The sequence below is a fragment of the Pholcus phalangioides genome, unplaced genomic scaffold (genome assembly GCF_987345545.1).
Source record: "Pholcus phalangioides strain wild (caught in Gottingen) unplaced genomic scaffold, Ppha-v1.0 ptg000008l_1, whole genome shotgun sequence".
Taxonomy (NCBI): domain Eukaryota; kingdom Metazoa; phylum Arthropoda; class Arachnida; order Araneae; family Pholcidae; genus Pholcus; species Pholcus phalangioides.
In genome coordinates, this window is record NW_028301601.1 from 51,547,762 (window position 1) to 51,619,850 (window position 72,089).

General features: G+C 37.7%; 4 protein-coding genes and 1 long non-coding RNA gene across 6 annotated transcripts; 4 read left to right on the plus strand and 1 right to left on the minus strand.

Annotated features, from left to right (window-relative positions):
• Window positions 1-6,430: 6,430 nt before the first annotated feature.
• Window positions 6,431-55,774, plus strand: LOC149084476 (astacin-like metalloprotease toxin 5). 2 transcript variants are annotated; one of them, XM_089234891.1, is made up of 6 exons: window positions 6,431-6,688; window positions 10,149-10,225; window positions 10,368-10,443; window positions 10,545-10,665; window positions 13,118-13,293; window positions 14,379-14,652. In XM_089234891.1, exons 1-6 carry the CDS (start codon window positions 6,625-6,627, stop codon window positions 14,612-14,614), a joined length of 750 nt encoding a protein of 249 aa, XP_089091017.1. In that variant the 5' UTR covers window positions 6,431-6,624; the 3' UTR covers window positions 14,615-14,652. The 2 variants fall into 2 exon arrangements, with proteins under 2 accessions (XP_089091017.1, XP_089091018.1); XM_089234892.1 differs by lacking the exons at window positions 10,545-10,665; window positions 13,118-13,293; window positions 14,379-14,652 and adding exons at window positions 53,377-53,497; window positions 54,315-54,490; window positions 55,509-55,774 and having other exon boundaries at window positions 6,535-6,688.
• LOC149084477 (astacin-like metalloprotease toxin 5) lies at window positions 21,621-33,740 on the minus strand. Its single transcript, XM_089234889.1, has 6 exons — window positions 33,593-33,740; window positions 29,129-29,205; window positions 28,914-28,989; window positions 28,686-28,803; window positions 25,091-25,272; window positions 21,621-21,888 (listed from the first exon to the last, which is right to left on the minus strand). Exons 1-6 carry the CDS (start codon window positions 33,732-33,734, stop codon window positions 21,659-21,661), a joined length of 825 nt encoding a protein of 274 aa, XP_089091015.1. The 5' UTR covers window positions 33,735-33,740; the 3' UTR covers window positions 21,621-21,658.
• On the plus strand, window positions 39,124-44,284 carry LOC149084478 (astacin-like metalloprotease toxin 5). Its single transcript, XM_089234890.1, has 6 exons — window positions 39,124-39,246; window positions 41,036-41,112; window positions 41,279-41,354; window positions 41,463-41,583; window positions 43,095-43,273; window positions 44,005-44,284. Exons 1-6 carry the CDS (start codon window positions 39,141-39,143, stop codon window positions 44,238-44,240), a joined length of 795 nt encoding a protein of 264 aa, XP_089091016.1. The 5' UTR covers window positions 39,124-39,140; the 3' UTR covers window positions 44,241-44,284.
• LOC149084479 (uncharacterized) lies at window positions 49,543-53,319 on the plus strand. Its single transcript, XR_016192975.1, has 3 exons — window positions 49,543-49,644; window positions 53,019-53,095; window positions 53,197-53,319. It is a non-coding gene; the product is annotated as an uncharacterized LOC149084479 (long non-coding RNA).
• Window positions 55,775-62,826: 7,052 nt separating the features above from the next.
• On the plus strand, window positions 62,827-71,799 carry LOC149084480 (astacin-like metalloprotease toxin 5). The gene is made up of 6 exons (XM_089235485.1): window positions 62,827-62,963; window positions 66,961-67,037; window positions 67,179-67,254; window positions 67,362-67,482; window positions 68,352-68,527; window positions 71,527-71,799. Exons 1-6 carry the CDS (start codon window positions 62,843-62,845, stop codon window positions 71,757-71,759), a joined length of 804 nt encoding a protein of 267 aa, XP_089091611.1. The 5' UTR covers window positions 62,827-62,842; the 3' UTR covers window positions 71,760-71,799.
• Window positions 71,800-72,089: the final 290 nt, after the last annotated feature.

Here is a 72,089-nt window from a genome sequence, read left to right on the forward strand (position 1 = left end):
TTATATCTGCAATGAAATTAAGAACTTTGTGAATAACTCCTAACTGTAATCGATTTCTCATTTGTTTTGTTTTTATTTTTATCCCCATGTCATGTTTAAACTGTTTTCTAGTTTTTTTTGCCCCCTTAGTTATTTAATTTTGTGTTTCATATATAATTTTGTGTTATGTAATATCCTTTTTTTTGCCACTAATTGTCAAAGGCTAGCGGCCAAAACGGTTTGGTTTGATTGTCTCACCAGTCAGTTCCAGAATGAAATAGGTCATGTGTATTTCCGATAATGCGTTTGTTATGCGAGAGCATACACTTTTCCAGCTATGAGTAAAACCTTATCATTTTTAACACGTGTATCATCTTGTTTCTATTTCAGTCATAACTCAGATTGAAAAATTAGTCTCGAATGTTTTAACATTTGTTCGAGCTTACGAAGATAATGTGATAAAGCCGGTGTCTTTGAATTTTGATTTCAATTCAAATAATTCTTCATTTGCGATGTCTAAGACGTCGTAGATCTGTGTAATATTTAGAGGCATATGCAATCGGAAGCTTCCTCTCAATCGGGTTCATTATTCAGCTAATGGACAACTCTGTATACTGGACCAATAAAAAATGAAGGTAAAAAATTATGCATCCAAAAATTTCATTTATTCAATCTGAAACATCGATAATTCCAAATATTACACAGATCTACAGCGTTTTACGCATCTCTAATGAAGAATTATTTGAATTGGAAAAATGATATCAAGACAATTTTTGATCGAAGCTATTTTGATTAAAACATTTTTCTTATTTATTATTTATCAAAACATTTCTCCAATTCATTTATGTTTTGTCGAAGAATTAGTTCCCCTACGAATTATATCTCCTTCTTACTTACTTTTTTGTCCTCTATGAAAATTATTTCTTTACCGTTTCAAATATTTGCCGGAGTTCATCCTAATAACCATTTGAGTTGAAATAATTATTTCTGAATAAATTTTTAAAAAGATCAAATTCTTTATATACCGATTCTCGAAACATTTCAACCAATTTACGCCGCCCTAACGAATATCACACCGTTTCTATATTGGGGTTTCATCGCAGAAGGTTCTGCAAATCATTTCCCTCATATACAAAAAAGTATAAATTTATTCTATGTCTGCGGTTTCGCCTATTTCGTAATATTTATTCTTTGGAAATCCGTAAGTAGTTTCTATTACGTTCCGTACTTGGTTTATTTCTTCTTCGTCCTCAAATTATTTCTCATATTTATTTATTCAATTAAAATACTGCCATTTAAATATTTACTGCCCCGTCCACAAATTATTTCACATACTTAATTATTTTTTTTCCTGTGCTCAAATTATTTCTCCAATTTATTTATTAAAGAATTTCACCTATTTATTATTTATTAAACGTTTCTACCATTTATTTATTTTTGCCGAAGAATTATTTCGCCTAGAAGTATTTTATCCATTTCTCTACAAATTATTTCTAATTCTTATTTATTTTTTTCATGTCCGCAAATTATTTCTTCCCCCTACGAAATGTCATATCCTTTTTATAATGACGTTAATATTCTTTGTTCGAACTTTCAGCTGGCGCAAACTAAGGCGTATAGAAGAACGAAAGTGTTCCATTGAGAAATCAAGGTTTCAAAATATCTAGGCTTGTCGAGGCTAAAGTAAGACGCTTGGAAAGAGGCGAGATATCTCGTCAGTGCCGCCAAAAGGGTTGAAGTATTCCTTCCATTTATCTTGCAGGAAAACTATTTCGCCGACAAATTTTATTGTCTATTTCTCTGCAAATTATTACTCTTAAGCCCGTGCGTGTCCTTCTTGTGAACCTACTTGAAATTATTGGCCAAGCAAGTTTCTTAGGGAAGACTTCAATCTTTTTCAAAGGGGCAGAACTGTGCTCATTTGTAAAATTGCTTATGGGAATAGTAAAAAGTTTTAGAGCAGTTCTAACATTTGAGGTCATTGCTCCAATGTCAAGGTTATGCAGCATTTGTAAAATTTCACTAGGATCTTCGATTCCCTCTTTAATCGAGAAATAATGCTAAAATTTCTCAACAAAACCATCATCGAAATTAATACATGGTATAATGTTGCTGCAGCACTTAATGCTTTCTGAAAGATTTCATCCGCTTTTTAATTTAAGAAAGGGGTCATTCAAGTATTACGTCATCATCGATGGGGGGGGGGGGTGGTTTCCGATTTGCTGACTTTTGATGACAAGGGAGAAGGGGGGGGGGTTTGGATGATGCTTACGTCATCAACCCCCCCCCTTTATGAAGATACCAAATATTCTTCATGGCAACTTATTCGGTTCGCCAAAAACGACAAAAACCTTTCGATAGCTCGTGGGCACTTGAAGTAGCATTCCCCCCCCCCCATTCATAAGTGTAAGTGCCCTACAGAGCCACTTTAGTGATCGCTAAATCTTTCGCAGATCCAAGTGATCTGAAAATGTGTCCGGGCTGCTTAATGGCTCTGGAACTGTTTCACGCATCTCTCAAGTGACATAATGAAATGATGTCATTATCATCGGCTTCGTCTTTGGAATAGCTGACAAGCGATAACAATGTCGTTTATTTCCGTTATGAATTGTTCGAGATATAGCGGAAAACAATTTGTTACGAATCATTGTGACCAATCTGGTGCCCAGACGGAGAGGTATTAACCCCGCAGTGATATCATTATTGAATGCACCTTCTTTGCAACGTGCGTCTGACGATACCAGTGCTTTTGACGTGCGACGCGTACTTCTTGCGATGTGAGTGTTTAAAGGACTTCGTCACGGAACTTTTTGCGAACGCTCTCAGTATCGTCAGGTGATTTAAAAAACGCATTTTCGTCAAAAAATAGGAAAAACGTTCGAAAAGTGACTTGTAAGGGTTCCCAGAAAAATTGATATCAATAACGCCGAACGTTTTATCGGGAGCGTGTCAAAGGATGGATGGAAACAGATGTGTTCAGTCACATCGATATCTCTAGCGCTATTTTCTTATGATATTACATGTTCCAGTTAACGATACCAAATATTATGACATTGAAAAATGCACACAAACTGACTGAAACTTCTTTTCTTCGAACTGTTTCCGTTAACGTGACGTATTCACCTCAAATGTGACGCACTCGCTTGTGGCCTTGCTCCCTGAAACACGTTGCACTACCACAACACAATTATAATTTTCATTGCATCGGATAAGGATTTCGCAGGCCTGTATAACGAAATTTGTTCATGGGGGGAGGACCTCTTGAACTTTTTTGGGGAGGGGGGGGGGCCATATTGATTGAACTATTGATATATATATATTTGGCCATGTTTTTCACTTTTTTTCAATCATTTTCTCACATTTCGGGGGGGGGGGGCAGCAGACCCTCCAAGTCCTCCCTTCTCGCTACGGCTTTGTGTGTTTCATCACTTTCCATCAAATTTTTCACTTAATTTCACTGGTCGGTAAATCGATCAACTGTTAACCGCAGTTAAAAAAATTTAGTTGAGTTAATTGACTCTCAATCAATCCGATTGAAATTCGATTAAAGTTTGCCGGAAATTTTTGTAATTTAGCTTGGTTTATTTGGCGATACAAGTTTTTAATGTCTTGAATTTTCTTATTGTTTTGACTATGATCATTAATTTCGTTGATTGGTTGTCAGTACGGGCATAATTACCCCTTGACAACTCATACATATCGATTCACTTGCATATGTTTAGATATATCGCATTTTACATCATATTGTATTGTGTTTTTGAATGAATTTGATTGAATTAAGTTTGAATTTGATTGAAAAAAAAATTATGTTCCTATGTACATAACGTTCTTCCCATATACAACACTTACACTCGTGCACTTTTTTCCCCCCATATCAAACTCAAATTTCCCTTGGCCAAAATTCCGAATTTCCACAATTGGAGATCACAGCTCATACGGAGCCGCAGCCTTTACGGAGTGAACAAGAGGACATTTATAAGACATTATCTTCCTACAAAGTTCCTTGTCAGTCAATCAGTCAGTCAAATTTTTCTGCATCAGGGAAATACATGTTGATTTAATGAAATTCGTAATACAGAAAGTTCAGTTTTAAATGAGACTGATGGACGTTTCAGAAGACAAGACCAAAATTCGTAGTCTCCACAGTGAAAACAACAATTTTCGTGCATTCCGTGCATATTTTTGGCATCCACATTTTTTTGCAGACATTCTTTTGTCAGCCACTCCGTTGAGCAGTTTGCTTGTTGTGGCATTTGCATTTGGGAAGCATCAGCTCCTCTCCCAACAAGTACTATTCGGCAGGAGTTTCTGGAAAAACAAGCAACAGTATGAAGACTAGAAGTAGTTTCGAAATCAGTGATTAACCTAAAATAACTGATTTAAATGACGAGTTCCAAGTGAAGACAATAACGATCCATCTTAAATTGCTTCATGCGGGAGCAGCCTTGATTTCTCAATTTATTCTCATATTTGTTTAAAACTAACGAATAGGTGAATGAAAGGAATAAAAAATATCTTTATAGCGTGAGTTAATATCATATAGTTACGAAAAATATATTCGATTAAAATTCGATTAATCGATCAAAAAAATGTGATCAACCTGTTAAAAATTTTTATCGATTCCCAGCCCTAATTTAGTTATGATTAAAACTAAGTATCTGATTTAGAGAAAAAAAGATACTCGAGAAGAAACAAACACACGCACACAAAAAGTAGCGTCGTAAGAATTCCTAAGCCAGGAAAAGAAAGGTACCTAGACGGTGTTTTCTCCTGATGTATTAATATGTATTAATGTATGAAGTGTGGTTTCGTGAGGGGGGGGGGGAGAGCGCGATCATGACACCATACATGGGGGCCCGTCGCTAAAATAATAGCAGGGCCCCTTAGTCTCAATCTTTTGTTTTCCTTCTGAGAGAGAGAGAGAGGAATCGAAAATTCAGAAAATGAAAATCATGAAAATTCGAAATAGTAAATGCAAGGAGAAAAAAAATTTTCAGAATTGTTGAAAATATAGAATAATTGAAACAGTGAAACGTATTAAGAAGACACCAACGAATAAGGCAAATACACGAAAATACAAAAAACCTAATGCATTTCGACACCAATGGGTGTCGCCTCCAGAGGAAAAATATTTAACCACTAGTCACGCTGATCGAGTTTCCCACTTGGGCTAAATAACAAATCTTAACGCTCGGTTGCTCAGCGGAAAAAGTACGTCACTTCAAACTGACCACGAGGTTTTTTTTTCATGACGTAAAGACTAACTCAGTTTTCGAAATTCGACCACTAAGGGGGGGGGGGGTCATAAGGGGGTTCAAATGTAACAGAGAGAAATCACGCCGAAACCACTGCAACTCATGAAATTTGGTAAGAAGTTATATTTCATGGCATAAAAGAAGTAAGTAAGAAGAGAGGATTTTTCGAAGAAGGGAGATTTTGTCAGTCTTATACAGGGTGTTTCAAAAAGAATCGCCCGATTTGAAATGCATATATTACGAAAAAATATCGAACATAGACACTTGAGATTAATTTTATATTACATGGCTAGTCATGAAGTCTTTTTACAAACCAAATTAAAGGTGCTCGATATGCCCACCTTGGGGATGCTATGCACAGCATATGTCTATACGTTAATTCGTCCCAAAGTTTTGCGAGCATGTTTGCATCCACGGCTGCTTTTATGCGTATTTTCAGTTCGGCTAATGCAGCTGGAAGGGGGAGGCACACAAGCGTAGTTTTTTATAAACCCCCGCAAAAAAATCGCACACTGTGAGGTCCGGCGATCTTGGGGATGCCAGTGATTTTTAACTGAATCGTCAGGTCCCGTGCGGCCGATACATCGTTTAGGAATGCGATTGTTCAAAAATTCTCCAGTGTGGTGATGTCCCGTCCTGCAGGAAAATGAAGTCATCCGAATCGGTTTCTAACTGCGGGAAAAGTCAATCTTGACAAACACTTAAGTGACGGCCGAAGGAAGGCGTAAGCGCTATCTGTCGGCAACTGCGTGAAACTAGAGATTTCCCTCTTTCTACCTATACACTATTCTATCAAAACGGATTAAAAGATGAATAGTTACGATTTTTTTTAAATCTTACGGTTCTCTTTTTGAAACACCCTGTATTTTAAAATGTAGATATACCCACTAAGATGGGTATCTGAAAATTATTCATACAAGGTGGTCATGAGGGGGTTCAAATATTATATAGGGGGAAAACATCACAAAGTTATTTTCAGATTCCCAAATCCATGCGAGCGAAGCCGCGGGTAACAGCTACTGAAGAATAATTTGAATTGAAATCATTTCTATAGAAATACCGTCTTCACCACGTCATCATGATTATTAAGATGCAGCAAAGGTTATAGCATTTGGTGGCAAAATAAAAACAAATTGATACACATGTTGAGAAATGATAAGGCTTTTCTGCGACAGCTGGGAAAACTATCTCATAATACATTCATTATCGTGAATACACATGATCAATTTCATTTTGGAATCCGTCTCATAATCTCAGTTTGGTTGGTGAGATTATGAGACGGATTTGAAACAGGTGGAAAAAGATAACAGAAATTATATGTTTACGCATAAATAAATATCCATAGGGAACGCCATTCAGATGTCATAGTGTTCCTGCTGCATCAAGTACCATGGTGTCTCTGGTGTTCGCGCTGCTTTTGTTCGGATATGCGACGTGTGTTCCTCTCGTGGAGGGTGAGTCCGAGGCATAACATATAGTCACTATATATTTTAAATTAAATTTCAATAACTATGAGAAAAGTCGAGATTAAGCCGATTATAATACTCAAATCATAACAAAATAAATCGTGACGGAAAAATAATTCTGATCACTCAGAAATTGAAAAACGAAAGTGATCTATATAATTTTTGTGCTGGTGTAGATAAGGCGAAATTTTATCTACTCAAAACTGTCTGAAAATAATGGCCGTATTCGATTAGAGATCGAAACGGATTGGTTAGATTCAGGATTTTAACCAATTCGTGTCAATAATCTCTAATCCTTTAGCCTGCGATTAGTAGTTTAAACACTGCCAAAAGAGACTGATCATCCGAAACTTTCACTCATAAACAAATCCTCAATATAATGATCGTATATTAGGGGCCGATCAAGTATTACGTGAGCAAATTTTTAGCCATTTTTTGGGTAATGACAAGAAAATGAAGGGCAAGTGCAAGCATGTAATTTAATGCAAAATTCATGGGGATATTTGACTTTGAATTTTTCAGCTTTAATCGCCAATTGTAGCGGGTGTGGTTCACAAATTGCAAAAACTTAAATAAAATTCAAAGCGGGATATTTCTACGAGAATTTAATTAGTATATTCTTCTGACTGAAAAAAAATGAAATAGTTCCACTCCTTAACCGTTCACGTGTAAATTTTGGCAACAAATTTAGAAAATTTGCAGTTAAACTAGTCCTGATTGCGCCTCTTGCGATATGGTTTTTTTTACAACTTTCTATGATTACATATTTATTATCCGTGCCCGTTGCACTTTGACTTTAACTTGATTAATTTGATTCTTCGATTTACATAATTTTTTAATTTCCTTGCACTATATGTAATCTTTGACATATCAATAAATTTTTGCTTTTACCGGAGATGCCTTGGTTCCCCCCCCCCCCGCCCGGGGGGGCCGAAGTGCTTACGTTGCTTCTTGCGACAGGGCCTGGGTGTCTCGCGGTTTCTCAAGTTGAACTAGTACAGATAAAGCTCAAAAAAGTAGTATTGGTGTTAACATATAAGAGAAACGAAAGTAAAAATATGAGAGGAATAGGTTTTATACTGTTTCTCGTTCTTTTAGTATTCTGTTTATACGTGTATAATAATGGTTTCTTTACTCGTCAAACAGTATCGAAAAAAGGAAAAATAAATTAGTGTTAGCAACGAGGATTCTCGGGGGAAGGGACAGAGTGCGAATGCATTTTGTTCATATAAACATTAACGAGATATCTCGTTCCGTACGATAAGGGGTTACTAAGCCTTTTTACAAAAAAAAAAAAAAAAACATCGTGTGCGTTTCTAATGCAACCCAGTACCGGGCCGTTGCCAGAATTATGGCGTTTCGCGATGACTAGAGTGATAGAGAGATCATAGTCACAGAGAGACGAGAGTGACTATAATCCCGAGTGTCGTGGTGGTAAGGTCGAAGGCAGGTTTCAGGTTCGAACCTGGGGAAGAATATAGAAAAAATGTATTTTCAATAATGGACTTGAGGCGATCACCGAAAGATGACGCTCTCATGTCAAGCCCAAATTATTAATGACCGTAAATTGCAATTTAAGTATAGTAAGTAAGTTCAGCGATATGGCCGGTGTTGGTGTTTGGCGGAATACACTTAGCTGGGGTGGCTAGATGTCCCAGTTTTTTTGGCTAACAATTGTTCTGTCCCAAAAATTGTTTCCGGGACGCCTGTTTGTCCCTGTCATCTGCAGTCGAAGATTTGATTAAAAATGAAATTTTCCAACATTCATTCGACAAAACAGAGACCCACAGATCAAATAATAATTTCCTCTCGTATAATAAAAATATTGCACATTTGAAACCCCTCTCTTACTGTCGATTTATTTTTTGTGCCGTCGGTGTCCGCAAAAGAGCGTTTTTCACGGTATTTTTGGAATTATGACCTGCTGTAGTGAGGATGCAGTACAACAGAGGTCTGTCACCAAAACCCGAAGCTGTGGTTGCATGAATAAGGTGTAACTGAACATGTGTCAGTCAAGATCAATTCGCAGATGTACACTGAAGAGCCAAAACAACTGGTCAAACCTGCCTAATATCGTGTAGGGCCCCCGCGAGCCCGCAGAAGTGCCGCAACACGACGTGGCATGGACTCGACTAATGTCTGAAGTAGGTGGAGGTAATTCACACCATGAATCCTGCAGGGCTGTCCATAAATCCGTAGGACTATGAGGGGTGGAGATCTCTTCTGAACAGCACGTTGCAAGGCATTCCAGATATGTTCAATAATGTTCATGTTTGGGGATTTTGGTGGCCAGCGGAAGTGTCTAAAGTCAGAAGAGTGTTCCTGGAGCCACTTTGTAGCAATTCTGGACGTGTGGGGTGTCGCATTGTCCTGCTGAAATTGTCCAAGTCCGTCGGAATGCACAATGGACATGAATGGGTGCAGGTGATCACACAGGATGCTTACGTACCTGTCACCTGTCAGAGTCGTATCTAGACGTATCAGGGGTCCCATATCACGCCAACTGCACACGCCCCATGCCATCACAGAGCCTCCACCAGCTTGAACAGTCCCCTGTTGACATGTAGGGTCCATGGATTCATGAGGTTGTCTCCATACCCGTACACGTCCATCAGCTCGAAGCAATTGGAACCGAGACTCGTCAGACCAGGCAACGTGTTTCCAGTCCTCAATAGTCCAATGTCGGGGTTGTCGGGCCCAGGCGAGGCGTAAAGCTTTGTGTCGTGCAGTCATCAAGGCTACACGAGTGGGCCTTCGGTTCCGAATCAAGCACGTCAAATCGACGTGCTTCGGTATTTATAAGCATTCGATTATTTATAATGCTTATAAATGATCCTAGGTGAAGAAAGTACTATTCCGAGTCTGCAGTTATTTAAATTACATTTCACAGGGAGTAAAAATTTAGCACAACGAATATGTCAGACGGATATTTATAATGATGTTTATTACAATATAATTCATGAATTATGCAAATCACCTTCACTCCTAATTTTAGTAAATATTGTGAATTGGAGAAAGATTTGTTCAGTAATCTGAGAAAACGTGGCATTTTTTTTTTGTTTAGAAAAAAGAGTTGGTAAGGGCAAAATTACGGGAGGACAGAGGAAATGTCTCGTATAAGTGTCGTGTCAATGACCAAGTCCGAGCGTCTGACACATTCAACAAATCATTTTTTAACGTTATGTATCACCAACAAACACAATGCGATGATCTCTAATTTTCGAAATTTCTTGGGTCAAATGTAATCATAACAGAAGCAAAGGTGACGAAAAATATGCTATTATATCCGAGGTCGTTAGGTTTCCATTGATGTTATAAGCACGGTGAATTAACATTATTCTCTATTTGAATCAGTTCGCACCAACGATTATTGATGTTATAGCCAAGGTGACGTTTCAATCGAGGTCATTACAAACAAGTTTGACTGTGTATATTTCGTCTTTTCCAGAGAATGTTTTCGATGAGGAGTCCATGTGGAATCCCGACCTGTTTGAAGGTGACATCTTAGGAATCGATCCAGATATGGTGAGTTTTTACAACTGAATTGATATTCCTAATTTTGGATAGGTGAATTTTTTAGGAATTACTGTCATTCAATGAAAATGCAGTCATAATCGACTGCGTTTTTGATTATACTTGGTGGTTTTATTGTTTTGTCGTTTGTTAGGACCGAAATGCGATGACTACGTTGTCGAAAAGATGGCCAAACAATACTCTGCCTTACAAAATCACGGAATATCTAGGTAAAGATGCAAATCTAATCAATTATGTGTAATGCCTATCGTTTTTACCTCTCAACGTGTGTTCGTAAGGTTGATGATTAATACATACTTTTGAATAACAGAAAGCAAGGCTGGTGACTTGATCAGACGTTCCATGAAACACATCTCAGACAGGACGTGTATCCGCTTCAGACCAGCGACTGATAAAGACTCTCACTACCTGTACATTTTCTCAGGACAAGGGTAATTTTTTTAAGATTATGTTGTGAGAGTTTAGTTTTTCCTGCATATGTAATGACTTTGAAGTTTTCAGGTGAAATCACTCGTCCTAATCGAAATCTATAGAGATACATTGTGACGATATGCAAATTAGTAGAATACGCAACCAATTAGTTTTAAATCCCCTAAACTAGAAGAGATATGTCATTGAAATGCTTGGCTATAGCCCAAAAAACGGTCACATTCGTGAACAGCAAACTTGACAAGCAATGGGTGTTCAATCTTTTGCTCGAAGCACGCTTGAGCGTCTGAAGGAGAATATTTGAGGAAAGTGGCTTGCATATTGAATGAAATTTGCTTACGAAAGAATATTTGTACCTTGTGCCATGGCCCCCACGTCCTGTAGCAGGGCCCCTAGGCTGGGATCTTTTGTGGGCCCCTTGGTCAGACTTTTAACGGGACCCTTCTGTATCTAATTTATAGCGTGAAAAAGCAAAAAAATGATAATCATCCCGGGCCCCAGGGCTAGAACCCTGTCAGCCACCCCCCCCCCATGCCTTGTGCTGGCGGAAGAGAAATTTTGCATGTTTCGATATCTCGCAGAGATGTGAAGCGGGATGCGTCTGTTCCTTCAATATGAAGATTGCAGTTGAGTGTGTTACACTGTTGTCTACAGACTAAAGGCAGTAACCCGCATAACTGCAAGACGAAACTCCTAGTCAAATATCTAGGATGTATACTTGATAAGTCGCTTTCATTTTCTCCTCAGGTGACGAACGTAATAAATAAGCCTCTCAAACAGTTGGGATATTATCCAGAATCACATTTTCGCAGGCCCTGCTAACGTTGAGGAATAAAGTAATTCTCTTTAAAACTATTATTCGTCCTATTCTGACGTATGCTGCCCCCATTGTGGGCTCACGCCAGTGTTACAAATATGAAACGTTTACAGGCGCAGCAGAACATCATTCTTTGTCAGTTTACCAGAGCCCCCTGGTATGTGAGAGGAAAAAACATCCGTAAAGATCTTTACTTAGACTATATCAAGGAGCTTGCAAATGCTCATTTTGACAGGCTACGGTCTTCTGAACACCTGCATCTTATAGAAATTGCCTATTGTGACCCTAGAATCCCCACAGGCCAATGGACGTGTTAAGCGTGGACTGGGTGACGAATTGATGTAATTTTCAGAACATTCTCATGATTTATTTTGTATTAATTTAATATCTGTTTTATTTGATATTGCCCATGCTATGATCGCAATTCAGAGGCGTTCTCGTGAAGGGGGGGGGGGAATCATAAGGGGAAAAACAACAATTGAAGACAAGTAAATCAAATGATTAACATGAGAAGGTTCAGAGTTTGAGTTGTTTTTACTGTTTTTGTTTTACTCGTTCTTCGGGAACAGGTTTTCTTCTTCGCCAAACCAGCCTCTTGGCGACGGCGTGCAGGTTTGTTGGCGGGGAAAAAGTTGTGTGACTTCACAGCAGAGTTTATATCTGATTTTTTCGCAATTAACCAAAGTTATCTCACTTATTCATGATTTGTTCTTGCATTGTCTTATTTGTGTATAGCTTGCAGTTGCATTTTTTCCTTATTTTTGCAATGTCAGTAATATGGTTATTTTCCATATTCTTGATTAGTATTGTGATAATTATTATTATTTTTATTTTTTTTGGATGAACGAATCAAATTCATGTGATACTGTAATTGATGTGATTGCAATACCGAGATAGCGTGTCATGTCTTTATTATAACTTTTTCTTTGACGTTCTTGATTATGGTTATATTACTGATGCTGTTTCTACAGTATCTGTACTGTTGTTTATACAAACATTTTGGCGCGAACTAATCTTTTATTGATTTAAACATCTCTGATTGGTGTCTCTCGATTATGTAAAATTTCATGTTTGGGGTTTTTGGGTAGCATATAATCAACTACTTCCCTTATATTTTCACTTTCTTCTTAGACTTTGTTGTATTTTATCTCGATGAGGATTCATTTCGCAAAGATTTGTAAACAATAATCTACTCTCGCTCTTTCATTCTCTACACATACATACACTATACACCTTACAAACATGCACAAAATTGTCTTTCTCCTTCACATACCACCCCTAGTGATCTGTAAGTCGCCAGACAGCCTGCAAGGGCTAGGCGGCGACAAAAACGTTCAATTCTGGTCTGGTCTGGATGACATTGGTACATGGTGTCAAGTAAAATGTATTTATGCACATTTTGAATATGTATGTATTTCAACTGCATTTCATATCTGCAGCTTTTCTTCAACCCTGAGAGGTTAGAATAGAAGTGAATTTTTTTTTTTTCAAAATTAATTTTTGAAAAATTTACAGCTGACGTATACAATAGATAAATTTACATTTCTTTACTGCGAAAACATTACAAACAGCCCTTTGCTAAAGTTGACGGTATGGTAATAGTCTTGGCAAGCTGACGAATGTTTTCTCTTTCTCAGGTGCTACACTTACATCGGTCGAGCTTTCGAAAAACAACCTCTTTCACTTGGTGGTGGGTGTCACATTCTGTCCATCGTGGTACACGAACTGATGCACGCAGTGGGATTCTTCCACGAGCATTCGAGATCCGATAGAGACGATTACATCAATATCCACTGGGACAACATCCAGCCAAGTAAGCACCCACGCTTTATTCGATATAAAACGAATCGTTTACATGTCGAGGGTGCTTAATCTTTTAAACAGTGAGGGCCACTTCATCGTTTTGAAAACGCGTCGTGCTCACATAAGCTATCTGTGAATGTGCCCCGTGTTACCTATGTGATCTCAGAAGGACTCGCGGGTCACGTAAGTGCACTTCAATGTGCTTATATAACTTAAGTGTGTCTCGCACTACTTGAGCGAAGAAGGAATGCTGCGACAGCTTTTTAAGTGATCTAGAACAGCGTCCCAAGTCATTTAGTTAGGTGATACGTAAATGCTTCATGGGTTACTTAAATGAACTGGAAGTATGACGCGAGTCATTCAAGTCAGCTGGAAATTTGTCTCGTGCCCCTTAAGCGAAGTAAGCATCTGCCTAGACCCACTCAAGTGATATAGAACAGTGTGCCACGTCACCATAGTGATCCGTAAATGTGGCGCGGGCGGACTTAAGTGATCTGGAGATAATTGCAAAACCTTCAAATCATCGCCATATTGAAATAAGATAAATAGCCAATAGACTAATTTCGAAACAGTCTGACCGTTCGATGCGAAAAAAGAAATGATGCTTTTCACCACTAAACATTGAGTGCCTGCGCCTAAACAATTTGAACAATATTTTCCAACTTGATCTGATTTCATTTCCTGAAGTTTGATGGTCATTGACCTCTTCGAGTACAAGCTGTTGGTGATAAATTTGAATAATCTGCATTAGACGTATATTGGCGATAAAATATACAAGTCTTATTCCGTGTGAAAAAAATAAAGCTAAGGAGAACCGCCACCATCGTTATCTCGTTCAGACATCACGATGGTGGTGGGAGAACACAGAGGAGAAAAACACACACGCAAGTTTTTCGTAGGGTTAATATAAACCATCGCGATCAGGGAAAAAGAGTTTGAAGAGAGTCAACTCGATTGAATTTATTCCACGGGCGTTTGGACGTAATATTACGTCTCTGATCGTAAAGAGGTTAATGTAATAGCGAAAAAATAATGCGGGAAACACAGAATCTCTGTATGTGCACTAATACATATGAATTCTACTTAATTTTTCAGAAGCTGTACCTCAGTTCAGGAAACTTCTGCCGAGTCAGAACAAATTGTACGACAAGTTCGACTTCGATTCCATCATGTTGTACGGTGAGATGTTCTTCAGTAAGGATCGACAAGCAGGTTTGAAGACGATGACTTCCAAGATACCAGGGAAACCAATCCCCAATCAGCACCAGAAACCTGGGCTCAGCAAGAGCGACATCTATCGAGCTAAACAGCTGTACGAATGCAGAAACTGAATATGACTTCTGATCTATAGAATAAAAAATTCCGTTCATTTTTGCATATTTTTACTTATTTCAATCGAAACACTATTACCTAGCAAAAACTCATATACAGTGAAACCTCGCTACAACGATACCCGATTTAACGTTAAATCCCTCTACAACGATGTTAAAATCATCTTGACGCAATGATATCATTTACTTCGATAAATCTCTCCCTCCCTCCTTCGACATTATTCAATCTAAACGGATTAAAAGCTGAATAGTTACGATTTGTTTCAAATCATATGTTTCTTTTTGAAACACCCTGTATTTTAAAATGTAGATACTCACTAAGATGGGTTTCTGAAAATTAGTCACACAAGGTGGTCATGAGGGGTTCAAATATTATATAAGGGAATCTCGTCGCAAAGTTATTTTCAGATTCCCAAATCGATGCGAGCGAAGCCGCGGGTAACAGCTACTGAAGAATTATATCAATTGAAATCATTTCTAGAAATACCGGCCGGTCATTGTAAGATCCAACAAAGGTTTCTTCTGTTCATTTTTGCATATTTTTACTTATTTCAATCGAAACACTATTCCCCGCTATAACTCGTATAGAGTGAAACCTCACTACAACGATGCCCGATGTAACGTTAAATCGCTCTACAACGATATTTTTAAACCTCGTTTCGAATTGTCTGTAGTCTAATGATAAACTCATCTTGACACAATGATATCATTTACTACGATAAAATCCCTCCCTCGTACAACGATATTTTTAGAAGATTTCTTTTGTGAAATCGCTTTTACTATATTTTTTTATATTTTTCAGTTACAGTTGGAGAGAGTAAAAAAAACCAAATAATAACAAGATAAAGCTTAAAAATGCGTCAATGAGATTCGCAGTTTCATTTTGCCCATTCATTTCTCGTTAGTTGTGTGCATACAAAATGCTCAAGCTTCTGGCATATTTGCAGTATTGAAGCAATTGACTGTTAGGTCAGGAATCCACTGTCAAAATTCACAGAATATAAGGGGCTTTCGTCGCAGTCACCATGAACGAAACCCTCTTTCTTGCTGTTTAATCGGGAAATGTGGTTTCTAATAAAAGAATGATTGACTTTTCAGTGCATGGCGGAGACGATAAACTTCATTTCACTTCACGGAACTACTCATTGTATCACCGGGCTTTTCACTTCCGCAAAAGAGATTTACCGGGCCGCGGGCTTACAATTGGGAACCAGTGCTCTAGGTCACGCTTCTAGTCATTCGCATGTTTGCACACGATCTTTGTCTCTCACGAATCTGGTAATTTGCTCTGTAGGTCTTTTTTTTTTCTTTTTGTCATTCACGTGCTTGCTCAAGCTCCAAGTCATTTTGCTTACTCAGATGCTTGTAAAATCTCTAGGTCACTTTTTTTTGTGTCCCTCGCTGATCTATGCCCTAGCTGTCTGGGCGGATGCGGATTTATTGAGGGTTATACAAATTTTGCCGGACTTCTCCTATTCTACTCATTTTCTTGGAGACTCGTTCTTCCATTTTGCCGTTCCTCTGAATTTGCCACCCTAGGCTATAGCCCGCTGAGTCCCCACCCCCTCCAACTGTCAATACGCCATAGGCGTTTTTCATTGTAGCTCAGTTGAATTGGTAATATTAACTAAAGACGTGGACAAAGATAATATGAAAAACTTATTATACTACACTCATGTCCATAAATTAAGGATAACTCAGAATCACACGGAAATCGAAATCTAAAGTAAAAATTTCAACTGTAGAATTATCACACACATCTGCAAGAATGATATGAAAATTTCAGGAAGCCACCAGATGATGCCGATAGTACGTCACAATGACGAGAGTGTAAGGGGGGGGGGGTGGTATATAAGGAATGGTGGCAAAGAAGTAAAATTGTTCACAAGAGTTCTGTAAGGCGCTGAGTGCCATAAGCGAATAGTTATGACACAGAGGACGCATGTCGATGATTTTTTACGTGGTAGAATTATCGGCCGCCTGGAATGTGGGCGCACTCAGATGGAAGTATCCGAGGAACTTGGAATTGCCCAAAGTGTCATCCCTAGGCTTTGGCAACGATTCCAAGATAACGGAAATGTCAGTAGACGTTACAGTACAGGTCGCCCCCGAGTTACAACGCCGAATGAAGACCGGTATTTGGCAGTAACTGGAAATCGCAGTCCAGTTACTGCCAAATACAGTACCGGAGACGGAGCACAGCATCCGACCTGTCTCGTCAGCTATCTGCAGCCACGGGTACCACAGTTTCAAGGCAAACCGTGTACAGACGTTTGGGAGATATTGGTCTATATGCTCGCAGGCCTGTCAGATGTGTTCCGCTCACGTCAACTCACTGTCGGCTGCGATTAAACTGGAGTAGAGAACATGCAATGTGTCACAGTGGGCTTGTGTGATGTTTTCCGACGAGTCCAGGTTTAGCTTGCAGTCTGATTCACGTCGGACTTTTATATGGAGAACGCCAGGTACCCGTTACCACCAAGACAACATCATTGAACGATACCGTTACGGTGGTGCAGCATTGCTCGTTTGGGGTGGAATTATATTGGGTTCCAGAACAGATCTGCATGTTCAAACCGGAACCTTAAAGCCCAAATTTATCGGGACATCATTCTGGAACAACATGTACGTTTGTTTAGGGGTGCCATGGGCGCAGAATTTGTGTTTATGGATGACAACGCACGTCCTCACCGAGCAAACATCGTAAACGAATGCCTTGAATCTGAGGATATAACCCGTATGGAATGGCCAGCATTCTCACCTGACTTTAATCCGATTGAGCATGTGTGGGACATGCTTGGCCGACGAGTTGTAGCCAGTCAACCACCTCCTATATGTGTACCGGAACTTCGGAGAGCATTGCTTGCTGAGTGGAGTGATCTTCCCCAAGATCACATAGATAATTTGATACTCAGCATGCCTAGGCGTTGTACGGACTGTATTTCATCGCATGGGAGACATACAATGTATAAACCATCATACCAACCATGTTATAGTAAGTTTTTGTAAAGGAGATATTTTTTACAATTGCTCCAGGGAGCAAAAACCGTAGTCAAAAATTGAACTCTTTTTTTTTTTTTTTTTTTTAATTTTGATTCTTTATTTTCCTCACAGTTCATATATCCTATATACAGTTGAATCTCGTTTTAACGAATACCGTTATAGTGAAAATCTCGTTATAGCGAACACTTTTCTCATCTCTCAGATATGTTTACATAGGAACAATGCTAAAACCTGAAATTCCTTTATAACGAAATTCCGTTAGAACGAAGTGATTTCTCCCGTCTCTTGGACTTCGTGTTATAACGGGATTCGACTGTACCAAGTTTCATCAAGATACCTCCATCAGATACGTACGTCTGAGTAGTCATATTATTTATAACCACCCTGTATATAGGAAATTCCTTCCTAATATTTTTGTTCACCAATTCGCAAATCATTTCTTCTATTTATGCCGGTTCGCGAAAATTTTCACCTGATTTCAGTTGTCTGCAATTAGGTTGAAAAACACTGAATTAAATCATACGAGGCCCGGGCTTTGTATAGCCAACAGGTAATTTTGGACATTGTCTTGCGGATTTTTTTTTCTAAAGACGTCCCGGTTTTTATCAGTATTTGGCCCAGTTTCTCGGTCACATGATCTGGTCAACATGTCTTGACCTCCGCAAGTCAGGTCCCATTCTGTAAATTGGCTATGATTCCATAAGTTATGTGAATTGTAACATGGTAGCTTCTTTTCCGACACCAACAACGTGGGAAATAATCAGCGGTTTGACTAATTCAAGATTTTCAATCGGTGGCCATATTCGTTTTGAATTTTCGTATTTCTTTCGAAATTTCCATTTAACTCCTTCGCTTACAAGCTGTTGGCAAGAAATTAGGATAATCTATGTTTGACGAATCGGCGATAAATATGGTAACCTTGTCCTAACTTAATCGCACGTTAGAAAAAGGAAAAGATGGAGGAGGGGAAAAAAAAGTAGAAGTGGAAGGGGAAAAACTACAAATGAAAGGAAAACGGCATAACAGATAAGTTGATGACAGAGTATGTACAAAGCAGGTTTTTCTTTTAACTGTACCTGTTCCCTTTCGCTCTTATATGCACGTAATAGAAAGATACATCACACGTGGAAAAAAAAAAATACCAATAGGAGTATAGAAATAAACGGAGGTAAAAGCGCAGCTTTGTTTCGGGAGAGTTAAAACAAGTCTTCATGAGGAGAGAGGAGCAACAGAAACAGGGAGGACTTGTTTGAATTCAATCCACTGTCGCTTGGACGCAATATTACGTCCTTTGCTCGTAAAGTTGTTAAAAAAAAGTACCGTAATTTCACACAACTATGGTCCAAAATAACACCAATTTCTACATTAATCATCAGAAATTCTGTATTCAAGCTGTTCAAAAAAAAATATTTTGGTGATATTACCTGTAGAAAGATCAAGCATTAATGTTAAAAAATTTTTTTATTAATTATTTAGCTCAAATACGGATTTTTTTAAAATTAAATTTTGAATCATAGCTGTACTACGAAGACCCAACTATATTCCATCAAATATATTTTGTGTTATAAATTTACTTACAAACCATATTTGAAAAGAATATTACTACAATTATATCATATATCTATCTCTATCCTCTATCCTCGAAACCTAAGGGGGTCAAAAAGGTGAGTTCATAGAGAAGTCACACCGAGCCTAAACAGCTGAAACTATCACCATGAAATTTTGTCAGAAGTTTCGTTTCATGACGTAACTATGAAAGGGTTTTTCGAAATCCAACCGCTAAGGAGGTCATAAGAGGCGTTCAATGGGAGTGGGGAGGGGAGTCGTAGGAGAAATCAGCAGAGATAAAACCGTTCAACCCAAAATTGAACCAAAATTGAAGAGAGGCGGGGGGGGGGGGGGGTGCAACGGTTATATGGATCAATCATCATTGAGCCGAAATCACTGAAGTCATAAATATGAAAATTTAGTCAATAATATATTTTATAAAGTATGCACCCACGAAGACAGGATTTCTGAAAATTCATCCCCCCACGGGGGCCATGAGGGGTTAAAATGTTACATGGGGAATCATCTTTCAAGTGAGTCTCAGATTACCAAATCGTTGTCTTATTGGGCACAGAAACATTTGGGAATTCAGTTTTGAACGCCTCACTAACGGCTTCAAACGAATGAGTTGAAAAATATTGTTTAATCATAAAAATTATTTGCTTCTGGCGAAAATCATCTTGACCATACAAGAAACGAAGAGCCATGAGGGTATCAGTATAACCATGGAAAATGAAACTGTATAGTACTTCTGTTTGATCAGTTTTGTCGCACCACGGTGATTTTCTGCACATGAAGGCTAATTAGACCGGGACCTCCAATTTATTGCCGCTTACGAACGGCAGGTCTGTTTTTTTATACTCATCGAGAGGTTGGTGCGCTAACCCCTCGATGGGGGACTCCCTGCGGTAGCAATTTTTGCTGCGGTCATGTCACCATTTTTGTTGTACCCCTGTGCCAGGAAAGTTTTCTGAGAAGGACGAACCGGGTATCGAACTCGCGACACCTCTAAACATCCTTTTTCGTACTTGAGGTGAGTATCTTTCGGCCTGTGATACCGCGCCCAAGTGCTGCTGTCTACGAAAAAAAAACGTTTCATTTACAATCAGAATTCGAGAAATTAATTTTCTTATAACGGGTTGTTTGACTTTTGGATCACCCTGTACTTCCTACTTTCATGAAAAAACATTAATTGAAGGCAGGAAATGAATCTAATATGAATGAAATGCTTTTTGCATCTATGAGAACTTATTATCCCAGATACTATAAAGGGTTATACAACCCCTTGGAATATAAATGACATATTTGAGGTCCACACGTTATTTGGATAATTTTTCTAATTGGAGGTATCCATGGTTCATCATCATTAACAAAGAATATGAATCAAACGTGTCAAAATGAAGCCATCATGCTGTTATTATGTGTGCAGGTATTGATACAGTAAAACCCCTTCTTGACGGTCACCCCCTAGCATACGGTCAACACTATTTTACGGCGAAATAAATATCGAACCCCTGTTTTTAACGGGCACCATTTTCATTCGACTAAAAACCCTGTCCGGACCTAAATACAGTTGAATCCCGTTTTAACAAATACCGTTATAGCGAAAATCTTGTTTTCGCACTCCTTTATAATGGAAATTTCGTTTTAACGAAGTGATTCCTCCGGTTTGTTGACGTTCGTTATAACGGGATTCGACTGCAGTCGCAATTTTTGTTCCAATAATCCTCACTTGTTGGTATCAAAAGTTTTAAATTTTGATAAATTTTTTAATATTTGGCTACTTTTGAATGATATTTTGGCTTGAAGTTTGTTAATGTTTGGCAACTCTGATGTCAGTTTATAATCTGAAATCACACGTGTATATTCCACGCTGTTTAGCGCCAGCTCTAATATAATCGTCACTCTCTATCACTAAGATAAAAATTTGATGCCTCGAATACAATGAAAAACGTAAAAGCGGATTTCGTGCTCATACAAATAAATTCAATGCATTGATTGAATACATTTTCCTGTAAACTAAGTGGCGTAAAGAGTAATTTAGTGTTTCAGCTAAAAATACATTTTGAAGGAGTTGAAAAGCACTCAGAGAGCAGAGCAAAATCCATCACAGAGCGACTGATCAGTTTTTCCAAAACACGTAAATTCAGTAACTTTGTACAATACAAGTATTCCTTCTGTAATTTTTGTAAATTTAAATGTGTATCTATGCAGTAATTCTGTATTTTTACGAATATAAACGCATCTCATATTGTCAAGACTCCATTCATATTCAAATAAAAAACCATTTCGGTTATGCTCATACTATACAATACATTTTAAACCGGATACCTTCCCTGCTACTCTGATACGGTCACCCCTGTTTTACAGACAATTTTTTTGTCACGCGAGTGTCCGCAAAAGAAAGGTTTTACTGTACTTGGATTATAATGCAATAAGTAAAAACATCCAAACGTAAATGGACATTTTTATTCCACAGACCCAACATTGTATTCAGTTTCTACATTGGTACAGCTGTTTGACTCGATAGATGTCGCTCTTGCTGAGTCCAGGTTTCTCGTGCGTATTGCGGATTGATTTCCCTGGTATCTTGGAAACCATCGTCTTCAAACCTGGACTCTTACTGAAGAAGTTGTCACCGTACAACATGATGGAATCGAAGTCGAACTTGTCGTACAATATGTTCTGATTAGGCTTGAGTTTCCTGAACGCATGTAAAGCAGCTGAAAGATAAAATTCATATTTATTTGTGTTCATATACAGTGTTTACGACTTTCCGTACTCTCTGAGTAGTTTTTTTTCGGAAAATAGAATTTCTGGAAATGTTTTAATAGTTTTTATTTATTCTGAAAATTCTTTCAATAATTCTGGAAACATTATAATTAGGGCTGGTCCGATTAATCGATTAATCGGGTCGGTTAATCGATAAATTTAGATAAGTTAATCGACTCGATCAATTCGATTGAAATTTTTCAAAAACCGATTAGATGTCCCAAAATCATGTTTTATGCAGAACATTTTGGATAAGTGACAATATTTAAAAATATTTGAATCAATATTTTGATAAAATTAGATTCAATGAAAACTGATGATTTGACTTTCAAAATGAGTTTGATGGAAGTGTAGGTGTCACTGTGAAATTTCTATACCGAAGGAGTTTTAAAAACTACCAAAATCTATTCTCTTCACTATGAACAGTGGTTTTTCGTATTCTTGTAAGCATCAGCTCATCTGCACACGAGTACTGTTGGAGAGGAGTTTGAAAACAAGCAACAGCATAATCGAAAGTAGTTCCGAAACCAGTGGATAGTAACCAAAAATAAACGATTTTTTTTTTTAAAAAAACGACAAGATTCAAGTAAAATAATTACAGGTTCGGGCAATTATGTTCAGCATATTAAGTTGCTTGAAGTGGGCAGCCTTGATTTTCAACCTATTCTTATATTTGTTTACATCTACCGAATAGGTGAGTGAAATGAATAAAATGTCTTTTCAATGCAATGCTATAAAAATGCAACTCCTCTTAAACACATTATATCAAGGATTAACATTCCAGCATATATCAAAAGTTATCTGACGGACAGATCTATCGTTGATGATAATGGGAAAATACATAACTACAATACTGGAGTGCCTGAGGGGTCGGTCCTAGGGCCGACATTATGGAATTTGGCTATCAACGAACTCTTAAAAATCAACCCGCAAAAATATGTCAACTTACAGGACTTTGACGAAAGACGTCACTCTCCCTTGTTAATAGGACAGATACGGAAACCTGGCTGAGTTCGGATATATCGATGTTTAAGAAAAGGAAAATTCATCTCGGCCCTGAACCCGAACCCCGGTCTCTCGTTTGAAATTTTCCTTTCCTGAAACATCAGCATCTTTTCACTCAGCCGGGTTTCCTTATCTGTCGTATTGTTACGATCTATAAATGATAGATGCCGCGATTTGTTCGATGGCTCTCAAAACTATCGAAATCTGTTGGCAAAGCAGATGATACCGGTTTAGCGCAAAGACGTGCGACTGGCGAACTGGCGGAGGTTTGACCGAGAACATTCCCGAGGGGTCCTTCCCCCCTCCAGACGGTGGCGCTACAAGCCTGGTACTATGAAATAGAAATTTGTGGAATATTCTTTTTCTCGAAGTTTTGACCAGCGCTATGAATAGTGAAGCGATCACAAGAGGAGAGACTGGATTAAAAGTCAGTTGTGATTGAACTTTGCGAGAAATTTGTTATCTCTCTGATTAAGTTGTAAATACGTGTATAAATGGCTGTTCTGTAAATAAATCTTTGTTTGTCCTTCGAACCGCTTCTTGTTATGCAATCTCGAAGTCTTGTGGACTGTTGTCCGGAACAGTATATATACAGGTGATTGTCGATGATATTTTGATAATGGTCTCTGCGGCAGTGCCCAAACACTTTACAAAAAAAAGACAAGTTATGAAAACTTAAGAATGGGCTGACATCTTTGGACTAAAATTCAACAAAGAAAAGTGCGTGTTATATCGATTTGTAAAGAAAACGGAAAAGAAAAAGGGAAAAAGAAAGAAAGTGTTTGGCGACTGTTGGCCACAGTCTCTGGTGAGCCACCGCCATACAAAAAAAAAAAAAAAATTAACAAAAGACATTGGTATAAAAGTGTTTTTTTTGTATTTGCCATGTACAGCCTGTGTATAACGATGCTGTCTATAACGATAACCCTGCTTATAACGATATATTCTTTGGTCCCGGCGTAATTCCTGTTCAATAGGAAATAGCGCAAATACTCAAACTATCTACAACGGTAACCTGTCTATAACAATATTTTTATTGTTCCCTACAAAAGTGGTTCTCAACCTTTGGAATCCCGCGGCCCGGTAAATCTCTTTTGCGTAAGTGAAAGGCACGATCATACACACAACCTAAGAGAAATTAATGGGAAAATGAAACTGCGAATCACACACACGGCCCGGTGTGACTAGTGTTAGGGCCCGGCGGTTGAGCAACACTGCCCTATCGTTATAGACAGGCTTTACTGTACATTCAAATATATAAGGGACCACAGGGTAAATCAATAGGAAAGAAATTAAATGCAAAAAAAAAAAAAAAATCCGACGATTCCCCCACTATTGGGTGTTTCCCATGTATCCCACCAACAGAATTATTTAAATTGTCATTTTTCATTGAGTTTGCAAGAACGTGCTTTGCTTGTGAAACTTTTTTACGAACCCTGTGATTCCGCACCAGTGGCCATGTTGGGAACAGTACGAGCTTACGTTTGTAAACCCTCTGGTCACCTCCAGATGGCGAAACTGATCCGTTACATGACTTGTAACGCTTGTGCGTCTTCTTTTCCCTTGTATGTACTGTATATGTTCATTCGACGCCTACGTGTACGGATATCTCGCTTGTATTACGTAAAATAAAATCGTTTCTTCTACGCATTTGCTCTCCCAATGAAAAACTATTTCGGCCCCGACAGGCTACGCCAGTGTTCGTTCTGCTTTTGATATTTTGCTTCCAAACATTTGTAGTAATTCTTCAAACTCTGTCGGAGTTAGTCCAATGACGTTTCGAAAACCTGAGACATCGTCTACTTTTAACCTTTCAAGAATTCGGTCCCAAATTTAAGACCCTCTGCTAATACATTCCGTTCCTCCCCCCCCCCCCCAACGTTTCATCCTCCTTTTATGTTGATTTTATGCTGATGCCATTATGCTAAAAATATTTACTGTGCACAAGCAGCGATGCCACAGGCAGCAACTTCACTGTTCATGACGTTCTGCAGACCGAATGTATGTGGAGATGTGACAAATTCAATAGACATTTTTCGAAAATTTTGCGCAACTTGTTTATCGACAAAATTATCGATTTGTTGCGGAAATTGTTGCTCAAAAAGTTTAGTGATTAGTTGCTCGAATTGTATACGAGTGTGGACGTACTTTTCTGTGGCATGACGTTGTCCCAGAGGATATTGATAGAATCATCTCTGTCGGATCTCGAATGCTCATGGTAGAATCCCACTGCGTGCAACAGTTCGTGCACCACGATCGAGTGCAGGTAACACCCTCTACCAAGTGAAAACGGTTGTGGTCTCAGGACCCGGCCGACGTAAGAGTAGCACCTGAGACAGAGAAAACATTCAAATCAACTTGTCAAGTCTGACACGATTTCTTAAATTTTACTGCAATATTTGTATGACAATATTGGATTAAAGTTTATTTTTGGACTGTTAAAACTGACATGTTAAACATGTTATATGCATAACATGAAGTCCAACTGCGATATGTAACATGGGTTCAAGAGTGTACGCTCTTGTTACCTTAATCACCAGCGTATAATTCGATTTAGTCCAAGGCGGCAAATGAAAAAAAAAAAATTACGGTGCTGTTTGGGGGCAAGCATCAATTTAGCGTCCCCAATTCTTAATTTCACAAGAAAACGGTAACCTTGGCGTGTTTTCTGGACCAGCACATGGAACAGTAGACCACTCTGCCCTATATGCGACACTAGTGTGGCGCATGATCTACAAATGCGAATTTCATTAATCAAAAATGAAATCGTAAGGAACGGAGATGTTGCTTGTCATATTTTAGTTGAAAAATTTCGAAATACCAATCCCATGAATAAATCTTTAAAGGATATTACAGTACTCTTTTGAAAAGTTAAAAATTTTGCAAAATTGATTCCCATTCTAACCTATTTGAAGGGGAAAAAACCACAGGTAAAAGACATAGTGGTTCATAATCCATACCGAAAAGTTGTTATTTTCTAACGTAGCTACAATCTGGATTATACGCAAAAAATACGGTGCAATGAACCTGCTGCGTCTTTGCTACTTCGTTGAAGGCGGCTGCACACGTAACTGCAAGCTTGACAGGTGAGCATGATTGGAATTTTTGCTCAAACCATACGCAACAATAGGTTTGTAGTTGGATTGAGCTCGACGAGAATGAGAGAGAGATGAGCTCACTGACCGCATTTGTGCTTGTGTACGAAAGAAAAACACCAATAAAAGATATAAATATCAAGCAGAGCTCACGGAACGATGGAAAACTTTTACAGGATAGGTGCGCACCTCCAGTTTCGCTTGCTCAGGCACGCCTTATGCCAGCATGCGTAATATAAAATCATTTAATCTTTAAACCACTTGTGCAATCGAAATGTGTTTGCGTAAAATTTTCTTACTGACACTAAATCCTGTTTGTACAAAAAGATTGCGGTTGCATGCACGTCAAGCTTGCAGTTACATGAATGAATGCCCTTGCACCAAAGTCTTGGGTGCAAAGGCTGTCACACACAGGCGCAACTACAAGCTTTAAAATCATTAACCAATCCTTTTGCACAAACATGGTTAAAATTCATTTTGCCACCAATCGGTGAAAATGCTTTGACAAGCAACTGAGCTGTCAAAGCTGTTTACTCTTTTTTTTTTTCCTCAAAGTATACATAATATAAATTCATTCAATTTTCGAACGTCTTGTATACTCAAAATGATTGCGCAAAATTCTCCTACAGACGTTCAAATATGCCATACTAAAAGATTGAATATGCATGCTTCTCAAGCTTGCAGCTACGTGTATTACCGCCTTCAGACAATAGCCAAGCATTTCAATGGCATATATCTGCCAGTATAAGGATTTGAAACTAAATTCCGTATTCCGCTGATTTTTGTATATCTTTATAGTGTAAAGATAACCCACAACTTTTATCCGAACGATGGCGATGTCTTGGATTCTATTTATTGTAAAAGAAAAAGAAAGGTACCATTCTTCTTCGTTTAAGATCTTCCATAAGTGTATTAAGTTCATTTTTTCTTAAGGGGACATCTAGATGTTGAAACTAGATCCAACTTTTGAAAGTTCAAAGGTAAACCCCATTTTTTTTCTTCCATATTTGGATTCGGTATCTCGAGAAATGCCGAAATACCACATTTCATCAATTTTGAACGAACGGTTAGTGAAATATAAATTATTGAAAAATGAGTGTCGTAATGTTGAACGGAAACATCTTGTTTTTGAGCATAACTGCTGAAATAATATTGGTATGGCATTAATTTTTATTTTACATGATAGATTCTAACGGGCCAAACATAATTTTGTCACTCATTTTGAATTTGGTTTTTTTTTTAAATATGAGTTATGAATTATTAAAACATATTTTAAAAATTTGTGAATGGAAGTATACATTAAGTTTTACTTCATTTGAATCGGCATAGTCGAAAACCCAACAGAATTAATTTTCATTCCAATCTGACATCTATTTCGCGAGATATGAGCGATTATATGAAAATGACCACTTTTAGGGACCATATACAAGATATAAATTTGAAACTCATTGAAAAATTTCTCATGACAAATTATGCGAAAATGTTTAAATATGAAGCTCATAACTTTACTGAAATGGGTAATGTTTTAAGTATACGGTGATACGATGAATAACTCATCCGTCCAGGTTTCCTTTTCTCAAACATTTTATTTTCTTTTTAAAAATTCGAGTAAACAAATAAACAACAAAATTTTGAAATTTCTCACTATTTCAGAAATTCCTTCATTCCTTAGACAACATTCATGAGCTGCAATGGTAAATATAATAACGTGCAAAGAATACACAAATTAATACCGTACAATTAGATTGATGTTAATATTTACGGAGATAATAATCAATAAAAAATGGTTCTCCCAATAGCGTAACTCATCTTAGTGTGCGCCAATTTTAGGGTAGTGGCTATTGGTGGAGTCGTCTCTGCTAAAACCCACGGCATTTCGTTTCATCCGTATTTTTTTAGCACTAAAAATTAAGGAATTGCAAAATGAAACAAAATTATAATATAAAATAGTGCAATGTTCAACGGAAAATTCGTATATATTTTTTCTGAATTGGTGAAATTGTCGTCACAAACAATTGCTTTGTGACACATCGTTTGAAATTATTATGGTATAAATATTCGTTCAATCTCGGATATAAAGTCACTAAAATGAAGAGTAATAAAATAAAAACTATTTATTTTTTAGCAGCACTAAATCCAAGCACTCGCGTAGCATATGCAGTGTTTATCGTTCGAAACTTGTTTGTTGTGTGCTTTTCCCCCCTGCAATCAACCTTGAGAAATTCAGTTTCTCAACGTTGCGAGCGTCCCCAAACACATTTTCACTCATATCTCTCTCATTTTTATACTTACGGCGATGAAATTTAATTTTTACGGTAAATGCAATGCGATAAATCAGATAAGATGGAAAAAATTAAGGGTTTACATTGAAGATTTCGAAGTTTGAACAATAATAAATATGTTGATGACCCCTCATCGAGACAAATTGCACATATTCGGGTAGAAAATCACAAACCATAATTTTTGGTGAAAACTGCTTCATTCTACAACTTTTAGAACCCAAGATGACCTCTTCGTTCGGTTAAAAGTTGTAGGTACTGTACCTCTAAAGATTTCAATTACGACGAATGATTTCACCTCAGAACTTCAAAGTTGATTTCAAATAATGATAAAAACAAAATTTTCATTGTATAATCTTGAAAAATTACCCTTGTCCTTCGAAAATTCGCAGGTAGTAAACATCGTCTGGAGTCGCTGGTCTGAAACGGATACACGTCCTGTCTGAGATGTGTTTCATTGCACCTTCGATCAGTGATGTCCTACTGGCTGGTAACCAAAAGTATAAAAAAAATATTAATCATCAACTTGACGAACACACATTGGGACATGTAATAAAACTTCAGATATTACATAACTGATTGGATTTTCATTTTTACCTAATTCCGGCATGATTTTGTAAGGAAGAGTATTGTTTGGCCATCTGTTCGCCAACGTCGTCATTGCATTTCGGTCCTAATAAATGAGACATCATTTGAGTACCTCATCAAAAGCACAGTCAATGATGATTACAGGTCATTTTGAGTGACCATTTATTTTTCAATATTTTCACCTATTCGAAATTATGAATATTAATTCAGGCATAAAAACTCACGTCTTCTGGATCGATTCCCAAAATGTCACCTTCAAACAGATCGGGATTCATCATGGCCGATTCATCGAAATCATCCTCTGGAAGAGAAGAAATATACGCAATCAAATTCGGTTATAAAGACACACCATAATGTCAGTAATTGATGAACCTCGCTTCCAATGTGGATGAAAGCCCATTTACCACCCATATAACGGACCAGTTTTCGTCACAATTGCTTCTGTTACGATATTTCCCCCCAAAAATTCCTAAAATTAGAGTTTTTCATATTGAGTCTGCTGCCAAAACAAAATTTTGGAAACAAATTCAGTCATCTGCATAAAAAGCAAAATTCTGACCCACATGATTTTATGCAGTTGAATATCAAAAGTCAATACGGAGGCATTAATTTTCATGCTTGAGAAGATATAAATAAAAAGTTGAAATCAATGTTATTTCCAACTCAAAAGTAGGTCCGGCGAATTACTTCATATTCAATCTCGTGGGCTTCGTGTATCTCTAAGCGAACTCAATATTTCAAAAATCTAGAATTCTATACAATTTTTAAAATTATTCATGTGACAGAAAATCCCACCAAATTTCCACATTTTTACGGTAAAATCGGCAATTTTAACACTGATTTCTATGGGGATCACTTTTTTCCTGACCCTCAAAGCGATGCTGACGATTATTATGACGTCTATTCAAAAAGCTTCATTACTGAGAGTATTGAAAATGTGGCAAACCATTATAAAGGCACATACACATATAAACTATTATACAAGTACATATACTAACAGTATTAGAGAAGTGACAAACTATCGTGTAAAGGCATATACAGTGAAACGCATTGCTAGGGAACCACGGTAACCAAAGCAAACGTTCGGAAAGTGATTGTTGAGGCTCAAAAACCATTGTTGCCCGACAGTTTTTTGGCATATTTTGGGCATTTCCCCCTGCTCTGACGAAATTTTAAAGTAGCCTATCGTTCAAGTCGGGTCCCATTTGGTATATATGCAAAATTTGGCGACGATTGATCTAAAATTGTAGATTTGTATAGAGAACATACACACACACAGGCACACAGACAGACAGAAAATCAATTTTATATATATATAGATAGCTATAATACCCGGCGCTGCCCGGGTTTTCTTCAATGAAGCTTTTTTGGATCACGTGATATCTCCCTCTCTTTTTCTTGAGGGACATACAAACCGTATCCAAGTAAACCAATATGGCGACCTGCGCGATTCATGAAATAAACAAATCTAGATTTACACAGAAACGTAGAAATGAATGTATATTTTTCTTTTTTTAAGGGGCCGCTAGGTATTTCCATTCCCCCCCCCCTAAACTTAAGTTATCCATCTGTCTGTTCCAGCTTCCAAAAATCCTTAGTTAAAGCTGTGGAATTTTTTCGATGCACTTTTCACGGGCTCATAACTAATTTTAAAATATCCTAACCCACATGAATTTATGCAAATAAATATCAAAAGAGACAATATGGAGACATTCATTTTCATACTTGAGAAGATATAAATGAAATCAATGATATTGCTCGAATATCCAACTCAAAAGTATAGTTTGGCTAATTACTTCATATTTAATCTCCTGGGCTTCGTATATCTCTAAGCGAACTGAATATTTCAAAAATCGATAATTCAATACAATTTTTAAAATTATTGATGGGGCGGAAAATCCCACTAATTTCCGCATTTCTACAGTAAAATCGACAATTTTAGCACTGATTTCTATGAGGATCACCCTTTTCCTGACTTTCAAAGCGATGCTGATGATGATTATGACGTCTATTCAAAAAGCCTCATTACTGAGAGTATTGAAAATGTGGCAAACCATTATAAAGGCATAAACTATTATACATAACTGGCAGCATTAAAGAAGTGACAAACCATTGTAAAGACATAAACACGTCTGAAACTCATCGCTAGGGAACCACGGTAACCAAAGTAAACGTTCAGAAAGTGATTGTTGAGGCCCAAAAACCATTGTTGCCGGACAGTTTTTTGCCCATTTGGGGCATTTGCCCTGGGCTGACGAAATTTTAAAGTAGCCTATCGTTCAAGTCGGGTCCCATTTGGTATATATGCAAAATTTGGCGACGATTGATCTAAAATTGTAGATTTGTATAGAGAACATACACACACACAGACACACAGACAGACAGAAAATCAATTTTATATATATAGAAGATAGATAGATATATATAGATTGACTAAATTTCATATTTATGACTTCAGTGATTTCGGCTCAGTGATGATTGCTCCATATAACCTTTGAACCCCCACTTCTCTTAGGGGTTGAATTTTGGTTTTAACGGTTTCGGCTCGGCTGATTTCTCCAACGACGGATTTATCCCTTAGCGGTTCAATTTCGAAAAAACTCCCCATAGTTACGTCATGAAACGAAACTTCTGACCAAATTCCATGAATATAGCTTCAGTATTTTTGGTTTAGTGTGGCTTTTCTATGAAATCACCTTTTTGACTCCATTAGGGGTCGAATTTAAAAAAAAAAAACCCTTCTTCATCGACTAGCAAAGAGGATAAAGATCGATATATGATATAGTGGTAGTGCATTCTCTCAACTATGGTTCGTAAGTAATTCATAACACAAAATATTGTGTTGGGACTTAGTGATACAACTATGATCCAAAATTTAATTGCTCAAAAGAATCCATATTTGAGATACATAAGGAATAAAAAAAGTGTTTAACATTAATGCTTGATCTTTCTACAGGCACAATATCAGCAAAAGAAAAAAAAATTGAATAGCTTGAATACAGAAGTTGTGATAATTAATGTAGAAATTAGTGTTATTTTGGACCATAGTTGTGTGAAATTACGGTACTTCTTTTTAACCACTTTATGATCAAAGGACGTAATTTTGCGTCCAAGCGTCAGGGGATTGAAATCAAATATGTCCTTCCTCTTTTTTGTTGCTCCTCTCTCCTCATGAAGACTTGTTTTAACTCTCCCGAAACAAAGCTGCACTTTCACCTCCGTTTGTTTCTATACTCCTATTGGTAATTGTTTCCCCACGTGTGATGTACTATGTGCATATTGAGAGCGAAAGGAAACAGGTAAGCTCAGGGTTAAAAGAGAAATCCGCTTCGTATATACTCTGTCATCAACTTATCTGTTATACCGTTTTCCTTTCATTTGTAGTTTTTTCCCCTTCCTCTTGTTCTACGTTTTTTTTCCCTCCTCCATCTTTTAATTTTTCTAACGTGCGATTAGGTTAGGACAAGGTTACCATATTTATCGCCGATTCATATAGATTATCCTAATTTCTTGCCAATAGCTTGTAAGCGAAGGAGTTAAATGGAAATTTCGAAAAAAATACGAAAATTCAAAACGAATATGTCCATCGATTGAAAATCTTAAATTTGTCAAACCGCTTGTTGCTCCCAAGTTGTTGGTGTCGGAAAAGAAGCTACCATGATACAATTTACATCAGTTATAGAATCATAGCCAATTTACAGAATGGGGCCGGACTTGGTGACCAGATCATGTGACCGAGAAACTGGGCCAAATACTAACAAATACCGAGACATAACGCGAATTCACTGATAACAACCGGGACATCTTTAGAAAAAAAAATCCGCAAGACAATGTCTAAAATTACCTGTTGGCTATATAAAGCCCGGGCCTCGTATGATTTAATTCAGCGTTTTTCATCCTCATCGCAGACAACTCAAATTAAGTGAAAATTTTCGCCAACCGGCATAAATGGCAAAAAATGATTTGCGAATTGGTGAAAAATAATATTTGGAAAAAATTGCATATATATAAAGGGTGGTTATAAATAACCTGACTACTCAGATGTACGTAACTTCCATTCTGATGGAGGTATTTTGATGAAACTTGGTACAGTCGAATCCCTTCATAACGAACTCTAAGAGATTGGAGAAATTACTTCGTTATAACGGTATTTTGTTGTAAAGTAATTGCAGGCTTTAGCATTGTTCCTACGTAAACGTATCTGAGAGATTAGAAAAGTGTTCGCTATAGCGATATTTTGACTATAACAGTATTCGTTAAAACGGGAGTCGACTGTATATAGGATATATGGACCGTGGGGAAAATAAAGATTCAATACAAAAAAACATAGTTCAATTTTTCACCACTGTTTTGATTTTTCAGCGATATCTAAATTAACGTTATCCCGTACGTTCCCGCATTTAGTGACTAGACGTGAAATATTTTTCTTGATGTAAATAAAATCAGCGTATAAATAGAAGATTCCGATCATTCCATTATTTTCAGTTTTGTTCAAATATGGATTTTTTTCCAACAAATTTAGAAATCATTTTACTTTTAAAATTTCTACGAGTGATCAGAGTTATTTTTCACCCCACGGTTTAGTTTGTTTCCCCAAGTTTGATTACAATTAGTTTGATCTCGACTTTTGTGGAAGTAATTAAAATTTAATTAAAAAATTTATAATGAATGTTATGTCACGGACTCACCGTCCACTAGAGGGACACACGTCGCACATCCGAACAAAAGCAGCACGAACACCAGAGAAAGCATGGTACTTGATGCAGTGGGAACACTATGACATCCGAGAATGGCGTTTCCCATTGATATCTGTGGCCGAGGGAATAACATAAATCATGTTAACGCCCTGGATTTTGTCGTTATCTTTTCCCACCTGTCTCAAACCCATCTCATAATCTCACCAGCCATTTCTAGAATGAAATTAATCATATGTATTCCCGATAAAATGCATTTATTACGAGATAGTATACACTTTTCCCACCCGTGTATGGTGTGTGTGTGAGAATAAAATCGTGGCATCCTAACAACTTGTTTCTATTTTGATGATATATGTGATAGAAAAATTCGTCACAAATGCTACATATGGCAACTACTAACAACGATGACGTGGTAAATCCGGTGTTTGTATATAGAAGTGGATTTCATTTCAAATAATTATTCATTAGATATGTCTGAAACCATCGTAGATCTGTGTAATGGTTGGAATCATCAATGTGTTTTATATTTAATAAATAAAATTATTGGAGGTTCGTGTTGTATTCTATCTTATTGGCGCAATATACTGCGCGTGAACCCGATTGAGAATAAATGAAGCTTCCAATAACATATACTGTTTCAAATGTTGTCGGAGTTTATTCCTAATAACCATTTGTGAGCTGAACTAATTCATTATTTCTAAATGAATTTAAAAAACTCAAATTCTTTTCTTATACCGATTCGCGGAGCATTTCAACCAATTCTCGTAGCCATAACTTTAGATTTGATGATTTTTATAATTTTGGATTTGATGTTTAATGATGATTTTTATAATTTTGGATTTGATGTTTAATGATGATTTGATGTTTAATGATGATTTGATGTTTAATTATGATTTGATGTTTAATGATGTGTAATGATGATGTTTAATGATGTGTAATGATGATGTTTAAGTGATGACGTTTAATGATGTGTAATGATGATGTTTAAGTGATGATGTTTAATTGACGATTTGATTATATTAATTTAGATGTAATGAATATCATACACTTTCTATATTGGTTTCCTTTTTTCTTAGCCATTAGCAGGTTTCCAAAATTATTTATATCTTCCCATAGACAAAGACTAAATTCTACATGTCTCTATGGTTTCTTCCTTTAAGTATTTATTTTTTGGAAAACCCGCAAATCATTTTTCAACCCCGTACAATACAGTTGGCCTCCCGTATTCGCGGGGGTTCGGTTATTCGCGGATTTCCGAATAACCGAAACCATGGGGTCATTTTTTTTCATTTCTCGTTTATTGAATATCATGAAAAGAGCAGGGTGACACAGGGGCTGTAAAACAAACCCTAGTCATTGGATTCAGCTATTCATTCTAGTCAAATGCCTGTAAATTACATCGAGTTGATAGCTGTCTGCATGGGGAGAACGACGCGAGTGATTCGATACTTGCAAGCACGGAAATTTGGGGGGGGGGGCATTGCTACAAATCTTAGCTAAGTTTTTCCCGACACAGCCCTGCCTCTTTTGTGGTAACGGAATTAGGTTGCTTTGCATCAGTCCGGGTTGTGGGCGGTTCTATCTATGAAACCAAACTTCACTTGCATAAAATTCTGATGAGAAATAGACGTTTCACCAGTCCTTTCCCTTATAGAGCATAAACTTTTTCACCTTTTCCATTATAATATCAAAATCAATTCGAATACCTTTCTTGCAGGAGTCTTGTACCAGCACTTCCTAGAGATAGAAGCCCTCCGCACGGGTTGCCAAGTTCACCTGTAACGTCATTAAGTGTACCTAGCGAGTTTGCCACATTTTGAACCACAACATCCTATTTCGTTTCTTCTTATTTTGGTGTAGAATCTACCTGATTGGCTCACAAATACCGCATAGTGATTGGATGTGGGGGGGGGGGGAATAGAAATCACCAATTCTGATCATTTCTTTTCCGCCCAACGATTATACTAATTCAACAACTATACCACTATATTGCAATTTACTGCCATTAATGAGATGGGTTGGAAATGAAGGCGCTGTCTATCGGTGGTCGCCTCAAGCTTGTTAGGTAAAAATGTCTTATTTACGTCCTCCCTCGGGGCCGCTGTGGTGGTCGAGTGGTCATAGTGACGGACTCGCATCGCGAGGATCAGGGTTCGAACCCCACCGGCACCCCAGTGGTGGTCAGCTGAAGTTAGTTTTCTGTGGTTTCCAACTTCAAGGCGCGAATGCGAGCCGATCTCCCCGTTAAAAAGTCTAGCCACAGAGAGCAACAGGCCTACAACGTAAGAAATATTCAACCTTACACTTCACTCACAATTTGAAGTATAGATGGCAGCACTGAAATAACAAGCACAACACTAGCTACACACTCAGACTGTTAGGTGCACTCACTTTGTTCCAGACTCCGCCACGAAGCTGGGCTGGAAGAGATCTCGGCAACGGGATAAGTCCAGTGGCAGAGCCCCTGGCGTTCATTCATTCGTCTTTCCACCACGCCAATCTGGCGCGATGATACTGGCGCACGAGCAGGGAATTTTTTTCCCCTGAATAATCTGAGGGAAAATGGACTACTTGCTGACGTCACGAGCAGCGTGCGGAGGCTTTCTATCTCTAGGAGGTGCTGCTTGTACTCTCCAAAAACAGCATTTTCTGTACGAGAAACGCGTGGATCCCGTGGGCGATGCAAAGTTTTCGCTACCAGAGGTGCAGGCTACGGCCACGGCTGCTCGAATTTCAGATTTGTTTTCCTTGATACATCTTCGTTGATTCCGTAATGGTAACATTTCTCCCAAATGTTTCTTTGTTGCCGAAGATTTATTTCGCCCACAAGTATTTTAACTATCTCCCAGCAAATTGTTTCTTCCACGTATCAGTTTTTGCCGGTCCGCAAATGATTTCTCCCATTATTTATTCAGACTTCAAATACAAATGCAACGCCACAACAGGCAAATTGCCCAACGAGGTGGCTGACTTAAGAACATCATGGATCCCCGAGCCATTTTTTGGAGGCCCTATCTACTACTGCTACACCACACATGTCCCCCCCCCCACCCCCAACGAATCGGTACATGCGGGAATGTGCGTGTTCGTGTAGTGAAACCTGACGTAAAGTTTTTTTGTTTCTCTGTAATGCTTGTTATGTGTAGTGCTGCCATCTGCCACCAGTTTTTCTAACTATGAGTGAAGTGTTATGATTGAATGATTTATCGTTGTAGGACTGTTGCTCTCTGTGGCGAGACTTTTTAACGGGGAGATCGGCTCGTCAATGCCACCAAAAAGGTTGAAGCCTTTCTTCCATTTATTTATGTTTTGCAGGAGAATTATTTCGCCGATGAATTTTTTGTCTAATATATATTCCTCTGCAAATTATTTCTCCTACTAATTCTTGTTTTCTTTTTGTGCCGCTCTGCAAATTATCTCTCCTATTTGTATACGTTACTGCTAAAGCCCGGAATTGGGCAGTGCGCGAATTGATCAATTTCGTTGTTAAGTGGCCTGGGATCCCTGGTCAAAGTCCTGTAATAAAAGACATGATTCGGGATCGTCGCCAAGTATTTTTCGTGATGTATATAGTTACGTTAGCTATGGCAACAAACCTATATGTTTTGAATTTTTTTTCCTGTAACACTTCCAGCAAATGTGACCGATGCTGCTGAAAGTGGTACTCCTTGGCTACAAATTAATAATGGAAATTATACTTAAAATTGTATGCTCATTTCATCATATCTGTTTAAAAAACTGTTGGAAACAATGCCAACTTACCCCAGATGGGACTAGTTGGCGCAAACTCTGGGATAAGTTGGCATAACATGATGGGTAATAGGATCTGAGTAATAAACTTAACTTAGAGAGAGAGAGAGAGAGAGAGAGAGAGAGAGAGAGAGAGCTGCAAAACGTTTATTTACAAAAATGGAGAAAAAGAATTATTTGCGTGGTAACACAGCTCCTTATGGCTCCTTTAGCAGCCTATTATGGCTTTCCCTTCAACTTTAGTTTAGCCTGTGGCCCCGTTTGAGATACAAGGGGGGGCCATATGTTCCCAAGTTGAGAAACACTGTTCTACTAGAAATACTGAAAATATGCCGATTTTAAGCATAAATTGGCAATATGATTTTTTTTTTTGATAAGTTATTCATAAAGCAACATTCGTTGTACTAATTTCACACAATATCAAAAGCGAAACCACATTCATTTTATCAAAAATGATCCCTTAAAAAAATGTACCCCGATTTCGAGAATTTTGTCGCCTTAAATTTTTCGGCCTGATCCTAATGAAATTCAGAGCTTTTTCCTTCGACTATCATTAGATTTGTCTCATCAATATCTGTCTGATAGTGTAACAATGCCATTTTTCTCAGTCCTGGATTATCCTCTGTTTACTTCGCAGTTATGAATTTTCAATTTTAAATACTAGAAAGACGGACGGGGACCTGTGCGACGTTGCGTTCTTTCTGCTCCCCATATCTTAAGTAAGATGAACTGAAATACCGGTTCCCGACCAGGGGGTACTAGAGAGGTCGTTAGGGCCACCCAGCTAAAAAAGAACAAAATAATTGAAAAACGTTTAAAAGAACTTTAAAAAAGTAGGTATAAGTTGTTAATATTGCCAGTTTTGAGTTTTCATATGGACCTGCCCATAAATAAAATCATTGGTGAAAGACTGGTTGCAAATTCTTCTATTCACTTATGACACTTAATTTTTCTCTCCAAGATATTATGGATATGTTTATATGATTTAACGCGAGCATTTAGGATTTTAATTGCTAGTTATTTTTTTTTCACGAATTTTAACTTCAACGACATGCAACTTTTTCGAAAGTCCCCAAAATTTTCCTATATTTTGTGCACGTAAAACTTTGTAAAATAATTTTCATAAAAAATCCTCGTCTTAAAGTATGCGAGGCGCACACGAAGTTTCAAGACATTTGAATGAGTAATGCTTGAAATAATGTTCCTTATCTAACGAAATATCCAGTTTTGAGTAAAGATCAATTAAGGGAAAACATTAGCATATATATTGTCTGCCAGTATAGTGTATATTAAAATACTTTAAATATATTTCTAGTACAGGTAGAACAAAAACTTGGATATATTTAGACGAAAAGAAAATTTCACGGTATTTCAAAATTGAAAAATTCGAAAATGTGTTTTTAGAAAATTTGTGTGCACCGACCCACTTAAGACATTTTAGATGTTCCTTATAAAGAATAATTTCAATTGAAATCAATTCTAAAAATACCGGCTTTACCAAGGTCATCATTGTAAGATCCTGCAAATGTTAAAACATTTGGTGACAAAATAGAAACAAGTTGATGCATATGTTGAAAATGATAACGTTTTTCTCATATCTGGGAAAAGTGTATACTATCGCATAATATTATCGGGATATACACATGATCAATTTCATTTTGGAATCGACCGATTGGTGAGATTATGAGATGGAGTTAGTTGAAACAGCTGGGAAAAGATAACGACATAAATTTGACGTCAACATAATTGGTGTTATTTCCTTAGCTACATGAATAAATATCAATAGGAAATGCCATTCAGATGTCACAGCGTACCCGCCGCGTCAAGTACCATGGCGTCTCTGGTGTTCGCGCTGCTTCTGCTCGGATATGCGACGTGTATTCCTCTTGTGGAGGGTGAGTCCGAGGCATAACATATAGTCGCTATATATTTTAAATTAAATTTCAATAGCTATGAGAAAAGTCGAGATTAAACCGATTGTGTAGTCAATCATAACAACAAACTATATCGTGGCGGCAAAATAATTCTGATCATTCAGAAATTGAAAAATGTAAATGGTTTATAATTTTTGTGATGGTGTAGAAATGACGAATTTCTTTTTTTGTTAATCAAGCCTGCGTGGAAACAATACAGTGATCAGAAACTTTCAATAAATCCTCAATATGTTGATTGTATATTATATTTCTATTCAACAAATGCGGGTTATATAACGCTAATTTTCGCCAAAACTACTGCGAAGTATCACTAAAGTTGGTAAAATATGTCTAATGACGAGGAAATGAAGGGCAAGTGAAGCATATATTTAAATGAAAAATCCACGGAGATGTTTAGCTTTGAAGTTTCCAGCATTTACCGCCAACGATAGAGGGTGTGGTTCACAAATTGCAAAAAACTTAAATAAATTTCAATGTTGTATAATCCCCTGCAAAACTTTAATTGGAAATCCCGACTGAAAAAAAAAAATAGTTTCACTCCTTAACGCTCAAGTTTTGGCAACAAATTTGGACAATTTCAGTTGGACTAGTACAGATCAATCTCAAAAAAGTAGTATTAGTGTTAATATATAGGAGAAACGAAAGTAAAAATATGAGAGGAATAGTGTTTATATTCTTCCTCATTCTTTTAGTATTCTGTTTATATGTAATAATGGTTTCTTTACTCGTCAAATAGTATCGAGAAAGGGAAAAATAAATTACTATTAGCGACGAGGATTCTCGGGGGAAAGGATAGAGTCGATTAACGAGATATCTCGTTCCGTCGATTCAAAATTTTTTGAATTCTTCGATTAATTTCTTTGTGAAATTTTCAATGTTCATATTTTTTGCTTTCTCTTTCCAATTCACATAATTAATTTGTTTTCAGTTTTTCGTATATTAAAAAAATGGAACTACAACAATGTTTTTTCACTAAACTGCATATTACAGCTGCCTGTGGCGCTGGTATTGGTGAGTTTCGACAAAAAAAATTTTCATTATGTAAATTTTTCTATATACAGTCAAACCTCGTTAATAAGTCACTCTTGGGAAGACCAAATACATGACCTCGTAAGCGGAGTGACTCGTTAAACGGAGTAAGCCATTTCCACGCAGATTCCTGTCTCTCAATTGATGCATTCATGCAAAAAAAATCAAATTTTCAATGAGTTCAGTCGTGAAAATTGAATACTCGAGTTTTTTCTTAATCAATTAATGTTTATTTGCTACGTAAATATGCATTTGAACAACATGAAATGCACATATATACCTTTTTCTATTTTTAAACATTCGCAAATTTTTCCGCATGTTTATTGAAACCAAAGTATTGTCATTCTGTATGGCAGTTAGATAGAGAAATGTTTCGTATAAGTGTGATGTCAATGAGCAAGTCCGAGCGTCAAACACACATGTAACATTTTTTTTTCTTTTTACGTTTGGTATCACCAACAAACTGAATGTGATGAGTTCTAATTTTAGGAATTTCTTGGAGCATATGCCTTCATTATAAGAAGCAAATGTGATGAAAAATATATTGTTATATCCGAGGTCGTTGCGTTGTCATCGAAGTTAATAAGCACGGTTCATTGACATTATTCTCTATAGAAATCAGTTGTGGAGCAACGATTACAGACGTTATATCAGAGGTGTCGTTTCAACCGTTATAGTCGTTTATAAACGAGTTTGACTATGTATATTTCGTCTTTTCCAGAGAATGATTTCGACGAAACGGCCATGATGAATCCCGACCTGTTTGAAGGTGACATCTTAGGAATCGATCCAGATGCGGTGAGTTTCTACACCTGAATCGACATTCCCAATAAACAGGAATTGATTAAAACTATTTTGGATAAGTGAATTTTTAGAAATTAAACTGTCATTCAATAAAAATTAAATCATAATTGATTGTGTTTTTGATGATACTTGATGGTTTTATTGTTTTGTCGTTTGTTAGGATCGAAATGCAATGACCACGTTGATGAAAAGATGGTCGTATAATACTATCCCTTATAAATTGACGGAGTTAGTAGGTAAAGATGTAAATCCAATCAATTATGTAATGTCTGACGTTTTTATGATGGTGTAATTAACATGTGTTCTCGTAAGGTTGACGATTAATACATACTTTTGAATAACAGAAAGCAGGGCTGGTGACCTGATTAGAGCTGCCATGAAACACATCTCAGACAATACTTGCATCCATTTCAGACCAGCGACTGATAACGAAACTCGCTACCTGAATATTTTCGCAGGAGAAGGGTAATTTTTTCAAGATTATATAGTGAGAGTTTTGTTTTTATCTCCACATGAAACCGCTTCACTTTGAAGTTGTTTTGTGAAATCACACGTGTTCTAATTGAAATCTTCAGAAATACAGTGCGAATAGATGCCGATCAGCGGAATACGCAACCAATTCATTTTCGAATCCATAAACTAGAAGAGATATGCCATTGAAATGCTTGGCAATGGCCTAAAAACAGTTGCACAAGAAACACAAGCACAAACAGCTATGGTAGAAGCATGTTTAAACGTCTGTAGGATAATTCATTTTGAGTGCACAAGCCTTGCGAAAACTGAATGAATTTCGATTATGCTTTGACAAGCAACTAAGCAGCATTTGCTTGTCAAAGCATTTTCACCGAGTAGAGGCGAAATGAATGTTAACTATGCTTGTGCAAAAAGGATTGATGCATGCTTGTAAAGCTTGCAGTTGCGTGTGCAGTCGTCTTTACACTCAAGACTTTGACCTAAGGGCAGCCATTCACGTAACTGCAAGCTTGACATGCATGCAGCCTCAATCTTTTTTTACAAACATGATTGACCGTCTGTAAGCGAAACTGGAGGTACTTACCCAGGTTGTACAAACGTCTCTCTCTCTCTCTCTCTCACCGGAGCTCAACATAATCCAAGTACAAACTTATTCTTGTGCATGTTTGAACAAAATCTCTGAACATGCTCACTTGTCAAGCTTGCGGTTACGTGTGAAGCCGCCTTTAACGAAATGACAAAGACACGGCAGATTTATTCGCCGTATTTTTTGCGTATAAACCACAAATTGTAGCTACGTTAGAAAATAGCGCAACTTTTTGGTGCGGATTATTTATCGCTGCGTCTTTATCCTGCAGTTTTTTTTCTCTTCGAAGGGGTTAGAATGGGAATAAATATTTTCAAAACGTTAATTTTTTTGGAAAAAATACCGTAATCCTTCAGAGGTTTTAACGACGGCATATAGATGGAATGGGATATACCGACATTTTTCAAAAAAATATGACAAGCAACATCTCCGTTCCTTAGGATTTCATTTCTGATGAATGAAATTTGCATTTGCGGATTACACGCCACACTAGTGTCGCAGATAAAGCAGAGTAGTCTGGTTTTCCATACGCCGGTCCGGAGAATTTGTCAAGGACACTGGGTGGGGACGCTAAATTGATACTTAACCCCCCCCCCTCAAAAAAAAATACTGTAAATCTTTGTTTTCTTTTGCAGTCCTGGGCTAAAGCGGATTATAGCGCACTCTTGAACCCATATTACATATCAAAGTGGGTCTTCGTGTTATGAATGTCACGTGTTAACGAGCTGATTGCACAACCTGGAGCTGAATACTGTAGCATTCACATTTCCAATTAAGAAAGCCAACTACGCTCGGCCCTCGGTTTTAACAGTCCAAAAATAACCTTTATGCCAATATAGTTGTGCAAATATTGCATTAATATTTAAGAAATCGTGTCCGACTTGACAGGTTGACTTGAATGTTTTCTCTGTCTCAGGTGCTACTCTTACGTCGGCAAAGTAAAACTCAAACAACAACCCCTTTCACTTGGTAGTGAGTGTTACCTGCACTCGATCGTGGTTCACGAATTGATGCACGCAGTGGGATTCTACCACGAGCATTCGAGATCCGACAGAGATGATTATATCGATATACACTGGGACAACATCAAACCAAGTAAGCAGTTATCGTGATAATTAATTTGATATGAAATGAATTGTATATGTCATCAAACCACCTTTACCTTAACTCTAACACAATTTAAATGCTTATAATGTACTGCGGCAATCATGTCACCCTCTAAATTTGGTGGGGGGGGGGGTCTTGAACGCATGACCCGATGTCACGTGGGGCGCGAAGCTTTTTGAAGTGGTCCGCCGTTGAAAACGCTTACATAGCTACAGAATTTATAGGAATACTGCAAAAAAAATTACATTTCAAAAGTAGTTAAAGAAAAAAAAATTCAGAACTAATACGAGAAATAACTTCATAATTGAGAAATAATTTCAGAATCACACCAGAAGAAATAATTTTTAACGAGAAATAATTTCAGAATTTTTTAACGAGAAATAATTTCAGAATTTTTTAACGAGAAATAATTTCAGAATTTTTTAACGAGAAATAATTTCAGAATTTTTTAACGAGAAATAATTTCAGAATTTTTTAACGAGAAATAATTTCAGAATTTTTTAACGAGAAATAATTTCAGGATGAATGAGAGATAATTTCAGAATTTCGTAATTCACGATAATTCATAATGCAGGATCATTGGAAGAAGTATTAAAAGCATTAAAATATTGCAGAAATTTTATTTTAAGAGAAAAACTACTCAGAATTACGGGAACTCTAATTGTAAACACTCTGTATATAAACACAAACGAATATGAATTTTATTTTGCCTTTCTCAGAAGCTGTATCTCGGTTCGAGAAACTGCGGCCTAATCAGAACATATTGTACGACAAGTTCGACTTCGATTCCATCATGTTGTACAGTGACACAGCCTTCAGTATGGATCGACGAGCTGGTTTGAAGACGATGACTTCCAAGATACCAGGGAAATCAATCCCCAATATGCACAAGAAACCTGGACTTAGCAAGAGCGACATCTATCGAGTCAAACAGCTGTACCAATGTAGAAACTGAATACGATGTTTGGTCTGTAGAATAAAAATCTCTGTTTAACTTTGGATATTTCTACTAAAATCGAAGTACAGTAAAACCTCTCTTTTGCGGAAACACGCTCGACAAAAGAAAATTGTCTGTATATTTCGCTCAAAATCGTCTTGAATTTAATACTGATTTTGATTCTTCTCCCAAGAGCAAAGCGGTTCAAGATTCAATCTTTAATACAGCTTTGCCCAAGAGGGTCTAATAACATCGACATTTTGCACCATATTATCACCGAGATTGTCGATAAAGCTGTTGGTAATGCCACATTTCATAGACGGCGCTGCATGAAAACCAATCATAAAAATATGCAAATCAGAGTCCTATAAAATGCTGGGTGCAGGGGTAACTGCTCATTTCTGAATTTCTTGCGCTTGTTTACATGTTATTTCATTGTGATTGGCATTGGGAGAAAAATAACAATCGGTGAAGTTGTTTAACATCAGCCACGAATCACCGGCTGAAGCTTTACGAACGCTTCGTATACAAAAGAGATTAAGAGAGGATTAAAAACTGATTTTCCCTGATCAAATAAACTTCCAGTTTGTGAGAGTAACTTTTCCGTAAACCATCAAATTTTTCCCAATTGCTTAATTTCATGAAAGTTTTAAGCTATTTACGAATTTACAAGGCAACCTGTATTACGCATGCGCATTTTTACAGATCTATCAAATGAAATTCGTAGAGTACATGGAATTTTCTGCTAGGGGTCATTCAAGTATTACGTAAGCAGATTTCAGCCATTTTTGGGGCCCTTCCCCCGTCAGCAAAATTTCGTCAGCAGCTTAGACTATTTCAGATCTTCAAAAATGGGTGGTTTATGACGTAAGCAACTTTCATACTTTCCCCCCCCCTCCCCCTTGTCATCAAAAGTCAGCAAATCGCAAACCCCCCACCCTCGATGCTGACGTGATACTTGAATGACCCCCTACCGACAAACGGGGTGAGAAAATTATCAAACACATGGTATATTCAAATTTTTGAAATGGAACTTCTTTAGGGTGGGAGTGAATTTTCAACCACGTTGAAACCACGTCATATAAAATGAAACGGAAATGACGTAAGCTCTCGCTTCCTCAATCGTAAAAAGTGAAGCGGAAATGGGGTAAGAGGTTTCTCCATTCCCCTCAAAAACCGTTTCCGTTGGTGGAAGTACTTTGTGTTGGGGGTGGACACATATATCTGGAACTCTGGTCGGGTTGGAGAGAAACAAAGTTTTGTTGATGGTGTGAAGGTTCCATCGATTGTTTTTGAATGTAGTATGTTATATAATGTGAATAAATTAATTTAATATTATTCATAAACAAAAAAAATCATTTCCGTAATTAATATAAATAACCAAAAACTAATGAGAGAAGAAGCTTTAGAATTAATGAAAATGCGAATTCATGCAAAACATAATTTCATAATCAGTGAAAACTTTCAATAATTTCGCGCCCCGTATTTGACACTGGGTCCCCAATTAATTTGATCTGATCGGTGACATCAGAATCATGTTTCATTGCATAATTTCACAACTCAAAAACCAGAGATGGACAGAATTCTGGACCATCTGATTTCCAGTACAGGGGAAGTTATACTTTGTGACGAAGGAATTCGTGGGGGGGGGGGGGGGAGTTTCCTGTTCAGTGGCGTATAATCGTTAAAAAAAGAAAAGGTATTTGGGAACAGCTGTTGGTTGCAGCGATAGCCCCTCTGGTGGTCGAGTGGTCATAGTGACGGTCCCGCGTTCGAACCCCATCGTCGCCGCAGTGGTGGTCAGCTGAAGTTGGTTTTCTGCGGTTCCTAACTTCAATGCTTTTATTGTGTTTTATATTTTGACTACATTCAGCGTCAGGATACAATGAAAATTAAATGGTAGAAATATATGCATGAAAATAAATACAAAAATATTTTTATGGGGGAAAAAAAAAAACGAGGAGAATAATTTGCGCAGAAAAAATGCAGAAATTAAAGAAGAAATAATTCTTCAACAATAAAATTATTTCGAAAATAAATAGATGGGAGAAATATTTCAATAAATAAGGAATAATAATTTGTGGACCAAGCAAAACTGAATAAGTAGGAGAAATGGATTCGCGGGATTTTTTCATAAAATAGATATTAAATAACAGAAGCGTTTCACCGTGACAGGCAAAAAACAAAATACGAGGAATAATTAGCTGCCCTGCTGAGGATGGCTCAGACGAATGAAAACCAGCAAAGAAATAGCATGATAATTTGAATCTAGAGTTATTTAGCGGATAACGTGAATTGTTTGAAATGTTTTCAGCGGTTGAAGGGCACTGGTAAGAGAAATGTGATTTTTAAAATTTTATTCAATAGCAATTATTTCACCTCAAATGGCTACGAGGATGACCTCTGACAACATTTGAAACAGTAGAGGAGTAGCCTATTTGTAATTGGAATCTTCCTCTTGATTCGGTTCATTATTCAGCTAATGGACAAGACTATGAACACCCTATAAACCCTTGAACGTGATAACATAAAAATTATTCAGTCAATCGACCGTCACGAATATTACACGGCTTTGAGGTATATGGTCGCCAGAGATGAGTAATGACATTTGAATTGAAGTGGCTATTTATCTATAGTTAAATTTGATTTGACTCCACTAAGACTGTTCGATTCTAGATACGGTTAAATATACAATTTATTAATTAGAAGAAACACACGGTACGTTAACATATATATATATATATACGAAACAAGAATACACGGACACACAGTAAAAAGACATCTCTACTCTGAAAGAAACCAAAGCCTTCTCTCTCGAACAGCGGAAGAGAGGCAAAGAAAAGGCGCGCACACATAAGGCCCCTTTCACACGGAGCGGATGCGGATGCGGGTGCGCATACCCTTTCACACGAGCATTGAAGATGCGCTTTAGGTTGAAATTCGTGCATAAAAACTATTTTTTCTCAATTTTTATAATTATTTTTCTCCTTCACCCCTGATTCAGTGCCCATAGGCAGCCTAGAACCATTCTTTGGTGGTTTAATCTAGAGCCATATAGAATATGGGAATAAAGATGTCTTCATTCCGATCCTCACAAGTAGTCGATGGGAGAAAATGTCTTCAAATATTTTCAAAAGATTTTGAAAAAAAAAATATGTCTTTTCGGAAAAATATGAAAGAAAAATTCCAAAACATCCAATGTTTGAAAAATCCAATTCAAAAACATCCAAAACATTCGATGTTCCAAAAAAAAAAAAAAAATTCAGGAGATATCAAAGAATTTGCAAGTAGAATAAAAGGGGAGGGGTGGAGACTTTCAAAATGCCTGTGCTTAGAAATATTCACATCACAATTCTGTCTTAGGCCGGGATTACACTATAAAAATTTGATAAAAGTTCGTTTATAAAACTTGAAAAAGGCAACCAATAGGCGGATCAGTTAAGTTCGCTCGAATGTAACAGATGTGTTTATTGGTTACATTTTTCAAGTTTTATAAAAGAATTTTTAATCAAAATTTTATAGGGTAATACCAGCCTTAGAACATTTTTATTACACTATAAAAGTTTTCTAAAAGTCCTTTTATAAAACTTGAAAAATTTAACTAATAAGCTTACCAGTTGCATTTGCTCGATTGTAACCTATGATCTTTAGATCTATGAGTTTTAGAAAAGGGATTTTATTAAACGTTTATGGTGTAATACGGGCCTTAGGCCGGGATTTCACTTTAAAAGTTTTGTAGAAGCTGTTTGATAAAACGTGAAAAATTCAACCAATAAGATTACCGGTTGCATTTGCTTGAATGCATTTGCGATGCGCCTATTGATTGAATTTTCAACTTTTATAAAATATATTTTATAAAACTTTCTAGTGTGATCCCGGCCTTAAGCCCAGATTGCACTATAAAAATTTTATAATAATTCTCTTAAAAATGCGACCAATAAGCTGATCGGTTGCATTGGCTCGAATGCAACCGATAAATTAATTGGTTGCTTTTTTTCAAGTTTTATAAAATAACTTTCATAAACCTTTTAGAGTGAAGTCTCATCCTTAGATTAGTCACTTCTGAAATATAAAATTTCACTTTTTTTTCAGTTTATAGACTGAATATCGAGTAAAATAAACTTGTAGGTATCGGGGGAACCACCAGAAACATTCAAGTGCTAGGGTCTTCAAACGTCTTAATCCGGCCCTGAGTGAACACCGTACGTGGATAACGTTGTTTAATAAAAGTATTTTTTTTTTAAGTTTAAAAAAATTAACAGATTAAAAATTAAAAAAAATAACAAATATTTAAAATAATATTTCAGATATTTTTAAATAATTTTAAAAATTTAAAAAGAAAAAAAATTACAATTTTTAAATTAAATTTAAAAGTTATTAAAGTATGTAGTCAATTAAATATTCGTAATGAACAGAACGGCTTATAATTTTGGTCCCGTCAGTGGCCGTTGTTGACAGGTTTTATTGTATAAAATTGTGAAATATGGACAAAAGGCAGTTGAAGTTGCTATATCTCCATCTCAGAAGGAAACGGTGGGATACACGTATGTAGGTACATTATATTAATGAGCAGGGACCATCATATGGTGTTTTTAAGGGTATTTATGGCAAATAATTAAAAAAATTCCGTGAAAAATCACCTTCAAAAGTAGCCAAAGATGCGGACGAATTCGCTCCGCATCCGCATCGTGTGAATAGCTCCGAATAAACCTACTGTCAAAACTTCTATGTGCGGATGCGGAGCCCGCACTTGGGTTTTGACATCCTGACCCGCATGAATATTTCCTAGGTGCGGAGATTTTTCGGCTCGTCTGAAAGGCTCTGTATATTCCTATTGTTAAAACTTCTTCCGGACCCGCGTCTGCATCCGCTCCGTGTGAAAAGGGCCTAACGAGGTGTTGGCAGATTTATGATATTCGAAACCAACACCTACGCACTCTTGCCGACAGCATCACCACAGGTATTTCAGAGGTTCCTTATGAAGAATAATTTGAATCGAAATCGATTCTAGCAATACCGGTTTTACTAGGTCATCATTGTAAGTTCCTACAAATGTTAAAACATGTGGTGAAAAACTAGAAACAAGTTAATGCACGTGTTGAAAATTTTAAGGTTTCACTCATAGCTGGGAAAAGTGTGTACTATCTCATGATAAAAGCATTGTCGTAGATACACATAATCGATTTCATTCTGAAATTCAATGGTGAGATTATGAGAAAGAGTTGAGGCAGGTGGGAAGAGATAACGAGACGAAATATCAAGACGTAAACAAAATTTGTGTTACCCGCCCTTCAGCCACATAAATGTTCATAAGGATCGCCATACGAATGTCATAGTGTTTCCACTGCATCAAGTACCATGCTGTCTTTGGTGTTCGCACTGCTTTTGCTGGGATATGCGACGTGTATCCCTCTAGTGGACGGTGAGTCCGTGACATAATATTCATATATATATAGCCTACTTTAACAACAACAAATTAAATCGTGACTCTTTTCAGATCACTTAGAAATTGAAGAATAAAGAAGATTTGTTATTTTTATGCTGGTGTATAGAAAAGGTGAAATTTTTATCTCCTAAATACTGTGTGAAAACAATAGAATGATCAGAAACTTTCAATAAATCCTCAGTATGCCGACCGAATATTATCTCTCAACATACGGGATAACGTTAATTTTCGCCAAAACTATTCCAAAGTATCACTAAAATAGGTGAGTAATATATGCCAATAGTTTTCCCTTAAAATGCCCTTTACTCAAAACTGAGTTTTTGTTAGAAAATTGTTTTTCGAACACCATCATCCAAAGTCTCGAAACTTTGTGCATCTCTCACCACTATAGTGTTACATACTTTAACACAAGGATTCTTTAATTAAAATTGTTTAAAACAATTTTATTTCTCAAAGTATGGGTAAACTAGCTGTTACCCGCGGTTTCGCTTGTGTGGTTTTGGTGATCCGAAAATAACTCGGCGATGAGATTCCCCACATAACATTTGAAACCCCCATGATCACCTTGGGGTACGAATTTTCAGAAATCCCGTCTTATTGGGTATCTAAATTATGAAATATAACGCTGAGACCAAATATCATGGTGAGTTCGGCTCAGTGATGATTGTTCCATATAACTTTTAAACCCCTCCCCCAGGTCTTGAATTTTGAAAAATCCCCTCTCAGCGAGTGTCTAAATTACAATACAAAAATACTGACCTAATTTCATATTACGGTTTCGGCGATATCGGTAGCCCAGGTCGATAAGATACTCGCCTAAAGTACCAAAGCATGCTAAGAGGTGTCGCGAGTTCGATACCCGGTTCGTCCCTGTCAGAAAACTTTCCTGACACAGGGGTACACCAAAAAACGGCGACATGACCGCAGAAAAAATCGAATTGGCCCCCCCAGTCCCCCATCGAATTGGCAATAAATTGTAGGTCCCGGTCTAAAATTAGCCCTCGTGTGCAGAAAATGACCAATGATCAGCGATATCGGCTCGGCGTGATTTCTCCATATGATCCCCCCTCCAATTGAAACCCCTTATGACCACCTTAGGGGTCGAAGTTCGAGAAACCTTTTCTTAGTCAATCTTTACGTCATGGAAATGTAACTTCTGACCAAATTCCTTCAGCGTTTTCGGATCGGCGTGACTTCAATATGTTACCTTTGAACCCCACTTTTGACCACGTGAGGGGTCGAATTTCGTTCAGTAAACACGAGCTGTAAGGGCAGAAGATTGAGATGCTCGTTGCCTTTGTAGTCTTGTGGTCAGGGGCTCTTACCCGGCAAGTGATAGGACGTGGGTTCGATTTCTCGCAACGGCAGTTGAATTTTTTCCCTCTTTCCTAAACATATCTTCTTCGCAATAGCCCAGCTGTTAAAAACCTTAATAACTTTTATCTACGTATAAGACGGATTTGATGGCAAATGCAATTTTTTTGTTTCTACGCTTTCAGAAAATAGTAATAGGAATAAGACAACCATAAGTATTCTTTATGGGTATTGTATAATATTTTATCATGTGTATATATTGTTTATACACTCATGTCCATAAATTGAGGATAATGCCAGCTCCGGCAAATAAAGTTTCAGAAACCAAACAAACGTTACTTATTCATAAAGCCCATTTATTAAACAAAAGATAAAGAACAGAAACGATGGCGTATGTATGATACCATTCATAACGATTTTTGCTCCCTGGAGCAATTGTAAAAAATATCTCCTTTACGAAAACTTACTATTACATGGTTGGTATGATGGTTAATACATTGTATGTCTCCCATGCGATGAAATACAGTCCGTACAACGCCTAGGCAGGCTGAGTATCAAATTATCGATCTGATCTTGGGGAAGATCACTCCACTCAGCAAGCAATGCTCTCCGAAGTTCCGGTAGACATGTAGGAGGTGGTCGACGGGCTGCAACTCGTCGGCCAAGCATGTCCCACACATGCTCTATCGGATTCAAGTCAGGTGAGAATGCTGACCATTCCATACGGGTTATATCCTCAGATTCAAGGCAATTGTTTACGATGTTTGCTCGGTGAGGATGGGCGTTGTCATCCATAAACACAAATTCTGCGCCCATGGCACCCCTAAACAAACGTACATGTTGTTCCAGAATGATGTCCCGATAAATTTGGGCTTTCATGGTTCCGGTTTGAACATGCAGATCTGTTCTGGAACCCAGTATAATTCCACCCCAAACGAGCAATGCTGCACCACCGTAACGGTGTCGTTCAATGATGTTGTCTTGGTGGTAACGGGTACCTGGCGTTCTCCATATGAAAGTCCGACGGCAAGCTAAACCTGGACTCGTCGGAAAACATCACACAAGCCCACTGTTGCCTTGCAACTGTGGTACCCGTGGCTGCAGATAGCTGACGAGACAGGTCGGATGCTGTGCTCCGTCTGCTTCTTTTGGCAGTTACTGCCAAATACCGGTCTTCATTCGGCGTTGTAACTCGGGGGCGACCCGTACTGTAACGTCTACTGACATTTCCGTTATCTTGGAGTCGTTGCCAAAGCCTAGAGATGACACTTTGGGCAATTCCAAGTTCCTCGGATACTTCCATCTGAGTACGCCCACATTCCAGGCGACCGATAGTTCTACCACGTAAAAAATCCTCCACATGCGTCCTCTGTGTCATAACTATTCGCTTATGGCACTGAGCGCCTTACAGAACTCTTGTGAACAATTTCACTTCTTTGCCATCATTCTTCATATACCCCCCTCTTACACTCTTCTCATTGTGACGTACTATCGGCATCATCTGGTGGCTTCTTGAAATTTGCATATCATTCTTGCAGATGTGTGTGATAATTCTACAGGTGAAATTTTTACTTTTGATTTCGATTTCCGTATGATTCTGAATTATCCTTAATTTATGGACATGAGTGTAATTTTTGTGATTGTGTTTTTAATTGGGTTTCTGTATTTTTGAAATATATGACATCTATGTTTGTTATTGGCATCTTTTTCTCAGTCACGTCGTTGGGCAAACACAAATACAACGCGCGTTATATTTGTATTTGTAACAAATATGGCCCTATAACGTGAGGTATCAACAACAACCTCAATGCAATGAGCTGCAATTGTAGAAATTTCTAAGGGCAAATGTCATCATAACTGAAGCAAAGGCGACGAAAAATGTGTTGAGGTCGTTGCGTTTTGATCGACGTTATAAGCAAGGCTAAATGACAATATTCTCTATGTGAATCAGTCTGGTCCAACGATTATTGGCGTTATAGCCGAGGTGTCGTTGCAACCATAAACGAGCCTAACCGTATACATTTCGTGTCTTCCAGAGAATGATTTTGATGAAACGGCCATGTTTAATCCCGACCTGTTTGAAGGCGACATCTTAGGAATCGATCCAGATGCGGTGAGTTTTTACATTTGAACTGATTGATATTCCCCTAATTTTGGACATGTGAATTTTTGGAAATTACTGCCATACAATGATATTGTTTTGTCGTTTGTTAGGACCGCAATGCAATGACTACGAGGACGAGAAGATGGCCAGACAATACTCTCCCTTACAAAATCACGGAGTTAGTAGGTCAAGATGGAAATTTAATCAATTATGTTATGCCTAACATTTTATGATAATGTCTCGACATGTGTTCGTAAGGTTGATGATTAATACATACTTTTGAATAACAGAAAGCAGAGCTGGTGACCTGATCAGACGTTCCATGAAACACATCTCAGACAGGACGTGCATCCGTTTCAGACCAGCGACTGATGACGACGCGACCTACCTGCATATTTTCGCGGGAGAAGGGTAATTTTTCCAAGATTATATATTGTCAGAATTTTGCTTTTTTCTTCATGTGAAACTGACTTTTCCGGGGGCCAAATGTACCGAGGACGAAACGTGCTAAGGGCGAGACGTCGGGTACGAAATGTCGGAGGTGAAATATCGGGGGCAAAGAGGTTCCGTGAATCGTATTTATATGGTATATGGACATATGATATCGGGTATATGGTAAAAAGTATTTGCATACATTTTCAACACAAAGGTTTCAAACAGCTGGCTAATGCGAAAATATATATTTCTGGAAAGAGGGAGAATTCTCTCAACTGTCCCCTACGGGAAATATCTCAATCTTTCCAAGGAAGTGGTTGAGATATTCGTTGCTTCTGTAGTCTAGTGGTCTAGGACGTTCACCAGGAAAGTGAAAGGACGTGGGTTCGATTCCCCGCAGGGGCAGTTGGATTTGCTCTCTTTCTCCAAAAATGTGTCTTCCAAAAATCAAATCTATCAAAAATGTATATGAAAAAATATCTCTTCCAGCAAGCTATTAAAAACGTTTGTATGGATAACGGAGAGTGGCGTCATCCTTACATTTCCGCGCCTATGCATTTCAGCAACATCTTTTATCTCTGCAGCTTCTTTTTTCTGTGTGAGAGGTTAGAAGAGAAATAAACATTTTTTTACCTAAATTAATTTTTGAAAATTTGTAGATGACGTAGTGTTATAGTTGGTAAATTGAATTTTTTCTTCTCTTTTGCAAAGCCTTAACAAACAATCCTTTCTTAAAATTTAAGATATCCTGACAGTCTTGATAAATCGACGAATGTCGTCTTTTTTTCCTCAGGTGCTACTCTTACATCGGCCGAGATGAAGGAACACAACCTCTTTCACTTGGTAATGGGTGTTACATGCAAGTGATCGTTGTACACGAACTGATGCACGCAATCGGATTCTATCACGAACATTCACGATCCGACAGAGACGATTACATCAATATCCTCTGGAACAACATCGAGTCAAGTAAGCAGCCGTAGTAGTTTAATCTATATAAAATAACATGTCCTGACTGACTAAACATCATCGCCGAGCCAAAACAGCACCTCCTAGAGATAGAAAGCCTCCGCACGGGTTGCCATTAACGTCATTCAGACTACTTAGCAAGTTTGCCACATTTTTGAACCACAGCATTCTATTTCGTTTCTTCTTATTTTGGCGTAGAATCTTCTGATTGGCTCATAGTGGTTGGATGTGGGGCATAGAAACTAGTTTGATATAAAACGAATTGCTTATGTCAAGGGTGCCTCAACCTTCCAAAGAGTGCGCGCCACTTCATTGTTTTGAAAACGTATCGCTGCCTCACAAATGATCTGTAAATGTGCCGTTGGTTAATTAAGTGATGTGGGAATGTGTCACGGGTCACTCAAGAGAACTTTACTGATGTGCTGTACTTGAACAACTTAAGTGCGCCTCGGGCACCTTAAGCGAATTAAGAATATTCCTAGAGCCACTTAAGTGATATAGAACAATATGGCAAGTCACTAAAGTGATTCGTGAATGTGGCGCATGTAACTAGTGATCTGCAAAGAATTGCCAAACTTCAACTCATCGTCATATTTAGATAAGAGCCACTTAAGTGATCTTGAACAGCGTGCCAAGTCATTAAAGAGATCTATAAACATGCCACAGTTGACTTAAATGGTGATTATGCCACGGGTCACTTAAGTGGTGCAAAGCATTGCAAAAACCTTCAACCGATCGCCATATTTAGATTAGGTAAGTAAACAATGTTTAACCAGTAACTAATTTCAATACAGTCTGATCATTCCATGAGGGAAAAAAAAGGTGTTTTCCAAACCACTATAGATTGAATGCCTTCAATCCAAACAATCAGAGAAGGGTTTTTTCCCCCACTTTGTCAGATTTCATCTCATGATGTTCGATTGTCATTAATGCGATATTAGAAAAAATGTGGGAAACAGAATCGAAAGATCTGTATATTTATGTACAAACACAATACGAATATTATTTTATCTTTCAGGGGCTTTACCTCAGTTCAGGAAACTGCTGCCTAATCAGAACACATTGTACGACAAGTTCGACTTCGATTCCGTCATGTTGTACAGCGACACAGCCTTCAGTAAGGATCTACGAGCAGATTTGAAGACAATGACTTCCAAGATACCGGGGAAACCAATCCCCGATCAGTTCAAGAAACCTGGACTCAGCAATAGCGACATCTATCGAGTTAAACAGCTGTACGGATGTAGAAACTGAATACGATAATGTAATAAAAATGCCTTTTTACCTTCGGTTGTTTTTACTTATTAAAAACAAAGCAGTATTCCCTGCACTTGCAACCTATATACAGGGTGTCCTGTAAGTACTAGCACAGCCTTCAACTCATCAACCGTCCATCGTATAGGTGTGATTCTAGTTTAAAAAAGGCTCACCAGGCGTCCAAAAATTACCCTGTGCCAGTACTGAGAGTGAAACATACAGTGCGTAACAAAATAAATCTAAATCTAATTTCTATACGGTCTAAAAATCAAAATTTTTATACGGTCTCCCTGTGCTTCAAATTCCGGAAAGAAAGTTGTTGCCCTGTCTCTTGTGATGCTAACAAAAAACAATCCCATGTTTCTAAGTGCAATATCGACAGAGATTTTCGAATTCGAAAAACGCGTCGGAAATTCCGGAAAGAATTGCGCGATAAATGCGGGTAAAACGGTTTTTCTGCATTTAACGTTGTTTTTTTCCGAAATTTCCTCCATTGTTCGAATTCGAATATCTCTGTCAATATTTCACTTAGAAATGTGAAAATGTTTTTTGTTGGCATCAAGGACGACGGGGGCAACAACTTTCTAGTTGGAATTTAGAGCACAGGGGAAACGGGCCGAGACCGCTGAAGCTATGAATATAAAATTGGTTCAATAATTTTATTCCATGACGCAAAGGCTCACTAAAGGCCCGTTCACATGTGCAAGATTGGGGGTCGCTTTGGTGGTAATTACCGGCATGACAACTTTCTTCCCCTCGTAGGGAAGAAAAAGGTGGGAGAGAAGCTCATCAAAAAAAGCCCATCTTTCTTGGGGTGGATTAGAGATCGACACCGACCTTCTCTCCCATAATCCTTTGCGCCGCTAAAACTACTATAAGCTCCTTCGTCAACCATCTTGAATCAATCACTTCCGTTCAACCTACGTAACCAGTGACGACTTCCGGAAAGAAGAGGGGAATTACCGGCATAAACTTAACGACATGTGAACGGTTTGTAGCGAAAATCCCCGCTACCGGGAACTTCCCGGGATGTTTTATTGTACATGTGAACGGGGCTTAAGAAGGGTTTTTTTTCGAAATTCGACCCCTAAAGGTGTCATAAGGAAGATTTCAAAGGCAACCTAGAGAAATCCTGCCGAGCCGAAACCTCTGAAGCATATCCGTGAAATTTCGTCAGAACGTTTATATTTCATGACTAAGTAAGAAGGTTTTTTCCGAAATTATGGGAATTAATTTAGGGAAAAGGTAGGGGTTTTCAACCATAAGAGTGGTCAAAAAAGGTAACATAGAAATCATGCTAAATAGAAACCGGTAAAATTAATGAAATTTCATTAGAAGTTTTATTTCGTGACTTAAATACTAAAACTAATAAAAATAAGAAGGTGTTTCTAAAAGTTCTACCCCTTGTAGAGGGGGGAGGATCATAAGTGACGTTGAAAGGTAACACATAGGTGTTCACAAATTTTATTTCATGAGGTAAAGCCTAAGTAAGAAATTTTTTTTTTCTAAATTCGTCACCTGAAGGGTTCATAAAGGGGTTTTCAAAGGTACCAGAGAAATCACGCAGGGTGCGAAACCCACGGAGCTGATATTCATGAAATTTATCAGAAGTTTTATTTCATCACGTAGGAACTAACAAAGAAGGGGTTTTTCGAAATTCGGCCCCTAAGGACGGTCATAAGGGGGTTCAATGAGGGAAAGGGTTATACGGAGAAATCACGCCGAGCCGAAACCACTGAATCTATAAATACGAAATTCGGTCAGTATTTTTTAACTGCAATTGCAATGTTGAGACTCCCTTTGAAGGGATTTTGCAAAATTCAATCCCCTTAGGGGTGGGGGTGAAATCATCACTGAGTTGAAATCGCTGAAACCTTAAATATGAAATATAGTCCGTATTATATTTACTATGTAGATACCGAGTAAGACGGGATCCCCCCCCCCCAAGTGGGGTCATGAAGGGTTCAAATGTTATAAGGGGAGGAATCATTGTCGAGTAATTTTCAGATTACCAAATTCACGTCAGCGACGCCGCGGGTGACTGCTAGGAATTCATATAGAACGATATACGACTCTCCCCTGTTGTAGAGGCCTTAAAAGAGGCTTTTTGTTCTGCAGAGAAGGATTTTTCGTTTTTTTTCGCCCTTAAAAACGGGGCTGGATTGGATTCGAACTTATGGGGGCGCTGATTGGCTCATCGGGCACCATTTCGCAATGATGGGTGATTTTTTTCCCTTCGAAATCGGGAGAAATTGACAATGAGTGAATGCATATATAATGAACTTAAGTCTCAGTAAATAGGTGATAAGGTTTCCGTGGCCATCATTTGATGAAAAATGTCTGTTCGGGTTCTGAAACTGTCGCCCCTTTGAGTTAGTTCTCAAAACGCGCCATTCGTTAAAGATCCCTGTCATAAGGGGGAGGGGATTAGTAAATTACCATCATTTCTTTCATCCTAGTTTCATCGATCAGTTGTCGAATATTTTGATCGTGAATACGCATCGAATGCTTAATTTTCGGAACCAGTGTAAAATGAGATTATCCTTAGATTATCTCGATAAAACCAACGTGGGAAGGGGAAATGTTTAAGGAGTTTGAAATATTTATGTGCGTGTGGATCTAACTCCAAAATACTCCGAGGACATCCTATGACAGTGGAAAATGTTGAACATTAATCGTTATCTCTGCAGCACCAGCGTTAGCAGGTGGCACGTTTCCCCGTAAATAAAACACAATCGGTTTTTCTCATCGTAAAGGTCACGTGTGACGCCTTATTTTCGTTTTAGTATAAACACTGTGGGATATAATACATCACCGCATCTAATTTACAGGCTTTTCTTTTCTCAAAGGTTGGAATGTAAATAAATATTCATTGAAATTAATTTGCGAAACTTAATTAATTGCGAAAGAAGAGATATGCGGAAAACAAAATCGTTCGGGCAGAGGGATGATGCTAGATACTTCGTCACCGGGGGCAAAATGACACGTTTAACGCCCCTTTCCATGTACAGGAAGCAGTTAAAGGATAAATTCGACACTTCTTCTGTTCCAGCACCCAGGGCACCAGACCCACCTGCACTGCGGCCCCGCGTACGAAACAGACAATTTTGTTCTTTCAAATTTTATTAATGAATATTATCAATAAAATTTTACCCTACGCATTAGACGCTTGAAAATACGTTGAATAGTGCAGTGTCTCATAAATTCATACTCATAAAAATTGAAGGTATTGGTACATTTGAATGAGGTTTGCGAAAACGTTATACCCAGGAAGAGGGAGTTTTTTATGGTTATTTAAAAAAAAAAAATTCAGTTCAGATTTTGGTCCATAGAGGACACTGCACGATAGACGATCATGGAGATATGCAAATGAGATTGCAATAAAATGCCTGGGTACAGGATTAACTGCTCATTTCTGAATTGTCCTGAATGCTTGCATAAGGTTTTTATTGTGATATTGACATTGGTAGATAAATAACTAATTGACGAAGTTGTTTTACTTCAGCCAGAATCTCCGGCTGAACCTTTACGCTCGTTTCGGATGCAAAAAGATTGAGAAAGGTCCATGTCGACTGACGTGCAGCGCAATCTATCTAGATAAACCTGAACTCGTTTTTTTTGTATCAAGTAAATCTCTCTTTGTGAGAATAACATTTGACTTTAAAAAAGTTTATTATTTTTCGGTCAAAAAAATCAAACAATCAAAAGAAAATGCCTTTTATGTGCTATTTTTACCAATTTCTCTTAATTTTAATTCTTTTTGAAGGATCATAACTCAAATCATTTCCTGAAATCAATTGTAGCTCCCCTTCCTTCCGTCAAGCCTTTTGTGTTCCCTTGAAAGGTCGATTCTGAGTACGCCCCCAGATGAAGAAGTGGTGTCTAAGCTCTCTATCATTTTGCCCTGATACTATGATGCTGTTAACACGGCAGTAGGCAGAAACATTTTTTTTTTTGATACATGTATTTCGAAAATTTGTTCCGTAGAACAGCCTCATTTTCATCACGGCCTAATAATCAACAAGGGTTCTTTCTATGTATACAAGCAACTCTACGTTAGAAACCCCTGCTCTAGCCAGTGGTAATGAAATTACACGTCAACCGATAGCGTGTATATTTCCACGTGACTTTCACGTTCACAGGAAACGCTGGAAAATATCTACACTGCTCAAAACAATTAGGGGAGCAAGCAAAAAAGTGAAGAAAACCGTGCGAGACAGCCACGTATTGGCATACAATGGATAGTACACGCGTATCAATGCGCAATACAGAAAAAAGACGTAAAAAAATTTGGAATTAAGCTTTAATTCTTTGGAAATATGGAAAAAAAATGAAAAGATGATTTAGGGCAACAATTTGGTTACATGTAAACGATAAAAAAAAAGTACTGTTTAGGCATGATGCATGAGTTTTAATAGGGCGTGTGGTCTCCTCGAACAGCTAAGACTGCTGCACACCTGTTTGCCATGGATGCGATGAGGTTATCGATCAGACTTTGGGGAATACTGTTCCACTCCTCAAGAAGTGCAATCTGCAAGTTTCGGACAGTAACAGGCGGCCTTGGTCGCGCAGCAATGCGTCGTCCGAATTCAGGTCAGGAGAGCACGCTGGCCATTCCATACGCTGTATTGTTTCAGCTTCAAGCATGTTCTCCACCAGACGAGCTCTATGCGGTCGGGCATTATCATCCTGGAAAACAAAGGAATCTCCAATGGCTCCAGCGTAAGGGATGACATGAAGCGTAAGGGATGACATGAGGTCGCAGTATCTCGTCTGCATACCTTCGGGCCGTCAAAGTGCCATTCCGAATGATATGCAGATCCGTACGTCCGCCTATGCTGATTCCACCCCATACCATCCAACCAGCTCGTCTGTATTGTGGCCTTTCACGAACGAATGCGGGGTTATTTCGAGTGCTCCTGTCCCTCCATACCAGAACACGTCGGGTGTCACACTCCAGACTGAATCGGGACTCGTCTGTAAACAGCACTTGGCTCCAATCATGTTGCTCCCAATCTCGATGTTGAGCAGCCCATCTTCTTCGGGCCGCACGGTGGCGTGGGGTCAACGGAATGCAGACCATTGGCCTACGTGCATAGAGCCCTCCCTCATGAAGCCGATTACGTACTGTTTGGCTGGACACCCTTCGTCCTGTTGCCAAGAGCAACCGTCTTTGCAGCTGCGTAGCATTCTCTGTTCTGTTTCGACGGGCTGTTAACCGTATATACCGGTCATCAGTTGCTGTAGTGGCGCGTGGCCGACGTCTAACATTTCCTGTTTCTTGGAATCGATTCCGCAGCCTTGCAACAACACTTCTGGCGACTCCAACAGCGTCCGCGACACTACGTTGTGTTTGCCCGGATTCCAGTCTGCCTATAACACGCCATGCCATGGATTCCGGTAAATCACGTTGTTGAGACATCCTCAAGTCACCTTGTCTCAAAAAAAAAATACTGCGCAATCGAATTTCACAGTTACGGCAGTAAAACAGACGTTTCTGCAACATCCCGATTTCTGCCCTTATCTCCTTTTTCTGGTTTTCGACGTCATGAACTTTGATTTGCATATGAAGTTTTCTTCTTCCGTTTCCTGCTAGGCTTTAAATTATGGATGATTCATTTTATGTTACTTATCGGTATACATCTTTGCGTAATTTTGTTAAAACCATGTGCTCCCCTAATTTTTTTGAGCAGTGTATATAACCAAAAACCTTTCTCAAAAAAAACTCAAAAAATATTGATGCTAAATTGCAATTGATTTTAAAAATGACCGCAGAACAATAACGATAATTTTGACTGATCCAAAGTGATAATTGGAAATTTATTAAAAATTAAGGAATAAAACAATCAAAAATTAACGAGAGAAAAGGTTCCAGAATTAATGGCAATTCAGAATAAAGAAACAGTTTCAGAATAAGTGAAATATTTCTATAGTTATTCTATTACTTATTTTAGTATACATTTCATAGTTATATAATTATTCTGTACTTTCTACTCTCAATTCACGGGCCGATCAAAGCGATGTCGACATTGGTGTCTGATACAGGGGTGCAGTGGATACTTGCGCACCCATGGTATTTTACCATGTATTGTACAAGATAAAATTCCTCAATCTTCATAACGAATTGCGGGCCTGTGAAAGTAGTAGAATAATTATGACGGAGCGGTGGAATTGGGGGAAAAATTTGCGGACCGTCTAGCAATAAATAAATTGGAGAAATAACGTGCAGACTAGCCAAAACAAATAAATAGGAGAAATAATATGCGAATCGACAAAAAAATGAATAAATGCGACAAATTATGTACCGATTATTAAAAAAATATTAAATAAATGGGAGAAATACTTTTTGGACCATCGAAAAATAAATAAGCAATTTACTAATTTACGAACCGGCAGAAAATAAATAAAAGGGAGCAATAATGTGCACATCGGCAAAACCAATTAATAAGCAAAACTCAAAAATTTACAGACCAGCAAAGAATAAACAAATGGGACAACTACATTGCGGACCAGCAGAGAATGAATAAATGATAGAAACAGAAAACCTGGATGAACAGTTGTTACGCACTCACGCTTCGCGAATCTTAGAACACAAAACGATTTCTATTTTACAGTCGCACATCTTGACAAACATTGAAGTGGCGGCAGAAGGAAGAGCGTTAGTGCTACCTGTCGGCATCTGCGTGAAACTCGGGATTTCCCTCTTTCTACCTATACATTATTCGATCAAAACGGATTAAAAGCTGAATAGTTATAATTTTGTTAAATCGGATGATTCTTTTTGAAACACCCTGTATTATTTACATAATCTGTTATGTGTATCTGCACTATTTATTTTTTAACAACAATCATGATTAAAATGGGGAAACTAGTTGATGAACTTGTTAAAAATGATAAGGTTTTACTCACACACACACACGCTCGCAGCTGGGAAAAGTGTGTACTATCTCATAATGATTGAATTATCGGAAATACACATAATTTTATTCTGGAATTGACTGAAGAGATTATGGGATAGAGTTGAGACAGGTGGGAACAGATAACGACAAAAAAAAAAACAGAACTTCAATATGATTTGTGTTATCCTTCAGACGCATGAATATTCATAAGGAGAACCATTCGGATCACAGTTTCCCGACTGCATCAAGTGCCATGGTGTCTCTGGTGTTCGCGCTGCTTCTGTTCGGATATGCGACGTGTATTCCTCTTGAGGAGGGTGAGTCGACATGTAATATTTGCGATAATATACATATACAAAGTGTCCTGTGAGTACAAGCACGGCCTTTATCTCATAAACCGTCCGTCGTAGAGGCATGATTGCAATTTAAAAAATGCTCAACAGGCGTTATTACCATAACCAGTTTCGAGACTGAAAATGCAGTGTGTCCCAAAATAAGAAATCTAAGTTTTTTGCACGGTCCCCATGTGCTCTAACTTCCAATTGAAAAGTTGTTGCCCTGTGTCTCCTGATGCCAAGGAGAAAAAATTACATGTTTTTAAGTGCAATATTCACAGAGATATTCGAATTAGAAAAACGGAGGAAATTTGGGAAGAAACGGCGTTAAATGCAGGTAAAACGGTTTTTCCGTTTAAGTGAAGTGAAATGCATACATCTGGTCTTGATTATGAGAGTATAACATATCAGTGGGGTTCGGATTTTTCCATGATTATACGCGGTGTAGCATTGTTTGACGATTTGCAATAATTTTGAGGCATTTTTCATGATTTTCCGAATTTAAGGCATATTTTCATATATTTAGATAGAATTATTTTGCATGTTTCTGGGGGGGAGGGGGGGGGTTTCTCCAAGCTCCCTCAATTAGCGATTTTTCGACGGTATCAGCAAGAATTGACAATTTTATTTGTGTGACTTTGAAATTATTTTAGAAAATGATTGGTGATTTCCCGTAATTACATCGGGAAAATATGGCCCGTCTATTTATAAAGGAATATTTTAAGGTTTTTCTATGGAGCATATTCTGTCAATTTTTAGGGTCCTAAAAATTCTAGCCTTACTTTTCAGTTATGAGAACTATCCCCATTCATGATTCCAGTAAAGATTACAAAATCAAGTAAGCTTCATTAAAATGACAGGACATCTTTATGAGAAACTCGGGACGCTAGAAATACGTTAAACACTGAGAAGTCCCATAATACAGTTAATGCAGTCAACTCTTTCATCAATGTTATTCAAATCGCCTTGGTAAAATATTATGACAATTATTTTCGACTCACTGATCAGAATTGTTCCGGAAAAAAAAGAAAATCAATATACTACAGACACTCATCCCCGTTTTTACCCATTTTTTTAAATAAATAATTTAAAAAAATGTTTATTTTCCGTTATTAATTTTGTACGTCCATATTATCTGCTTCTTGAAACTATTGAACCTATGGGTAATTTTAAAGTGGTCCCCGTATGCTAAAACTTCCAGTTAGTGAAATATAGAATCTGTTCCGTAAATTTATTTGCAAGAATATTCACATTTTTTAACCTCTTTTCTACGGAAGTTGCTTTTTCTTTTTCTTCTTTCTTTATAATAATGCATCTTTGTACATACAGGGTGATCAGCGAGTAAGCCCTTATTTCAAAATTAAATATCTCTACAACAAAGATCAATAGAATTATGCGGTAAACGGTACGTTTATTAGCAAAACTGTAAGAATGTTGTACAGAAATTTCGAAAATTTAGTTTTTTTTTTTTAATTTTTTAAAATTAAAAAAAAAAAACAAAACTGGAGATTTTGGGAAAATCCTCATTTGTGTGAAGAGAAACCACTGCATTCGCCTAAAGTTACTGCATGGGCTGCGGTATGCGCAGAGGCATTATCGGCCACTTCTCCGTGCGAGAAACGATTACTACTGAACGTTACGTTACAATTTTGGAACAATTTATCAGCACACATGGCGCATACCGCGGCCCATGCAGTAACTTTAGGCGAATGCTGTGGTTTCTCTTCACACAAATGAGGATTTTCGGAACCCCAAAATCTCCAGTTTTGTTGTTTTTTTTTAATTTTAAAAAATTTAAAAAAAAAACTAAATTTTCGAAATTTCTGTACAACATTCTTACAGTTTTGCTAATAAACGTACCGTTTACCGCATAATTCTATTGATCTTTGTTGTAGAGATATTTAATTTTGAAATAAGGGCTTACTCGCTGATCACCCTGTACTAGATACATGCAAGAATGAAAGAAAACCAGTAGGGTGAACGTGGAAAGAGGACTCTGAAAAAAAAAAAAAAAACTCGCATATTTATATTATCTATTACGCATTTTCCTTCTAATTTTTTTTCTATTTCCCCCCTTCTTCCCTTTTCCAACGTGCTGTTAAAATAAAACAAGGTTTCCATATTTACCGCCGATTCTAAATAGAGATAATCGGATAATGCAGTCATCAACGCAAAATTCATGGAGATATTTGAGGTTGTCGGCATTTATCGCCAATCATAGAGGATATGTTTCGAAAATTGCAACAAACTTGAATAAAATTCAAAGTATGATAATTCCTTGGCACTGAAATTGGTACTCTGACTGAAGATAATATAGTGTTTCACTTTTTAACCTCTTTATCTAAATGCTTTTGGCAGCATATTTGGACTACTTGCAGTTGAACTAGGGGAGATAAATCTCAAAAAGTGGCGTTATTGTTGGCATATAGGAAATGAAAGGCAAAAATACGAGAGAAACAGGTTTTAAATTCTTTCTCCCTCTTTTAATGTTACGTTTACATATTACATATTATCTAATACAATGAAACGTCTCTTTTGCCGGTGCGACAGAAAAATGCATCCGTAAAAGAAGGATGATCATTAATCAGGGGTTTCAAATACATACTTTTAACATACAAGGGGAAATTATTAATTGACCGTAAAAGAGGGGTGATCGTATCTGAGAGGTATACGTTAAGAGTAGTTTTATCTTGCTGTTTTTTTTTTTACTCGTCAAACAGTACCGAGGAAGATTTTTTGGCATTTCATTTTCATTGCACGTCATTCGAAAATTGTAGCCGCCAATATTGTGGTGAAATATTGCTTATAAATTACACTTGGCAACTATGGAGTACTCTCTCTACAGCAAGTCTAGTAATTTAACTGCATTTCATTGAGGGAAAAATTGATCCTAATGAATATGTGAGGTGGGGATATTTATAATCTTATTTATTTGCAGGGCAGGAATTTCCCTGACTTTGAATATTTTTTTATGATTTTGCATATTTCGCTATTTTTTCGCGATAGATTATTTTTTCATGATTTTCAGTAATTTTAAAGCATTTCTCATGGTTTTCAGAATTCAAGGCATACTTTCATATTTTTTTAGCATTATTTTGCATATTTAAGCAAAACAACGAAGAGGATTTTTTTTTTTCCCCCAAGCTCACTCTTAACTAGCTTCGTTTCCCACGTTGGCTATTTTCCTACGAGATATCAGCAAATGATTGATAACTTAACCAGTCTTTGGCAACTTTTTTGGCAGTAATTGGTAATTTTTTGGCGATATTAGCAAAGATTGGCAATTTTATTTGTGTGCCTTTGGCATCATTTTGGACAATGATTGGCGATTTTTCGTAATTTCTTCGTGGAAATAAGGTTAGCCTATTTATGAAGGCTCAATTTTTAGATTTTTACGGCATGTTTCAAGTTTTTTTGGGACATAAATGCATTTTTTATGGAGCATATTTTGTCGATTTTCAGGTCATAAAAATCCTAGTCCCCTACTTATTACAATACAATTCCTCAATAATGTCAATTACTTTCACTCCTAACTGTAATAGATATTATAAATTGAAATAAGCTTTGTTGAAAAAACCGGGGAAAACAGGACATTTTTAGGGAAAACGGACATTTTAAAGGACATTTCAAAATTACGGGAAATTACTAAAAGATAGAGAAATATGTCGGATAGGTGTCATGTCAATGAGCAAGTCCGAGCGTCAAACACATGTAATAAATCTCTTTGTATTTACCAACAGGCAAACATTGTCTCAATACGATGAGCTCTAATGTTTGAAATTTCTTGAACGCCATAAAAATGATGAAGATTGGCAATTTGTTGGCCGTTGCATTTTCATCTACGTTATAAGCACGGTTCATCACATTATACTTTGTGGGAATGAGTTCGGGCCAACGCATATTGATGTTAAAGTCGAAGTACCGTTTTAATCGAGGTCATTATAAACGAGTTTGACTGTATATATTTCGTCTTTTCCAGAAAAATATTTCGATGAAACGGTCATGTTGAATCCCGACCTGTTTGAAGGTGACATCTTGGGAATCGATCCAGATGCGGTGAGTTTTTACACTTGAATTGATATTCCTAATTTTGGATAGGTGAATTTTCAGAAATTACTGTTATTCAATGAAGATTCGGTCATAATTGACTGCGTTTTTGATGATACTTGGTGATTCTATTGTTTTTTCATTTGTTAGGACCGAAATGCAATGACTACGTTGACGAAAAGATGGCCAAACAATACTCTCCCTTACAAAATCACGGAGTTAGTAGGTAAAGATGTAAATCCAATCACAATTATGTAATGCCTGACGTTTTTATGATAGTGTATTAACATGTGTTCGTAAGGTTGATGATTGATATATACTTTGGAATAACAGAAAGCAAGGCTGGTGACGTGATCAGAGATGCCATGAAACACATTTCAGACAGGACGTGTATCCGTTTCAGACCAGCGACTGATGATGACGAGGACTACCTGCTCATCTTCTCAGGACAAGGGTAAATGTTTTAAGATTATGTTGTGAAAGTTTTGTTTTTATGTGCATGTGTGAAACGGGCTCTGAAGTTCTCAGGTGAAATTACTGTTCTTGATTGAAATCTTTGGAGATACAGTGTGAAGAGATACAAAATCACCGAATACGGAACCATCTATTTTCAAATCTATGAATAGAAGAGATATGCCATTATAATGCTTGGCTATGAGTGTAGTAACGGCTACACACGTAACAGCAAACAAGCATGCATGTGCAATGTTTTGCTGAAAGCATGCTTGAGGAGAATTCTGGAGGAGAAGCATTAGGAAAATTTTGCGTGAATGACTTTCGCGAATTCTGACTTTTAAGTTTTCAGATTAAAGAAATTAGTCGTTCTAATTGAAATCTTACGGAATACTATGTGAAGAGATACAAATCCGCCGAATATGGAACAAATGTATAGTTATATGTATAGTTTCAAATCGCTGAACACTAGAAGAAGAGATACACCATTGAAAATAGTTCTTGGCTATAGCCCAAAAACAGCTTCACTAGGGTGGCACATATACTAGGGGGCAGCATCAAGGCCCTGCGTCAAAGGTAAAGCCGATTGACCTAATGTATTTACGTATATATATGAGTTGACATCATCGTCATCAAGTTCCCCCTTCCCCAGACATTCAAGTCTATTTCCGCCTATGATTCTATTCATTGAAATATGCACAGAAATATAAAAATATCTGTCGTTCAGCGACACCCTGTAGATAGATAAATACGATACTGAAATTGGCATTTTCTTTCTTCTGCAAAAACATGACAAACAACCCTTTCTTAAAACTTAAGATGTCATGACAGTCTTGACAAGTTCATGAAGTTTTTCTCTCTCTCTCTCAGATGCTTCAGTCACGTCGGCCGAACCACGAAAGAACAACTTCTTTCAATTGGTCATCGATGTGACTTGCAGTCGATCGTAGTACACGAACTGATGCACGCAATCGGATTCTACCACGAACATTCGAGATCCGACAGAGACGATTACATCGATATCCACTGGGACAACATCGAGCCAAGTAAGCAGCCCTACTTTAATCTACATAAAATTGATTTTCTGTCTGTGTGTGTATGTTCTCTATACAAATCTATCGTATTATAAATATAAAAAAAATCACAGATCATTTTTTCATGATTTTTAGTAATTTTAAAGCATTTTTCATGATTTTTAGTAATTTTAAAGCATTTTTCATGATTTTTAGTAATTTTAAAGCATTTTTCATGATTTTTAGTAATTTTAAAGCATTTTTCATGATTTTCAGAATTCAAGGCATACTTTCATATTTTTTTGCATTATTTTGCATATTTAAGCAAAACAACGAAGAGGGATTTCTTCCCCCTCCCCTCCCTCCCCAAGCTCACTCTTAACTAGCTTCGTTTCCCACGTTGGCAATTTTCCTACCATATCAGCAATAAAAGGCTCAGTTTTAGAGTTTTACGGAATGTCTCCAGTTATTTTGGGGGCATAAATGCATTTTTTATGGAGCATATTTTGTCGGTTTTTAGGTCATAAAAATCCTAGTCCCCTACTTATTACAATACAATTCCTCAATCATGTCAATTACTTTCATTCCTCAGTGTAATAAATATTATAAAGTTAAGTAAGGTTTGTTGAAAAAAACCGGGGGAAACGGGACATTTTTAGGGCAAACGGACATTTCAAAGGGAAATTTCTTTCAAAATTACGGGAAGATAGAAAAATATGCCGGATAGGTGTCATGTCAATGAGCAAGTCGGAGCGTCAAACACATGTAATAAATCTCTCTGTATTTTCCAACGTATCAACAACAGGCAAACATTGCCTCAATACAAATCTACAATTTTAGTTCGATCGTCGCCAAATTTTCCATATATACCAAATGGGCCCGACTTGAACGATAGGCTACTTTAAAATTTTGTCAGAGCAGGGCAAATGCCCCAAATGGGCAAAAAACAGTCAGTCGAGCAACAATGATTTTTGGGCCTCAACACTTTCCGAACGTTCACTTTGGTTGCCGTGGTTCCCTAGCAATGCGTTTCAGACAGCCTTTACAACGGTTTGTAACCTCTTTAATCCTGTTAGTGTACATATTATATATATATGTATAATTATAATAACCATTATAAATGCCTTTTTATAATGGTTTTTCCACATTTTCAATACTCTCAAGTAATAAGACTTTTTGAATAGACGTCATAATCATCATCAGCATCGCTTTGAGGGTCAGGAAAAGGGTGATCCTCATAGAAATCAGTGTTAAAATTGCTGATTTTACTGTAGAAATGCCACGTGAAGGAGATACCACGTGATCCAAAAAGCCTCATTAAAGAAAACCCGTGCAGCGCCCTGTATTATAGCTAAATAATATAAAAGCCAATATAAATGCCAATATAAAATCCAATATAAAAGCCAATTGTTTACGTGAAAGGTGTTTAACCTCTTAAAGAATGCGAGACTTGAAATATGTCTCGGGTGTGATATTAAGTGAAGTAAGAATGTTCCGCTACTGACTTAAGGATCGAGAACAGAGAGAGCGTCCCAAGTCATTCAAGCCATCTATAAACGTGCCGCAGGTGACTTAAGTGGTCTGGGAATATGCCTCAGGTCACTGAAGTGAACGGGAAATGTGTTTCGGGCCTCTTAAGTGAAGGGTGTCCAAAACGATGCAAAGGTAGGTGTCTGAAACGTCGGAAAGGAGGATGTCAGAAACTCCCCACTTCATGGAAAGGACGTTACCGTGTCAGGAAAACTCCGGTTAAATAAGAATGTGTAAGGAACCACTTAAGTGATTACGAACAGCTTCCCAAGCCACTTAAGTGCCCTGTAAATGTGCCGCATTTGACTTGAGTGGTCTGGGAAGTGGCTTTTGGTCACTCATGTGATCTAGAAATGTGCCTTGAGCCACTCAAGTGAAGTATGAATGTGTCGCGTGTCATTTTAGAACTGAGACGCAGTTCTAGATCACTTAAGTGGTTTGCCGGTCACTAAAGGGATCTTGGTGGTGTGCTGCTTAGTTCATAGTCAAATATAGTTTTAGGTCGAGGGCTACATTAGGCATGCGGGCTATAGGTTGAGCTTGTGTGATTTATGCCATTTGTCTAGATATATGCTTACTATCCCACTGTATACGCTTATACTATACTATGGTAATCAATCTCAGTTTCCAAGTCCTCTTGGCTGTTGAGCTGAAGAGAGCCAAGAAACTGAGCCATGCATACATACCACAGAAGTAATAATGGGAGGAAATGAAGCTCGAACTAATAATGCGAGATTATGGTGATCTGTTTGACCCTACAACTTTCTTTACTATCTTCGAACACAAGGGCTCTCCATCTGTTATTCAATGCATTCACGGTTCCGCGTTCCAGATGATTCTTCAAAAACTTGCCCGGATGTACGTGTGGGAACGTTGTGCTCACGTTGATTCTAGTGACGGAACTGATCGTATCGTTGTTTTTCCCGTCCAGTAATTCGATGCCGGCTATATTTTTACCTATATATTTACCACACGAAAAATAACATTCGCGGTTTTTTTCCAGCATGGTCCGATTTCATCTCATGAGGTTTGATGATCATTAATGTAACATTCGGGGTCATCGCCAAGTTGGCGTATTTTTTCGTGATGAATGTGTCCAGTTAGCTATATCGACCCATCAAACCGCAGTCACGATGCGGTAATCTTTTTATTTACATTCAAATTTGACAGAAAAATTGTATGGCTTTACATCATTTAATAAATGGTACACCCCTCTCTCTAAAATTTATCTTTTTCTCTCTGTCGTCACATGGAGCTGAACCAATACATACAGCTATTACATATAGACATGAATCACACGTTGACGCTGAACAAAAATGGATTTAGTGCCTATACCGATCCGTCTAACATCAGCACATCGAAGTTTGTATCTGAGGCCATTACGTGAATTAGCTGGCCAAAGCCTCTCGGCCATTTCGCACATCGGCCACACTTCGGGCTTCGGCAGTAACATATACATAAACACACACACAAATATGATTTTTTTTTTCTTTATCTTTCAGGAGCTGTATCTCAGTTCAACAAACTGCTGCCAAATGAGAACATATTGTACGACGAATTCGACTTCGATTCCCTCATGTTGTACAGTGACACAGCCTTCAGTAAGGACCGACGAGCGGGTTTGAAGACGATGACCTCAAAGATACCGGGGAAACCAATCCCCAATAACTACAAACCCGCACTCAGCAAGAGCGACATCTATCGAGTCAAACGGCTGTACGAATGCAAAGACTAATACGTTCGGTCTATAGAATAAAAATGTCTATTTACCTTTGGATATTTTTACTTATTGCGAACGAAGCAGTATTTATTCTCTGCTCTCGTAATAATTCATATAGAATAATGTCCGAATCACCCCTGTTGATCACACCCTAAAACGCTTTGTGTTCTGAAAAAGGATTTTTTATCCGTTAAAAAACGGGACTGGATGGGATTCGGACACATTGGGTTTATATGTAATTCTGCAGACACTTTTGAACGACCGAAATTTTCCTTTGAAATCGGAGAAAATTGCCAATACGTGAATACAAAACGAACGTAGCGGCGCATTGCTGCCTGTGGGGGC

Coding starts and splice junctions, on each gene's coding strand:
- LOC149084478 (XM_089234890.1), top strand. CDS start 39,141: ATGCCATTCAGATGTCACAGCGTACCCGCCGCGTCAAGTACCATGGCG. Junction 41,355..41,462: donor TAAATTGACGGAGTTAGTAG/GTAAAGATGTAA, acceptor TTTGAATAACAG/AAAGCAGGGCTGGTGACCTG. Junction 41,584..43,094: donor AATATTTTCGCAGGAGAAGG/GTAATTTTTTCA, acceptor TCTCTGTCTCAG/GTGCTACTCTTACGTCGGCA.
- LOC149084477 (XM_089234889.1), bottom strand. CDS start 33,734: ATGTTATTCCCTCGGCCACAGATATCAATGGGAAACGCCATTCTCGGA. Junction 25,273..28,685: donor CGAATTTTCGAAGGACAAGG/GTAATTTTTCAA, acceptor TCTCTGTCTCAG/GTGCTACTCTTACGTCGGCC. Junction 21,889..25,090: donor CAACGTCATGCCACAGAAAA/GTACGTCCACAC, acceptor TTTATCTTTCAG/CTGCTTTACATGCGTTCAGG.
- LOC149084476 (XM_089234891.1), top strand. CDS start 6,625: ATGGTGTCTCTGGTGTTCGCGCTGCTTTTGTTCGGATATGCGACGTGT. Junction 10,226..10,367: donor TAGGAATCGATCCAGATATG/GTGAGTTTTTAC, acceptor GTCGTTTGTTAG/GACCGAAATGCGATGACTAC. Junction 13,294..14,378: donor CTGGGACAACATCCAGCCAA/GTAAGCACCCAC, acceptor TTAATTTTTCAG/AAGCTGTACCTCAGTTCAGG.
- LOC149084480 (XM_089235485.1), top strand. CDS start 62,843: ATGAATATTCATAAGGAGAACCATTCGGATCACAGTTTCCCGACTGCA. Junction 62,964..66,960: donor GTGTATTCCTCTTGAGGAGG/GTGAGTCGACAT, acceptor CGTCTTTTCCAG/AAAAATATTTCGATGAAACG. Junction 67,483..68,351: donor CTCATCTTCTCAGGACAAGG/GTAAATGTTTTA, acceptor TCTCTCTCTCAG/ATGCTTCAGTCACGTCGGCC.